General features: G+C 43.1%; 4 protein-coding genes across 7 annotated transcripts in view; 2 read left to right on the top strand and 2 right to left on the bottom strand.

Moving 5' to 3' along the window:
- The window catches only part of KLB (klotho beta), a 15,421-nt gene extending 2,623 nt beyond the window's left edge, over positions 1–12,798 (top strand). The window contains 4 exon segments of the mRNA XM_061993740.1: positions 5,764–6,271; positions 8,138–8,406; positions 9,665–10,808; positions 12,437–12,798. Of these exon segments, the coding sequence (XP_061849724.1) occupies positions 5,764–6,271; positions 8,138–8,406; positions 9,665–10,808; positions 12,437–12,798 (2,283 nt within the window).
- A 9,845-nt stretch (positions 12,799–22,643) lies between these two features.
- On the bottom strand, positions 22,644–27,176 carry RPL9 (ribosomal protein L9). Its single transcript, XM_010197086.2, has 7 exons — positions 27,130–27,176; positions 26,931–27,046; positions 25,983–26,078; positions 25,531–25,663; positions 24,028–24,108; positions 23,501–23,616; positions 22,644–22,762 (listed from the first exon to the last, which is right to left on the bottom strand). The coding sequence occupies exons 1-6, from the start codon at positions 27,173–27,175 to the stop codon at positions 23,510–23,512; spliced, it is 579 nt and encodes a 192-aa protein (XP_010195388.1). The 5' UTR covers position 27,176; the 3' UTR covers positions 22,644–22,762; positions 23,501–23,509.
- A 577-nt stretch (positions 27,177–27,753) lies between these two features.
- On the top strand, positions 27,754–37,508 carry LIAS (lipoic acid synthetase). Of its 4 annotated transcripts, none has more exons than XM_061992801.1 (11): positions 27,759–27,937; positions 28,591–28,763; positions 29,435–29,528; positions 30,233–30,313; positions 30,539–30,695; positions 31,529–31,586; positions 32,631–32,759; positions 33,539–33,684; positions 34,804–34,874; positions 35,580–35,691; positions 36,570–37,508. In XM_061992801.1, the coding sequence occupies exons 1-11, from the start codon at positions 27,857–27,859 to the stop codon at positions 36,620–36,622; spliced, it is 1,155 nt and encodes a 384-aa protein (XP_061848785.1). In that variant the 5' UTR covers positions 27,759–27,856; the 3' UTR covers positions 36,623–37,508. The 4 variants fall into 4 exon arrangements, with proteins under 4 accessions (XP_061848786.1, XP_061848785.1, XP_061848788.1 ...); XM_061992804.1 differs by lacking the exon at positions 27,759–27,937 and adding an exon at positions 28,016–28,070; XM_061992803.1 differs by lacking the exon at positions 27,759–27,937 and adding an exon at positions 28,023–28,037.
- Positions 37,509–41,554: 4,046 nt separating this feature from the next.
- On the bottom strand, positions 41,555–56,667 carry UGDH (UDP-glucose 6-dehydrogenase). Its single transcript, XM_061992615.1, has 12 exons — positions 56,489–56,667; positions 55,594–55,762; positions 53,138–53,239; positions 51,547–51,747; positions 51,263–51,460; positions 50,629–50,776; positions 49,415–49,509; positions 48,389–48,519; positions 46,878–47,011; positions 45,685–45,776; positions 45,488–45,598; positions 41,555–42,770 (listed from the first exon to the last, which is right to left on the bottom strand). Exons 2-12 carry the CDS (start codon positions 55,753–55,755, stop codon positions 42,660–42,662), a joined length of 1,485 nt encoding a protein of 494 aa, XP_061848599.1. The 5' UTR covers positions 55,756–55,762; positions 56,489–56,667; the 3' UTR covers positions 41,555–42,659.
- Between the last annotated feature and the right edge of the window lie 454 nt (positions 56,668–57,121).

Below are 57,121 nucleotides of genomic sequence, written 5' to 3'. Positions count from 1 at the left end.
ACAGAAGTTATTATTTTCGTGTCCTATCTTTCTTACAGACCCATGATCATGACCTAATCTATTAGCAACTCTCTTCTGTGACACTGTAAAAGTTCTGAAGAGTTTAGGTCTTCATAAAGACATTTGTAGTACGTGAGGAACTGTTTGATGTTTGGGGTTGGAGATGGAAAGGAAGCTCTTGAGAAGCTAGTCGACATGAGTTAATTTATATATATACACACATATATAATTTTTTTCTTTGTAAAATGTAATTAAAGCCAGTCATTCCACAGAAGTTAGAGGTAATATTATAATTTTCAATCCAACTAGCCAGATCATTCTGAGAGATTTCTGTGGGTATCTAAGTGTTCAATTTGTTTAGGATTGTTGACAATATTGTATTGATATAATGTATTGATGGATAACCACAATTCATGTGTTATGAAATGTTTCTCCTTTGAGAGGCAGAGAGTATTATAAGAATTTCTCTTTAAAGAGATTTCACATGGCCTCTTAGGACTGGTGAATTCCTTCAGGTAAATTTATTTCAGTACTGGCACATGCAAAACTGTTTCTCAGACATTATATTATGTCTGCCTTCTAATTTACCACAGCAAACCAAAAATGTCCTCCCAAAAATAAAAGGCGAACAAAATTGTCAGGTTTTGGCATTATGAGGCAAAGTCGTTGAAAAGATTTTCATTTATGTCAGTGGCTTTAGGAGGAGCCACATTCTTCTCCCTGTCAGAGCTTCATTTTTGGACAGGCTACTGAAGGACATTACCTGTCACTCCCTATACATTACCAGGTCCACACATGAAATAGGCTGAGCAGGAAAAACAGGTATGTACTCACCAAAAGAAACTAATTTGGGCACGGCTCTGTTACACAGCAAGTTGCTGAATAATCTTTCTCAAGCCTTTTTGTAGCACTTTTCAATAAACTAAATGAGGCTCTCTCAGGAATTCTACTTTTAGTTTCATTTACCAGTGCACTGTCATGGTTGCTGTGTTGTAGGAACTAATCACCTTTTATATAAAGGAGTGCTTTCATGTGATGTATCCATCATAAACTGAAGCTAAGTTTGATAATATCACAAAAACAATATAATAAACCAGAAACCTCTCCTCTTTTGGACTTTGGATTATCTTACTGCAAGAACAGTTGGAAAGTTGCTGGAGATTTTGGCGTCTCTAGAAGAGGGCTGAAGAAGTTTCTCATGATTTTAAATTATCAATTTTAGCTGAAAAAAGGAATTCAACATTCTAAGACCCAAATAATTGCCTGGTTTAAGGAAAGAGTCCATGCATTTTAGAACTTCTTAAAAAATTATCTTTTTCTGAGCATTAATTCAGGTAGGTAATTAGGTAGATAATGACTTTATTAAGTCTTTTTAATAAAAATAGGATTGATGCTTCTTCTTCAAGCCCCAGGGCCCTATAATGTTGGCCAACACAAGACATTGCAGAAGCTGTGTCACCTAGTACTTTTATTTTCCTTCTGTGCCTTACTTTCACAGGAATGGCCCAGATACATCTGCCTAAGAGACAGTCCTGCCTTTTGAATGGGTCTTGCTATTCAAGACCCATGAAGAGGGCCCAGTGAATGCAGAAGCTAAGGCTGCTAAGCAGAGTGCTTAGGAGATCTACGTGGGGAAGATAATCCACAGAAAAACTCATAATTTCAATTTAAAACCCATATTTGCATGTTACTATGTATACTATTCGTACACAGAGGATAATAATTGCTACTGACCATTTTAAAGCACCTGATACTACTTCCATGGAAATTAATAGGAAATTTTGAATTTGACACTTACACATTGATAAGGGCTCGCTTAGGTAAACATCTGGTTAATTGTATGATTGTTACCACTAAGAGAGCAGCATGTGGAAGATTTTTTGAACTGTAGTAGTCACCAGTGGTGATATAAAATCCAGCATTGATTTGCACTGGTTTGTGTATTTTCTTATTTTCAGGTTAGCTTTCTTACACTTGTTGGAAATCATCAGGAAAAACACAATCCAAATGCAAGACGATTAGCATCCAACAAATTTGATAGCAAAGCCTCACTCCTTCAAATGACCCTCTTAGAAATTTAGATCTAAAGAGTCCTTCTCTCTCCTTAAGGGTTGAGCTTCAGAGTCAATTTGCAAAATAAGGGCTTTAGCTCTGCTGACTACATGGCATCTTTACCACATACCAAAAAGGGCTTGAACTGAAAGATACTCTCTGAATAAGCCACACGCACTTGACCTTCTTCTAAAGTAATGTTTAACACCATCATCAGAAGACTCGGTATTCTAGTTCTTCATGGTTTAAAAACCAAACAATTAAAAACAGAGATAGAATATTTTTATTCATATTTGTAAAATTCTCCTTTTTCTGAATATTCTTGCTCTCCAGCACACTAAAATAGTTCCAGATACCCTTGACATTGTTTTGTGGGTTCATTGCTGTGATATTCAAGTGAAACAGCTTAACTTTAACAAATCTCAAGAATCTGAAAGCATTGGTAGTAAACCTTTTGTGTACATACGTGATAAATTACAGGATCAGAGTTTGAAGGATTATGAGAATATTTAAAGAAGAGAGGAGGACAATAATGTTGTCTTGATTTTATTAAATTGACTCATCTAGCATTTTTACAGGGTTAATATTGACTTAGGAGTCTCTGTGAGTTTCAAGTCTATGAAATAATTTCTATATTAATACCAAGAAAATATGCTGAAATTAACGTGGCATAGGTATCTAGAATAAATACACAATATTGATCCTGCTTTCACTATGTATTTAGCCTTGACATTTGTCCTTGATCTACAAAGGAAAGTGAAAGATTAGGGATTAAACTCTAACTGAAAAAAACGATTAGTCAAAATTTACTCAAAATAGCCAAACTGATGTACGATACAGCTTTTAAATTGATGACTGCTTCATGTGTGGTCATATGTAACAAACTATACTAATCAGTTGGTTCCATCCACAATAATTGGTACTTAGGGAACACCTTCCTTATGAGACTGTTAAGATGCTTTACAGATAGTTAACAACTCAAATCAGAATTTTATAGGCAAGCAAATGCTACAGTCTCTATCAGCTCTGTAAAACTCTCACTATAGACAAGTGACTTTTTCAGGTTAATCCTGTGAAACACCAGTGATACTTACAAATTTGTGTGTGGTAACCTCATCTTTAACATATTAAATGTACTTATCTGTACTTGAGTTCTACTTCCTTGAATTATACCAGTGGCTGTATTCGCTACTGCAGACAATATTTTTAATAGTAACTTTACTTTCTTCTCACCGACCTCTTAAAGGTGCATACGAATGCAATGAGTTACGCCTGATTGTCTTACATGTTAATATTTCATTCTAATTAGTTGAGGTTTGGGCAAAGTTGTCTTTCTCCACTTCACCTAGATTTGGGTGATTAATAAGATTTACCTGGTGCTGTTGTCATGCTGCTTGGTACTGTGCAAAATACAGCTGACTTCAGCAGGGTTTTTCTTGTGGAGCTAACACAGGCATATAGCTTTTATTAAACAGTACTGTTAGGAGCCAGGGAAGGAGGGAAAAAAAATACTAACCAGGTGAGAAATCACTAAAGGCAGAGAACAAAGCAAAAGTGGGCTCAGCACTCATTCCAGGCTAGACCTTCAGGAAAGGAGAGTGAGCTCAAGTGAGGGAATGGCACCGGCCACCAACATTTTTCAATGAGACTGGTACAAAATCCATTTTCAAATATTTTAACTGCATCTTGCAGTTTGCTTCATGGATGTAATTTCACTGTCTTCCCTTTTCAGCTACAGAACCTGCATTTCAAAGGTTAATGTTACTTTATCAGTATTTTCAAAGACAGACCTTGAGCAAATGTTACGAACACGACCTTAGAAACCATAAACAACTGCTACACGTTTCACAAACTGTAATGCTTTGGTATTCCCTAGCCTAACCAAACATCTACCTCACATCAGGTCTCTTGGTTTGTTTTTTTTTTACCTGTCAAGGCTGAGTGTTTCTAGATAAATTAACTGAAATTGTTGTCAAAGGTAAGCGCTGCTGTTTGGCTTAGTAGTGATGTCAGTCTAACTCAGCACTCTTATGGGTTTCACAACACTTCTCAGGGTTTCTTTCTGGGTGCAAACAGTTATTTTCTTTCCAGCTTAAGAGTATAGAGCCACATGTCAAGAGTAATGTAAACATTGGGTTACTTGACAGCTCCTCAGCTGGGAGAGGTCAGCTCCTCTTCCCTGAGTCAGATCATCTGCCGTGATTCCCACTGTGAGGAAGAATCACCCTTCCCTGATGCCTTAGCTCTCCCCTTTCCCAGTGGTTCCTCCACCTTCCACGTGCACCTTTTTTTTTCTTCCTGTTAATTTTGGCTGCTGTATTCTCTTGCTTAATTAATGAAAAACGTGTAATTTGAAGGTAAGTGTGGTGTGTGACAATGTTAAGCTTTCTAAAACACTGTGACAATCAGGAAAATGGAATTAAGATGTGATACAAGGTCTCCTTTCATTGTCATTAACATAAATAGCAAAACTTCCGTCTGTCGATATTTGGCCAGTTATGAGCACTAAAACATGCCATACCCAAGAGATCTTATGAGATACCGCTGCCAAATTTCTGTTTAAAACCAAAGTGCTGTTGCTGTCTAAAATGAATAAGCTTCATTCTCTGCTTTTGCATCTACTATCAGAAAAAAATATTATTATAGCAGCTTCAAAGAAAAAATGAACGAAATCCCAGATAAAAATTCTCAGAACTGTAAAACTTTACATTTGAGTTCAAACTTCGAAGCTGGGTCCTTTCTCCAAGTTTTTTACATTTAGAGACTGTGCAAATATAAAAAAATGAACCCTTACTCATATGATTAGGCCAAAATAAAATAGATAGAAGTGTATCCCAAGAAGAGGGATGGGGTGGATGTAGTTTGATCAGAGTAAATCCAAGTAACCCCCTTAGGACAGAGCAATTAATAGCATGGAACCTCACTGACGAAGGAAACATCATTTGAGATGCATCATTTATGGAACAATTATAAAGGTGATTTAAAATTTGAATCATGTCAGCAATCACTGCTTGACAATGAAAGACCTAGATCAGATCTGACTAGATCACAGAGCTCAAATCGCACCATTAATAGTTGTTTAGCCTCCAAGTGTCCATGCAACAGCTATTCACATCGCTGCTGGGACCTCTCTTGAAATTTAGACCTATGTTTAAAGGCAAAAAGCCCTAATGCGTCACAGGAACAGCATATGTGAGATACTGACCATTACTGTCATCTTGAGGTACCTTACAGTTTAACAGGAATTGCCTGTTACAGCTGTGCCAGGTAATTCAGATGCCTTAACTGTTTGCTAATATTCCCATAGAATCACAGAATGGTAGAGGTTGGAAGGGACCTTTAGAGATCATCTAGTCCAGCCCCCCTGCAGAAGCAGGGTCACCTAGATCAGGTCCCATAGGAACATGTCCAGGTGGGTCTTGAAGACCTCCAAGGAAGGAGACTCCACAACCCCTCTGGGCAGCCTGTGCCAGGGCTCCCTCACCCTCACAGTGAAATAGTTTTTTCTTATGTTTACGTGGAACTTTCTGTGTTCCAGCTTCATCCCATTACCCCTTATCCTGTTGCAAGCTACTATAGAGAAAAGGGATGTCCCAACCTCCTGACATTCACCCTGTAGTAAGTCAGATGTCGCTACCTGCCTGTCTAGCTGATAACACACACAGAGATTCATTTGAGAGTTACAGTTTAATGCTATTTTCCTCTCATCAGGCTCATGCAAAAGTTTGGCATAACTACAAAACCCACTTTGAACCGTATCAGAAGGGGATGATATCCATTGTTTTGGGATCCCACTGGATAGAACCCAACAAATCACAAGATGCTTTGGACATTTCTAAATGCCAGCAGTCTATGGAGAGAGTACTTGGGTGGTTTGCTAAACCCATCCACGGGGACGGCGACTACCCCGAAGAACTAAGAAATGAATCCTCATTTTTGCCACGTTTTACTGAGGATGAGAAAAACTACATAAAGGGAACGGCTGACTTCTTTGCATTGTCCTTTGGTCCAGATAACTTCAAACCTCCAAACACTCTACCAAAAATGGGACAAAATTTGTCACTCAATTTGAGGGAAGTACTGAACTGGATTAAACTGGAATACAACAGTCCTCGGATCTTGATCGCAGAGAATGGCTGGTTCACTGACAGCCATGTGAAAACAGATGACACCACGGCCATCTACATGATGAAAAATTTCATTAATAAGGTTTTGCAAGGTTTGTACACAAGTTCATTGTTGTATTTTCAGAGAGGTCTTTAAGATAATTTGATATTTAGCTCTGTATTTATTTGTTTTTAGAAAGAGATAATGGCAACTAAGTTAATTATTTATTCTGTGTGAGTTCAAGTCACAGATCAGGATCTACTGGTACTAGCTGTTGTACAGAGAAAAAAAACCTATAGGCACTGTCCCATGAAGCTAAAGTCCAATATCCGCATTTGATTTTAAAACTATTAAGTGCAAAACTGAGTCAGAAATGAGTTAAATCCATTGGATATCCCTTTTCATCACTGGCAGCCCAACTATAGAATTTTTACTTGTAAGGCTCTTCTGGCCTATCTCTTTATCCTGTACATTGTTCTTCACCTCTGCATTTTGTAGTTGATATTTTCAGACATTTTTGTACTCTCTCCCATGGTTTCCCTAATACTTACAAGATGCTTTTCTTGAAAACATGTGCCATTGTATTGCTTCATTACATTGCAACATCTCCTTACCAGTATTCTGGCCTTGTATATCAGCTTCTTATATACTTACACTGCAGGCCCTTGGGTTTTCTCATTTCTTCATCCAGCAGCTTGTAAAACATCATGCTGGACTATGATAGTACTCATTAATACCTTGTTACTCTGCTGCATGAATGCAAGTACTGTGCAAAACTGCCTCCTGCTGCAGTTGCAGCATGGTATGACCAAGGCAAAAAACTACTATGGAAATACAAAACTACACCAAGTGAAATGTCCTGAGAAAATAAGGCACAGCAATACTGGCTGAGAATGGAGCTTTAAATCAGGATACTTAATCTTTATTCCTTGTCCTCAGTGGACTATAGGTAAAATATGACTATTTGTCCATCTGGGTCAAAATCCCCCAGCAACCCCACTTGGTCACTGCTTTGCCCTTGATATTCCAGGCCTTGTAAGATTAACATGAGGAGTTACCCTGTGTTATTTCCTAGCTTAAAGTTGGCGACAGGCAGCTAACGTGACTGACCATGGAGTTTGGACTTTTTTCTTCCAAGCTGATAGCTGGCACACGGTGTAAGTCGGTAACAAACATTGTTAGCTGTTGTCCAGTGAGAAGCTGCTTTGGACCTTTGTTCTGCTTTGTTCTTTGGTTGGAGCTTTGTTCTGCTGCCCTTCCTGGTGAATTAGATTCCACATCTGAGAACACAGTCATTTTGTCGTCCTTCTTATATACGTAAAAGATTATATGTATACTCCTTTGAAAGGTGGAAGGGCATTAAGATCGCCTGAAGAAATATGTATGTGTTCTGAAATGTGCTGCATCTCTTCTGTGAATCAACCAAGCACTTCAGTCTCTTGGTCGGTTGACCCAGATTCTTCTAAAGTCATTACATATCCTCTACAGACACATTTAACTTATCAGTTTAGAAGATGAATAGACATTCCTAAATGTTAGAGCTTGCAGAGATCTTGCACATAAAAGTGGAAAATTTTATCCTCACAGGCAAACACAAAGTCACAAACTATATCAGCTGTTGCACCCTTAAATTTCTAGTCACATTTCTCTATTTTTATTGGTATATAATACTGGTAAATCATAAAATGCAGATGAAAATCTGGATGTGGCATAACATGTTATGTGTGCTCAGAAATAAAGCATCCTACACCAATTTAATTTCTTCAGGAACTAGTGATGTACATATTTTCTTAATGAGTAAAGACTAAGATTTATAATGTTTATCATCGTTTTGCAATGAATTACAATGGGTCAAGAACCCTGTGGGTACTGAGAAAACCCTCAGGATTCTCAAAGCAAACAGAGCTTTCTCATGAATATCCTGTATATGTGTTAGAGTCCTAAATACGACTCATGGCTGTTACTTTCTCTGACACAGCTATTAAACACGACAACACAGATGTGTTTGGTTACACAGCCTGGTCGCTCCTTGATGGCTTTGAATGGCAACATGCTTACAACATCAGACGTGGATTATTTTACGTAGATTTCAAAAGTGAAAAGAAGGAAAGGATTGCCAAGTCATCTGCACTTCATTATAAACAAATCATACAAGAAAATGGCTTCTTCCCAAGGGAGTCTACCCCAAGCTTGCAAGCTCAGTTCTCCTGTGACTTCTCCTGGGGTATCACCGAGTCTGTTCTCAAGGTAAGAGTAAAATATTGGGAAGACTGCTGGAGGCAGGGCAATCAACACCTTTACCTGTGAATAAGTGACAGTGTACAGCACCTTGTGTTCAGGAATCCCAATGCACGCTGCAAACAGAAGCGCAGCCTAGCCATACTTCTGTAGGCTCAGTTTTACATACTTTATAGGTTTTCAGGTGAGGTAGTCACAGAGTGCTGGGTGGCCCTCCCTCCCCTTCCTTCTGTTTGCATCTCCACCTGGCAGATCAGATCAGTAAATTTCTGACCAAGAAACTGACCACAAACTATTGCTCCTGGGTTATTTTTCAACCAGAAGAGTTTGTAGTGTGGTCGGAGGGATGCCTACAACAGTGCAAGAGAGAGAGTGGCACAGGGCAAGGACAGGTGGTTACACTGGTGGCAACAGGGTTACCAGCAGGCTTGAGGTCTCATCTAAAACTACTGAATGAGGCAGAAACAGAGAAAACTTACAAAAGTGATTAACAAGCCATTCTTTGAAAAGACATACCACAGATGAAGATAACCAACATCAGCACATACAGCTTTTACTATCTGAGCTAATATTTGAAAACAGATCAAACTACCTGTTTCACAAACCAGTGAATATTTTAAACTTCCCTATATTGCATTCCAAATCTTATAAGAACTATGTTTAAAAATTGGAACAGAAAAACAAAGATCATGTGCTACACAGAACCTTGTTAAGTGGCAGGAGATGGTAAAGACTAAATAACTATAACTAAATTCCAGAAGCTCTTTGTGTCAGGTATTTGCATAGGCAGCACTACCAGCAAGACCAGGGAACACTGTGCCACAGTTTCACAAGGTTGATCTTGGCAGCAGTGCCAAGATAATTGGTGCCTGTCTCTACCTTCTGGTGCTTGCTGTTACCACCCCATTCTCCTGCCAGCTGCCGGAGAGTTGCTGTTTGCATGACCACAGGGTGAACTTGACCAGAGTGACGCATCTGTGTGAAAACATGCCTTGTAGGCTGGTGGCAGGGCAACTGCCAGTGTGTGGCTAAACAGAGAGTGGAATTTTAATGTTTGCTGTAGATGAAGGACTGGAATGGGTAAGACGACCACTAGCACAGAAAAAGTGCATAGAGGTGAGTCAGTTATCCTCTTCTCCCTGAAGCATCTAAGTGAGACCTGATATCCAGTGCTAATCCTACAGCCAAACACAGGCAGAAAAGCAGCCTATGACCAAACATTCCTTTAATGAAACCCCGTTGTAACATCTTGTTTTGATTTTCACAGGCAGAATCCACGGCTTCCTCACCGCAGTTCTGCGATCCCAGCCTCTACCTCTGGAATGTCACGGGAGATGGGCTCCTGCACAAAGTTAACGGGGTGAAGCTAAAAACCCGACCAGCACAGTGCACGGATTTTGTCAGTATTAAAAAGCAACTTGACCTCCTGGAAAAAATGAAAGTCACTCATTACAGATTTGCACTTAACTGGTCACTAATTTTACCCAATGGTGATTTGTCAGTGGTCAACAGGCAGGTTCTCAGGTATTACAGATGCGTGATTAGCGAAGTACTGAAACTCAATGTTCAATCCATGGTCACCTTGTATTACCCAACGCACGCCTACCTGGGCCTGCCGGCTCCCCTGCTGCGGGCAGGAGGATGGCTCAACCAGGCCACTGCCTATGCTTTTCGAGATTACGCAGCTTTATGTTTTCGGGAACTTGGGGATTTGGTTAAACTTTGGATTACAATAAACGAGCCCAACCGACTAAGCGATGTCTACAATAGGAGCAGCAACGAGACGTATCAGGCAGCACACAATTTACTAATAGCACATGCCATGGCCTGGAGAATATACGATGAGCAGTACCGGTCCTTTCAGTATGGCAAAGTGTCCCTGTCCCTGCACTCAGACTGGGCTGAGCCTGCCAACCCCTACTTTGAATCGCATTCAAAAGCTGCCAGCAGGTTTCTTCAGTTTGAAATAGGCTGGTTTGCCGATCCCATATTTAAGACTGGGGACTATCCAGCCACTATGAGGGAATATATCAACTTTAAAAACAGAAAAGGCCTCTCATACTCCTTGTTGCCATCTTTCACAAGCGAGGAAAAGCAGCTCATCAAAGGTGCAGCTGACTTTTATGCGCTGAATCATTTCACCACCAGATTTGTTGTTCACGAAACTCAGAATGGGAGCCAGTATGAATTTGACCGTGACATTCAATTTCTGCAGGACATCACCTGCCTGAGCTCCCCTTCTCGTTTGGCAGTGGTGCCTTGGGGAGTGCGCAAAGTTCTCAGGTGGATTAAAGAAACCTATGGTGACATTGACATTTACATCACAGCAAACGGAATAGATGACCAGTCCCTAGACAATGATGAACTTCGAAATTATTACTTGGGAAAATATGTACAAGAGGTTTTAAAAGGTGAGTATAGGATGGAGTTGAGTTCCCCAGAGCCATTCCTGTAGCATGGATCCAGGCATTCCTAAAGCAAGACTTGCCCCAGAGAGAGCAAGCAGCTCTGGTTGAGATGCAGGACTGGCCATCAGCATTCAGTCCCCTGAGGTGTCTGATCCTGCAGTTTGTGGCAGTTACAACACAGAGCAAGGAAACGCACTTTAGACCACTAACTACCAAAAGACAACTCTAATTTCAATTCTCCAAAGAAAGGTTTGCTGAACTAGAGTCACTGGGTAGGAAAGCACAAGCAAGTTCAAGGAGACCTGGGGGGAAACACTGAAGAAATATAGCAGGTCACCAGATTTTTAAGGAGCTGCTGTTGAAGGAGAGACAAACTCTTGTTCTACTATTTACTTTCTCCTAGACACCTGCGGAAATCTAGTTTCACTTTAGAGAAAAATTATTCACCATTAGGGAGGTGGAGGACACCCTAAAAAATGTTTAAGGTAATGATCTTCAGCAGTACCTTATTGTATAAGAAATGCTGCAGGGACTTCACCCTTCTCATACCTCTTCCCCCAACCAAACATTAAAAGGCAAGCAAGGAGCCAGAGGATGTCAGAAAGGCCTTGGTAGCCGAACCATATAGCCAACGTGAGGTGTATAATGCATCCCTGCACTCGCTATTCCCTGATGTTGAGCACTACAGAATTCCCTGATAGCGACATGAGGTGTCTTAAAAGCTCCTCTCCTCTGAGGCACGTAACCACAAACATAGTCTATTTGTCCCAGTTTCTCCTCTCTAGGAGCTCATGATGTGAAAAGGCCTTATCCATGGCTAAGCATGGCTTCAGATTGCTTTTAGACATCAACAGGACAGACAGCATTCCCCCTCCAGTGCTTAGCTATTTCTCAAATACTGTAGGACTACCTAGCATTCACTGATTTATTTTCCATGCTAATTTCACACTGCAAACAAACGGTAAGTTATTAAAGGAAAAGGCTGCTCAAAGGGCATTTCACCATAATTTTCCCATTTTAATGACACTTCATAATACTCATAAAAAGATACTCCCAATTTACAATGTTCTCCCTTAAACTGGGTCACATCCCTGACTATGTGCTCTGCTTACACATGAATTGGGGAGTTGTTCACTCACCAAGGACTGCTATTTTTGATTTCACTGCAGCAGTTTCAGCAACACCTGGGTGCAGCACTACCACTGAGTCATGTGTGCTGTGAGGCTGAGCAGCTGGGTTTGGAGAAGGGCAGGAATTTTTGGAAAGCTCCTCTCACGGCAGAGATGAGCAGCCGCTCCCCTTGAACCATGGCAGCTGGGTTCAGTGAAAAGCAGCATCTGGGTTTTTCCAGAAAAGCCAGCTCCCAGCTCTACACCTTGTTCAAACCCAGCTTTCACAGAGCAGGTCTAGAAAATTCTCCAGTTCTAAAATGTTTTTTTAAAAACAATGATGCATTTCAGTAGTATTTAGTGTCTGAGTATTATTAGAAGCAGTACGTGTAAGTAAATATTTTATAACACAATTACACTTTTTGAATTGATAGATTAACCATTTGAAATCTGAACTCACTACCAGAAAGTTTGCAGGTCATACAAAGTTTAATTAAGGTTTTGGTTTATTTCCCTTCACAGCATACTACATTGATAAAGTCAAGATTAAAGGCTACTATGCATTTAAGCTGATCGAAGAAAAATCCAAGCCCAGATTTGGATTCTTCACTTCGGATTCAAAAGGAAAGCCTTCAATACAATTCTACAATAACCTGATAAGCAACAACGGCTTTCCTGCTGACTATTCAGTCTGCAATGCCTCCAGCCATGAAAAGCAATGTAGCTTCTGCTTGTTTATTTCTCAGAAGAAGCCATTAATATTCTTTGCCTGCTGCCTCTTCTCTACCCTCGTCTTGCTTTTGACCATTATTGTTTTTCACAAAAGAAAAAGAAGAAAACGCTTTAAGGCAAAAAGCGTCCAATGCATCTGTGTTTCATTTTGAGAAGGGGAACAAGCCCACTTTCAATGAGATCCACCCCTTCTGCAGAGGACAATGCAGGTCAGAAAACTGTAGAAAAGCACTACGCGAGTCACTCCAGCCACACGCATCAGGTGTTTTGATCAACAGCGGAGAGCCATTGTATGCACAGGAAGAAGAGCTACCACGACACCTCCTCCTGTTGAAATTACTTTTATCCATCTCCTGTATGCAGAAGTAAAATTCATCTATTAAATAATTAAAAGAAAAAAAAAGCAGAACACGTTAAGACTCTCCTATGCCTTGGATTAACCTTTCCAACAGTTTGACTTGAAAAGAGATACTAAACTGTGAGAACTGATACGCACTTTTCTATGAATCTCTGGACCAAAGCTTTTTGTGATGTATATTCAGGTTATGAATGTTGTTGAGCATGAAACCATTGTTGTCAGGGTTTACAAATAAAAGTGTTATTAACACAAACATTCAAGTAAGTACAACACCAAGAATGAAACATGCTGGGTCAGCTTCTGAAGATACGTCTGAAAGAACAAATTCAAGTTAGCTCTGTCATCGACCCACATACCTGTATCTCTTACATCTTGGGTGAAGTAGAGATCAGATGTTAACATTTTAAGCAAATGTAACTGGACCGACAGAAGACAAGTCAAGATAATATATAGTCACTCTTTTTCCATCTACAAAGCAGAGAAGACATAAAAATTTTTACTAACGCAGAACATCAAAACAAATAATAACTATTAACCCATTCAAGAAAGTGATGGATATAATCCACTAAAATGCACTTTTTCATAGATATAAACATATGTTATCATCTTAGCTCTGGTCAAGTTGCCAGTGCAAGCCACAGGTGGGATAAAACCATGAGAAACATTCATTGCTATTGCTGCATCAAATTAAAACTATCAACACAGGGAAAATCCTCTTGAAGGATCACTGAACCTGCTTTCTCATTTAACCTTCCCAAGGATCAAACCCACATGTTTCCCCTGGTCTGGTTTTGCTCATATCGAAATGAGCCCAACAGGTTTTTCCTGTGAGCTTGCATTGTCACCTAAAATTCACTTTTGCCAGCCCTTTCAGTCCTGGCATCAAGTACCAACACACCTCTGGAGAGGTGTAGTCCAGAAAGGGAATAAGGGGCAAAAAGAGACATCAGTTAAATTCCTACCACTTTTCTCCCCTTTACAACCTTCATTTCCAGCAGCTAGTATCATTTTCAAGACGTAATGAAACCCTCAATTTGTTCTCACTAGAAGCTAGTTGCCTCAGGTTTAAGGTCCCCAAAACAGATAGGCACACTTTATCTGTACCCCAGGCACCTCTGAAGAGATGAGGCACAGAAAATGATAATGTCTTATATTTACAAATATTTAAATGGTAGATGGGCATGAGGCAGAGCAGAGGCTGGGGCATCACTTTTTTCTGTTGTATCCAGTGAGAGGACAAAGGGTAATGGGAAGAAGCTGGAACACAAAAAGTTCCATTTAAACATCAGGAAAAACTATTTTAGTGTGAGGGTGAGGGAGCCCTGGCACAGGCTGCCCAGGGAGGGTGTGGAGTCTCCTTCTCTGGAAGTTTTCAAAACGCACCAGGACATGTTCCTATGTGACCTGATCTAGGTGGACCTGCTTTGGCGGCGGGGTTAGATGAGATGATCTAAAAAGGCCCCTTCCAATCCCTCCATTCTATCATTCAAACAATAATGTAAATAATAAATTATTCTGGCCACTTAGCAACTATGTGGAAGTATTACTTTGAGGCTCTGCACAATTGACTGAACCCCAAGCTCTCAATACATGACCCAATTCAGTTCTTAAATGCATGAAACTGTGTCTCTATTTCAAGTATATTAACCAGCATCATTGAATGGTTTGGGCTGGAAAGGACCTTAAAGACCAGGTAATTCCAATCCCCCTGCTATGGGCATCGACACCTTCCAGTAGACCAGGTTGCTCCAGGCCCCATCCAATCTGGCCTTGAACACTTCAGGGACAGGGCATCCACAGCCCTGAGACACTGTTCCAGTATCTCAGCACCCTCACAGTGAAGAACATCTTCCTAATATCTCATCTAAACCTGCCCTACTTCAGTTAAGAAATCCCAGATGGTTCATTAATTCAAAAGACAAGTACTAGTAAAATGATGGGGGCCTCTGGGCTGCACAATGCTCTGCCAGCATGGGTGTTAGAGGTGCAGGTATCCTCCAACACTGCTGAGCCAAGCAGGGAGGCAAAAGACCAAGCCAGATGGTTGAGGAGCCAGAGATGAACCTCCCCGGCCAAGGAAGCAGGAACTGGACCCAAAAGCCCTGAGGGTGGTCAGAAGAACTCTGTGGGTTGCGATAAGGACAACTTAACAGAACATCAGAAAGAGTGGACAGTCACAAGGACGGCTAAAGGACACATTAAAACGAGCAATGCCCGGTGTAACTGCTCACCGCTCGCACCCTGCCGCGCAGCCCGACGGCTGAGCCGCAGCTCCCGCCCTGACCGGGCCCCACCGCGGCCCTGCCGCTGCCCTCAGAGCCTGAGCGAGAGGTCACGTGGGATGGCATTGGCCGGCCACGTCCCCTGGCGGCGGCTGGGAGAGTTAACCTTATGCCGGCCAAACCCAGGACATCATTCACCCCTTATTCTATTCCATGTACGTCATGCCCAGATAACGCACATTTTTAAACGTTTTCATGGCATTGATACAGATATTATTCCCTTAGTCCATGGGCTGTTAATTTAGCCCATGACTTCAGGGCTCCATCTCTCATAGCAGTCTTCCAGGCTCCTGCTCAGATTGTATCAACTCGCTGCTTCAGCTTCTCTGGTCTCAGCTCAGGGTGCACGTTCTTGTATGAGATCACCTCTTCCTGAAGAGCATGCTCAAGGCAGGAGGTTATTCATTAACTAATACCATTTAGTTTAGTGGCTAGTCTTCACCCAAAATCAAATCCCCCTGGGGTGCGCATCAAAATTCCCCATCCTTCCGCATCACCCACCAAGTATATCCAAGTCCTTGGGCAAAAACGATCCCCTGGATGGGATTGCCTTTGCTGGAGGCGGGATTGACCCAAACTGTCTTTCCTAACAGATTTTTCATAAGCACTGCAGGGACTTGATCCCTTCTTCAGTGTGTAGGAGTTCTGATTCAGCAGGGCCGGCTCTATTGACAGATCCCCTTGTATTGGCTATCCAAGTGGCCTTTGCTAGGTGTGCGTCCTAATGTTTGAAGGTCCTACCTCCCATCACTCTCAAAGTGGTCTTTAATAGTCCATTGTATCATTCAATTTTCCCAGAGGCTGGTGCATGATAGGGGATGATAGACCCACTTGATGCCATGCTCTTTGACTCAGGTATCTATAAGGTTGTTTTTGAAGTGCATTGTCTGCCTCAGTTCTTTCTGGGGTGCCGTGTTGTCACAGGACTTGCTTTTCAAGGCCCAGAATTGTGTTCCGGGAGGTGGCATGAGGCACAGGATATGTTTCCAACCATCCTTTGGTTGGCTCCACCATGGTGAGGACGTACTGCTTGTCTTCACAAGTCAGTGGCAGTATAGTGTAATCAATCTGCCAGGCTTCTCCATATTTATACTTGAGCCGTTGCCCTTAATACCACAGAGATTTCAACCATTTGGCCTGTTTGATAGCAGCACATATCTCACATTCATGAATGACCTGTACCACAGCATCCAAGGTCAAGTCCACCCCTTGATCTCAAGCCCATCTATAGGTGGCATCTCTTCCTTGGTGTCCTGAGGCATCATGAGCTACACTGAGCTACAAACAATTCACCTTTATGCTGCCAGTCTAAATCCACCTCAGCCACCTCAATTTTGGTGGCTCGGTCCACCTCCTGCTTGTGCTGATGTTCTTCATTTGCCCAGTTCTTGGGTATGTGGGCATCCACGTGTCACACTTTCACAACCAGTTTCTCCAGAGGGGCAGCAATGTCTTGCCACAATGAAGCAGCCCAAATGGGTTTGCCCCAACATTGCCAGTTATTCTGTTTCCATTGTTGTAGCCACCCCCACAAAGCATTTGCTACCATCCATGAGTCAGTATAGAGGTATAGTATTGGCCATTTTTCTTGGTCAGCGATGTCTAAAGCCAGCTGGATGGCTTTCACCTCTGCAAACTGACTTGATTCACCTTCTCCTTCTGCAGTTTCAGCAACTTGTCGTAGGGGACTCCACACAGCCGCTTTCCACCTTTGATGTTTTCCCACAATATGGCAGGACCCATCGGTGAACAAAGCACATTGCTTGTCATTTTCTGACAGCTTATTGTACAGCGGGGCCTCTTCAGCGTGTGTCACTTTTTCAGGCACTATTCCAAAGTGTTTGCCCTCTGGTCAGATGGTGATCACTTCCAGGATGTCTGGGCAACTGGGGTTTCCTATATGAGTTCGTTGTGTGATCACGACACCCCCCTTTCTCCACATGGCATCAGTTGCATGATGTGTGGAGGAGACCCTCCCTTTGAACATCCAGCCAAGCACTGGCAGTCAGGGTGCTAAGAGGAGTTGTACTTCTGTCCTGATCACCTCTGGGGCAGCTCGGACTCCTTCATATGCTGCCAATATCTCCTTCTCAGTCGGAGTGTATAGGGCCTCAGATCCTTTATAGCCCCAACTCCAGAACCCAAGGGGTCGGCCTTGAGTCTCACCAGGTCCTTTTTGCCAGAGACTCCAGGTAGGGCCATTCTCTCCTGCTGCAGTGTAAAGCACATCTTTCACATTTGGTCCTGTTTGAACTGGTCCAAAGGCTACTGCCTGAGTAATTTCTTGTTTTATCTGCTGAAAGCCTTGGTACTGTTTAAGTCCCAATTTAAAGTAATTTTTCTTCCAGGTGACTTGATAGAGAGGATTTCCAATCGCACTGTAGTTCAGAATATGCATCCTCCAAAAACTCACAGTGCCTAAGAAAGCCTGAGTTTCTTCCTTCCTGGTTGGTGGAGACATTGCAGTAATCTTGCTGACAATATCCATTGGGATATGCCGATGACCATCTTCCTATTTTATTCCTAAGAATTGGATCTCCTGTGCAGGCCCTTTGACTTTGCTTCATTTTATGGCTCAGCTGGCATTCAAGAGGATTTTAATTATTTTCTTTCTGTTTTCAAAAACTTCTTTTGCTGAATTGCCCCACACAATAATGTCATCAATGTATTGTAGGTGCTCAGGGCCTCACCCTTTTCCAGTGTAGCCTGGATCAGTCCATGGCAAATGGTAGGGCTGTGCTTCCACCCCTGGGGCAATCAATTCCAAGTGTACTGAAGGCCTTTCCAGGTGAAGGCAAACTGGGGCCTGCACTCAGCTGCCAATGGAATTGCATTAGCAATGTTGATGGTAGCGTACCATCTGGGTGCCTTGGATTCCAGTTCATAGTGGAGTTCCAGCATGTCTGACACAGCAGCACTCAGCAGCAGCGTGACTTCATTTAGGCCACAATAGTCTACTGTCAATCTCCACTCTCCAGTAGACTTTCATACCGGCCATATGGAGCTGTTAAAGGGTGACCAAATCCTGCTGATCACCCCTTGGTGTGATCAGTTTGTAGATTGGAATCAGTGAGTCACAGTTAGTTTGATATTACTGCTGGTGCACTGTTGTGGTTGTGACTGGCACTTGTTGGTCTTCAACTCTCAGCAACCCCACAGCAGCAGGGTCCTCTGAGAGGCCAGACAGGCTGGACAGCTGCTCAGTTTCTTCTGTCTCCAAGGCAGCCACACTAAAAGCCCACCAATACCCTTTTGGGTCCTTGAAATACCCTCTCTTCAGATAATCTATTCCCAAGATGCATGGAGCTTCTGGGCCTGTCACAATGGGGTGCTTTTGCCATCTATTTCCCATCAGACTCACTTCTGCTTCCACTGTGGTGAGCTGTTGGGATCCTCCTGTCACTCCAGAAATAGAAATTTGTTCATCTCCTCTATAACTTGATGGGAAAAAAGTGTATTGGGCTCCAGTACCCACAAGAGCCTTGTACTCTGTGGATCTGATGTGCTAGGCCATTGGATCCACATAGACCAATAGATCCTATTGTCCCTGTTGTCCCCCTGGCTGGAGGCAGGGCCCCGCTAATATTGACTGTTATGTGTATCACACACGTTCTGTGGGAAGGAACTAGAGGTCCCTTTGAGAGGATCAGAAGCAAGATTAAGCACTACATCTCTGGGGAGCAGCTCACTGGAAACTGGGGCAGCATTTTTCCTTGAGGAGTCCCTTTCTGGTTTTGCTTGTAGTTTCGAGACTCTTGTCTCTAGGGCCACGGTAGGTTTTCCATCCCATCTCCTCATGTCCTCTCCCTTACTTCATATATAAAACCACAGGTTGCCCTGTTGTGTGTACCCTCTATATCTCCTCTCTTGATCACATGACAGCTTGTTCCTAATAGCGGAGACGTGGGCCCGTACAGGTGGAGAGCAGGAGATATCTTTCCTAAATTGTTGGAACTCAGAGGATAGTTTCTCCACAGCAGAGACACAGGATCATAAAGAAGAAGGAGGACTTCCTTTGTACTGCTGGAGTTGGCTGACCACTTCATCTGCCATTTTCCCCTCACCTCTTTTCATGACATGACAGCCAACGAGTTGGCACACAATGGTGGTGTGCTCCAGAGGAACTTCCGCCACATGAGGGGTGTGCACTGGACCTTGTCTGGGTCAATGGATAACTGCACATTGTCCAGATCATGATAAATGACTTCTAGGACAGCCAGTTCCCTCGGGTACTGGACACCTTTCTCCATGGTAGCCCACTTGCCTGGGTGACATGTAATGTCTTCCTTGAATGGATACCTTTCCTTTACACCTGAGAGAAGTCACCTCCAAAGACTGTGTACTTGTGTCCTTTTTCCAGTTGCTTTGTCAATCCCTTCTTCCCTAGACAGGAAGCTCAGTTGTTTGGCTTCCCTGCCCTCCAGTTCCAGGCTACTGGCCCCATTATCCCAGCATCGGAGCGGTCAGGTGACAATGTGCTCCCCCTGGTGATGGCTGAAGTCCTTTCACATGTCTCACAACTCGCTCAGGGACAGTGAATGGGTGGTAATTGTCTCCTTCATAATTTCCGCCTCTTCCTCCTCCTCTTCTTGTGATGGTCCTGCTTCGATTTCCTTCTCCTCCCCCTTTGTAATTGGAGTTTCTTCCCTTTCTAAGTGAGTTCACTTTCGTATCCAACATTTCCTCTTCTCTACAGGGGCAACTGATACTGGCAAAGGTTGTTTTCCTGATTTGGCTGCAGTGCCTGCCACCAGGGTTTGAGTAGCCATGCTGCCTGTTGCTGAGTAGCCATGGTGCATGTCATTGGGGCTGAGTTAGCTGCAGTGCCTGTCAGCCTATTCTTCTCCTCTTCCCCTGGAGGGTGGGTGCTGTCTAATGTTGAGCAGCATTTGATAGATACTAGCCAGGGCCCAGCACAGTGCAGTTAGTTGTGCCTCTCTGGAATAGCCATAGCATTTTCTTTTCAAGTACTCTATCACTCTATCAGGGTCATGTAGCTGTTCCAGGGTGAAGTTCCAGACCACTGGAGATGAGAAGTTCTCTAGATACCTGCCCATATTTTCCCACATTCCATTCCACCCATTACTATCCAGCCCTGGGGCAGATCTTTGGGTGAGAGTTTTAACAAATTTTACAGCCTTAAGCAAGATATGAAGCACAGTCAGGAAACCTAATAGTAAAAGCAGGATAACTGGCATGTCCCAAGAACACCCAAATTTCTCAAATGTTCTTTTAGTTAGCCAGACGGAGAAAGAGGAAGTAAAAGGGTGGGGGGAAAAGTATCCCTCACGGTCTTCTCCATAGGTTGGGTCAGATTACTAATGAATCCTGAAAGGAAAAGCCCAACATATGGGAGTGACCACAACACTGTTTACAAATACCAGCTAAACCCCATAACCAATGATATTTCACAGGCTGAAAGAACCCAGTGGAACAAAATCATTACCATTAAAAAAAAAATACAGAGAAGGAGAAGCAGCAGCAGAAAGGAAAGGAAGCAGAAGATAAAGGAAAGGAAAAAGAAGAAAAAGATGAGGAAGAAGATGAAGGAGAGAGAAGGTGATTCAGAGATAGATTAGGTTATGGAAGCTTATTGAAACTTACAATATTAGTTAGAAAATCGCACATATAGTTTTATGAAATTGCTAGCTTTCTAACAGAGGTATTAGAACACAGCTATTTCTTGTAACACAACTATTGCTTTGCACTGATATTTTCAAGGCTGGTGTTTTCCTAAACAAAGTTACTATGGCTTAGCGCTGATAACCACCAGGCTGATTTTGTCCTTTAGTTGCAAACAGAGCTACTATCTAGAGATGATACAGCAGGTGCTTAGGATGACAAAGCTATTGCTTAGGATGACAGATCATTAGGTCAGTCCTACAGTTTGGACATTGCTTAACACTAATAACTACAAGGCCAGCTTAGCCCTAAACGGAATTACTGAGGATGACAGAGCTTTTACCTAGGATAACAAACCATTAGGTCGTTTCGTCCTGTTCTGTGGTTTGGACAAACATCAAAGACCCAGAGGTGTAAAGATACATCACAAGGAAAGTTCGAATCTTAATCCAACAGTGATCCTTAATGACCACTGAAGGAAGTGAGAGGACACCAAAAGAAGTATGATGGAGGCATAACTTGGATGGACTATGGGCAGGCCCTTTCCTAGAAATGTGATGAATATTCATGTTTGCTGTAAATATAAACTGAAAATCCAAAGGCTGAGGTGGGCACATTTGGTGGAGAAATCCCCTGTGTTCCCCAATGCTGCAATAAAGAGCACCTGCTTAATAGTCACATTGGCTATTGAGTCCTGATCGGCTCCTTCACAGCATCAAATGAGTAGATGGAGATCAGAAAAAAAAAAAAATGGAAAAGGAAACAGGAAGCCAAGGTACTGATGTGATGTAAACTCTGGGAAAAATGTATGCAAAAAAAGACATTTTGGAAGATGAAGAACAAGGAAAAGGTGAAGAAGAAAAGGGAAAAGAAAGATGACTGAGAAGAACTGGAAGGAGGGAATTAAAAAGAAATTAAAGGAAAAATAAATAGCAAGGAGGAGAAAAAAGATGACAAAGGAAAATGAAGAAAATGATGAAAAAGAACGTCTTTTCTGAGGTTCTTTGGCATGAATAGGTGCCCTCCTCCACACTAAGGCTTAACTGCTTGTTGCCAAGAATGTTTATACACTACCCCAGTGCTTTCTGTCCATCTTCTCTCAAAACTGAATCTAACAAGTGACATTGTGGATTTCAGTGCAGCACAGAAACAGCGCAACATCGCAGAGTTGTTGCTGCATGGCAAGATTAGCTATTCGGAACAGCTGTATCCCCAGAGGACACAAATCGCTGCTGGTGAAACTCACAAGCAGCTCTGCATGAGCTCTGACCTCAGCTCCTTAACTAAGCATTATTGCTAAAGCACTGCTTGTCAGACTACCTCTCCCTCTGTAGTTTAAATGGTCTTAACAAATCTGGTTTCACTGATTCCAGTTTTGGTTTCCATCTCCTTCCTGCCACAAGTTTGACCTCTCCTGTAGAAATTGTACATGGAAATCACATTTTGCAGCTTAAGGTTCTGAAACAAGGCAAAAGAACACTTGTAGTCTCCTTTTGCAACAATGCTTTTGCCATTTCTTAATGCTACTATTTAAACTATGTGCTGGGGCTACAGTCCACTGGCATGAGGCTTCCAAACCACCAAGCTTAATTCAGCCTGAACGTTCTCAGAGACTGGCAGAGCAGTGTATACACAGCACTAACATTATCTTGCATGACAAGCTGCTTCTCCAAAAGCCAAAGGTCTTGAGGTTCACAAAATCAGCATTTAGGTCTTTAAAAAACAAACAAAGAGCTCAAGATATGAAATATATTTTATTTTGTTAAACCTCTCATGATGTTTTTGTATCAGACTCTTGAAGCTGGTACTTGCTGATACAGTGTCTCACTGTTGTTTGTTTCAGGACCCAGACAACTGTAAATAAAGAGGCAGAGTTTTTAGAAAGCCTTTAGCACTGCAGATGTGAAATTTAGTTTATAGACACACGATAAGCTAATTTGTCAGACAGATTTAATACAACACAGATGTTAACAGCTCAAAGAATTTGTAACTTTATTCAGAGACTACTTAAAGATGCCTTCAAAGATATGATCGTAACTGCTTAACAAGCAGGGAACAAGTTGTTCCGTCTCTCAAAGAACTCAACATAGCACTGAAAATCACTTTTTCAGTAGCTCACAAGTGCCTGGTACCTGGCTGGTGACAAAAATATACATACATGATGTTAGCTGCCTCTGCTAAAGTGACTTGTTTCCAAGGAGATGCACACCAACTGCACAGATGACCTTTATATGCAAATTATGCACTGAGCATCTTAGTGAAATCAGTGTCCAACTAGGAAGAATATCTGTCTAACAAAGCCTCCTCTGCAGGCAGCTGCCAAGCAGCCTGTCCTGCCAGCTCAGCTGCTTTCAGCTCCAGACACCACTGCAACCAGCATTCACCTATGGGAAACAGCACTTTGGAGCTTAGCACTTCTCCATCCAGTACTATACACCAAACAGACGAGAAATAGAAAGATGCTCTCAAGAGCTTCCAAAAGTTTTACTATGTCTTTTAAAAGCACACCCATGTCCCAGCCTTGTTAAGTCCACAGATGAAGCAGCCATCTCTCCATGGAAGATGTACCACCTGTGTTAAGATGATACCAACCTAGTAGTTTCATTCATCTGCCTGCTGTACTGTTCCTTTCTCAGAGACGTAGATACCGTCCAAGAATTTCCTGATATCCTTGTTCTTGACCGTTGTGGCTTGCTGGATCAAGGCAGCTACAGCAGACAGAGCAAGACCATTAGCACAAAGCAGAAAGTCCAAGCCAACTCACAGCCTTGGCTTTACTCTCCAGTGTTTTAACCAACAAATGAAACATTCACCCAAAGAAGGGAATTACCAACTTAAACTCCTGTCACTTCTAACGAAAACAGAATGCATTTCACTAAGCCTGTCTCAGCAGCTTGGGGCACTGACAGTTTATGACTGCACACTCATGTAACTGAAAAGCTGAGAAGTTTGATGCCAAAAAGGCCATTACTACTGATTAAAAAAAAAAGTTTGCATTGACTTGTAACAATCTCCTTACATACAGGAAAAGCATAAGAAACTACAAAAAAGACAAGTTTGCTAAGCTGACATCTTCAGTTAAAAGTGACTGTATCATCCTATTTTCCCCTTTCACAAACCTGAGTTGGAGACCAATTCAATGTCATTCCCTTCAAGGATCAGCTCATCTTTCTGGGCTTGAGATACTGCACAGGACACACCTACAGAAAGGAAAACACACCATCCACATTGTTGAAGGTGTTAAATGTGCTAAAGAAACAATATTAATGCCCTGTCCCACCTTATAGATCTAGAAAGTATTCCAGGCAGTAATTAGCTTCTACGACTGATTAAAAAAAAAAGTCCCCCAAATCCCTTCCAAGACTGCCTCCCCTCATAGTTTCACCACTCAAGATGAGTGCAAGTCATACTCTGGATGGAAAGTAACCAAGTGATACCCTTACTTCAACATTATTCCATCCCTGTGTCTGCCTGCAGCACTGGGCACAAGCCGGCATGGCTGTCAGCTCGGTACTGTCACTTCCACTCTCCTGCCTTCAGCAAGACAAAACTGGAGCCAACCCAACCAAAGGTCATTAAAAACCATTTCCTACCTCCTGATATGTGCAGCATCCCAATTATACTAGCAACACTGTGACTGCTCACAAGGAGTAAGTACTAGGACAGTCCAGGGTCTCACAGGAAGCTTCCATTTGCAAGAACACCACAAGGAGCGCTAAAGTTTGTCTGTCTGGTCAATAAACGTTGGCTTTTAAGCCAGGACTTCACTAGCTTTGAATTAAATGCTGACTTACAAAAGAATCTCATCAAATAATCAAACCCACACTCAGCATCCCACTGTAAATCCAAGTCAAAGTTGCTGTTAGTAACTGCATTCCATCTACTAGCAGTGTTAGACAAGCTCAATGCTTTCATCTGAAGCCACCCCAAAACACCATCAGTCACACTCAATATCCTTATCCATACCTTCATCACAAGTAGAATTATCATAAAAATGGATATGTCCTCTCTAAAGCTTTAAGGTAACTTCCCTAGGTTTTATCTCCTCCTTTAGGGAGTTTAAGAAGCTCCAGCAGATGCCTATGCTGCTAGGCATCCTACTAACACACCAAGTACACAAGACAAAAAACCCAACAGGTAAGATGCTAATTTTGAAGTTTATCATCTGTGCTCCCAGACAATAGGGAAATTCAAAATACAAGAACATTTCAAAGACCAAAAGTGTGACCTAGTGCAAAACCAGTTGATGGACAGTGTTTAGAACAGAAACACAAATCTAATGTGAAGCCCCTGCAGCTTATCAGCTAGGAACACTGTCAAGATCTCACAACGACAATCAACACTGGGCTTTTTGTAACCTATATCACAACAACTAGCTCTAAATTACTTATTAACTATTAGGTAATTCTCATTATTAAAAAAAAAAATTACAAAAGCATTATTTTTGTAATACTACATCTAAACAGTGGCAAAGACGCAGTAAGATGACACAAATTCAGACAGGCAAATATCTCTTCACCAATCATTCACCATTTCCTGGGTTACCAGTGGCAGTACCCAAACAGAACAGTTGAGAAAGTCCAGCTAGACACTGCCAAGTGTCTGCCTGCACCTGCGCTCACCTGGCCTCATCCGCACCCGGCGGATGTACTTCTCTCCCAGGAAGTTCCGGATTTCCACAAGAGAGCCATTATCCTGGATAACGACGTTGATGGGGAAGTGAGCGTACACCGACCTCATCTTGTAACGGAACCCCTACGGTCAAGGACATGGTCAGATACTAAAAGCAGAACCCACCCAAAAGGTGAAACAGATACCTAAAGCTTACTGGAGGCATCTAAACCCCAAATATATTGAAAACAGCTTCTTAACAAAGGGCAAGCCACTGAGCCCGAGAGACAAGGAGTTTACTGGTCATGATCTCTACCACCTGCAGAATTTGACAGTGTATGTAAGAGAAAAATGAGAAAAAGTTGCATCTTAGCTGCTCAATAAACCTCTCACTTAAGCAAAAGGCTGTCTATTGTCAGTTACAAAAATGACCCGAGCTCTCCCATTTCAAAACAAAACTCACCAGTGTAACACCCTTTATCATGTTCTGTACATGGCTGCAAATTGTACGAACTGTTGCCAGCTCCTTTCTGTTACCCCACCACTTGTCAACACGGAGCTGGGGTAAAGAAAACAATAGAATTAACAAAGCTTTTAGCTACACTTCAAAACCAGAAATGAAACATTGTTGTGACAGACTGAGAAGTTCAGGTAAGCCACTTATAAACCATCCTAAAGAAAGCATAAGGTTACTGTACTTCTTTGTAAGACCATCAAAGGCCCACCTAGCTCAAACTTTCCTTAACCCTAACCTTCAGACACACAGGAAAGACTTCTTTCCTTTTACCTCATTACTAACAAATCTTCTAAGAAGCTTAGACAGATATTCTGGTATCTTAAGCCAAAAGATGTTTCATCAAATGCTAGACACTGAGCAGGTTGTTCCAGAGTCAACTTTTGAATGAAACGCTTGGGGGGCCGATCCAGTGTTTTACAGAACTACTAGATGCTTGTGAAAAAGTAGCTGAAATTAGCCACTCTTCCCTCTTCTTTGTGGTTTTTAAGACCACACCAAAAAAATACACATTTACTTAGGAAACATCTGCTCTCCTGATGTAACTTACCAATCCTGGAATTTAAGGAGATGTAGTTTTCTCTAGCTAAAACAAGACAGTTTTTAAAATACACCAATCCCCTTCCCAGTAACTATACGCCTAACTACAAAAGAAAATCAGTCACACAATTCACTACAACATATGACAGAACTTCATGAATTGCACAGTTCTTGAGTAGCTCCCAAGGTTCCACAAGACCAGCCTCTTCCCTAAAACACAGAAATAAGCTGAAACGCAAATAACTTGCCTGCAGCTTAAAAACTGGGTTCAATCTCCTATGTTATCACTAAGTTTTTAAGGTATCTGTGAAGCTATGTCCCTTCTCTGGGCAGCAAAACAACCTCAGCAGCACTCACCTTCTTATGTTTCTTTCCCAAGAGGGACAGCTCCACATTGATGTGGTTGAAATCCCTTCGCAAGGTTCCTCTAGGGCCCTTTACAATGACTGTCCGGCCCTTCAGTGAAACACTGACTGGAAATCAATGGCAGACAACACGTTAAGCAGCTGCAAGGTCAGCACCACCAAACATCTTTCAACGGCACATACACACGTACCTTGCTCGGGGATGTCAACGGTCTGATTGCTGAGAATGGTCTTCATCCTACAAAGAACAATCGGAAGATGCTGCAGCCTTTGCGGGCGAGGCCCTTTCTCTGTGTCCTCCCCGCGCACGTACCCAAGAACGCGAAATTATGGAGCGCCTGCCCGCAGCCCCCACCCCTTCTGTGACCTCCGAGCCGCCACTGCGCCGGGCCCCGTTCCCAACACCGACAAATCCCGCCCGGGCCCCGAAGGAGCGGTGAGAAGCGGCCGCCTCCGCGCTCAACCCCAACAGCGGGGTCCGGCCGAGGCCTGGAACCGCCGGGCTGAGGGCGCGCCATCCCGGGGGCTCCCGTGCCGTGGCGCCTGGGACAGGAGGCGGCGGCAGGACGCGGTGGGGCCCCGAGAGCCTGCCCACGCCCGGGCGGGGCGCGTAGGGTCCGTCCGCCGCCGATGGGCCCCGATACCGCCGATGATGGGCCTCGACACCGCCGCCGAGCGCAGCCTCACCTCGCAGCAGGCCGAGCGGAAAGAGGCAGCGCCTGACGTCATCACGTACTTGTAGCCGCTCCCAGCTCCCCTGGCGTCATCACGCCGAGGTAGACGTCCAAGAGGCAAGAGTAGCCGAGGCCCGAGGCGTGTGAGTCGCCCGCAGCAGGCAGGAGCGTCGGCCGAGCGCCGCGAGGCTCGATCGGGGCAGGCGGGCCGGCGCCCCGCTGCGGCTGCTGGGTGGGCGCCGCCATGTCGCTGCTGCCGCGGGGCCGCCGCTGCGGGGCCGCCGCCACGGCCGCCCACCGGCTGCTGCTGGGGCCGCCGCCACGGGTGAGTGCGCGCCGCGGCGGGGCCACGGACGGGCGGCTGCCGCGCGAACCGGCGGGGACGCTGCGGCCCGGCGGAAAGGGGACGTCGGGGCGGGCCCCCGGTGAGGGGACGGGGCGCGCCGTGGCGGCAGAAGGTGATGCCAGTAGCCGAGGTTTCTGGATGGCTGCAGGCAGCCCGGCGGGGTCGTGCGGCGTGACAGCGGCGGCAGAGCCGGTGGCGTGGGGCCGTGAGGCGGGCGGAGAGCAGCCACTGCCCACACACACACACACACAGAGACACGGACACAGCCCCAGAACCGCGCCGCGGATGCCACCCGCTTCTAACCCGCGCCTGAGAGCCCGACCTGCGCTAGCTTTCCCCCCAAATCACGTCCATCAGCCACTGTGCTTGTTCAGCACAGCAACGTCCCATTTTTCAGCCCGGAAATCGCAAGTTGACCCATAGAATGTCATTCGTACCCAGAAGTTGTATATAACTTAGTTTCATATTTAGAAGGAATCGTGCTTTATGTCGGTTTCACGTGACTTAGAAAACTCGAAGGCAATTGGGGAAACACTTACGCAAAGTGCACCTCAGCCACCAAAAGGACAAGTGGTTATTCAGTATATAATCCTTGTACATTCATAATTAAGTAGCATCGTTGCTCCTTTCAGGTGTCTGGGAGCCACGTGTGTAACCAGTACAGAACATCAGGTTCTTTGCCAGAGGAAAGAAAAGAGTTTCTGCAAAATGGCCCAGACTTGCAAGACTTTGTGTCCGGAGATCTGTCAGACAAGAGCACGTGGACCGAGTATAAAGGCAATTTAAAGCGTCAGAAAGGAGAAAGGTAACTGTGATTTTAATCAAGTGTAGTTGCTTCCTCACGCTGTCTTGCGTGTTTAGTATTAACTACAAAATGTACACAGTGTATTTTTGTTAAATTCTGGGGTACTGGCTTGCAAGTTCTGTAATCTTTCAAGAAAGAGCAAACCCATTGTGTGTAACAGAACATGAGGACAGGATGGTATTTTCTCCCTCGAGTGCCTGTGCCACAACCTGTATTGAATTCCAAACGGACATCAGTAGGTGAGTGTACCCAGCTTCGGTGCAGAGAAAATTATTGACAGCGTAAAACAAAAATGAAGACCAAGTGAATAAATGCCTAAAACCTCTATGTTTCCAGTTATACGTTTGATCAAACTTTGTGGTAGCTGTGTAACATTAACGGTTGCAGTCTCCAGTGTGGCACTATTAAATCCCACTGGTACCAGTTAACAATTTTAAACCTTCCGATGACAACAAACTCCTGCTCCTGAGTGTTGGAATGATGCTAAAGGTGGGAGAGAGGAGTCTGTTATGACCGTGGGTGATGTTAATTCGGGTTTCTGAGTTGTGTTGCTTTGCAAGGAACTTTTCCTAGCTGAGATCCATGACAAGTTAAAGTGGGTCTATGCAACTGATGGAAGCTTCCCATGCAAGCAGTGTTATTAACCTTTCTGTTTGCTTGATGTTACTCAGGCTGCGACTTCCTCCATGGCTGAAAACAAATATTCCCATGGGAAAGAACTACAATAAACTAAAGAATACCTTGAGAAGTTTAAATCTTCATACGGTAAATCCAGTACCTATGTAGCTTTCCTGTAGAAATGTGGCATAAAATTATTTATCTGTGGAGAACAGGTAGAAATCATGTCTGGCATGATCTTCAATGCTGACACCAAGGCCAGCACTGAATTTTGCCCATAAAAGGGGAAGACAAATCCAACCGAGTAGTTTTTCTTGCTGTGATCTTAAATAGCAGGGTTCACTCTTTACCTCAAAGAACTCTGAAGATGCTCTGCATTACTGTTTTTAATGAGAACACACACAACTGCAGAGTTATGGACGTGGTTTGCACGAAAAGAAATTCTAGAAAGATAACGTGTTTCATTAAGCATCCCTTCCAGATGGTAAAAGGGGGTGGGTATGCATGGAGAGCTTTGTTTCTGGGTTTGTTTTGCTTTCAGAGTAAGGTCATGCTTTGATGCATCATAGGCTTTGTGAATACTGTATCAGTTTTAAAATGTCAATGACAGCCTATGCTAATCAGTGAGGCAGTTACGTGGTGGTGGAGTTTTTGGAGTTGTGAAGGAAAGGAAAAGGATGTAATGGGAACAATTCTACAATTCTACTGACTTCTCACAGAACAATTGTAACTCCATTAATCTCTTCATTTATCACCCAAGGAATTGTGTTTGCAAGCTACTATTGAAGTGGATCAATAATATAATAATAACATGTACAAAAGGCAGGCACATTACTGTCTTTTACCTCCAGGTATGTGAAGAAGCACGTTGTCCCAACATTGGAGAGTGCTGGGGAGGTGGTGAATACGCCACAGCTACAGCTACTATTATGGTAAGCCATTCCCCTTTTCTGAAGTAACGTGTGAGCCATTTGTGGTGGTGTTGGGTCTCTGCTGTGGCGCGGGAGGTTTATTACAAGAAATTTTACTGAGTAAAGCACTGTCCTGGGCTTTTTGCTTAGTATCGGGATTTACCTGATCTGGCTTAGGCTAGGTCTTAGCTGAGCAATAGTGCACCATGGTACAGTGTAAAGGTAGGAATGCCTTTCTTATTTCAGCTGATGGGGGACACGTGCACTAGAGGTTGCAGATTTTGTTCAGTAAAGACGGCAAAAAATCCACCTCCCCTGGATCCTGAGGAGCCTTACAACACAGCACAGGCCATAGCCCAGTGGGGCCTGGATTATGTTGTTCTGACGTCTGTGGACAGAGACGGTTAGTATCCTGTCTCTCATCTCTTCCAGCCTGAGCTCTCAGTGGTGTTACGCAGGGCAAACATCCATAAATGCCATCACTTGGCACCTTTGTTGAGGAGTTACCATTTCAAAGGAGTCTGCAGTGCTCAAACTTGGCAAAGTTTCTACATATTCTTAGTATTTGTCTGTTTCTAGTAAAACAGAACAGAAGTTACACGGTTATTAAACATCAGGAATATGATGACACTCATATTTTGCAAAATGTGGACGTAGACCCTGTGTTCTGTTACTTCATTAGCAAGAAAAAGCCAACCCACAAACATTCATCTACAGCACCATTACAGAGCTTCCTTCCAAAAACTAAACATGAAATATATTCTACGTAATAAACCTGAAAGTTGCCTCTTTCTAAAGTCTAAGTAGGTCCTTTGTGCTGACACCGCAGAGGTGAGGAAAACCGTTGTAAAGAGTGTCCAGTCTGGTGGAAAGTCCAGTAGCTTCCAAGAAGTTTAATACAAAAAAACCCACAATACTAGATACATTTCAGTTTTTACACAGCTTTCTCAGACCAAAGCCATAGATAAAGCCATTCTGTGCTCTGCCAGTGAAGCTGGAGACAGGTGAACTTGGAGCAAACATTTGAAGTCTGCCCGAGATGATCAAGTTAAACTTTGTGCAGAATAATGCTGGGTGGAATCTATTGTAAACCTTTGGCATAAAGATAAGACTGGGGTTTGTCAGCTTCATTATTTTGTGTTAAAGTTTTATTCTAGAGGGATTTTTGTGTCTTTGCTGATCAGTAGATATATTTCTTAAACAGGACAGTTAACTGAATAATTGCAATGCTTCTAGATATGCCTGATGGTGGAGCAGAGCACTTTGCAAAGACAGTCTCTCATCTGAAAGAAAGGTACATCATTAATGGATTACTATCATTATTAAAACTTTAGAATGTGGTACCGTGTATGGGTCAAAACTACCCTTAGCTGGATTATTCCAGGGGCCATGCAAATACAAAAGTCTGCCTTTAGCCTATCTGTGTCCCCCCCTTTTTTCCCTCCGTTTTTCATGTTTTGCATATGATGCCTCAAAATACTGTGAATTTGGATGCATCTCCAGGTTAGCCCAGGCTTATTTAAAGCTAAGCACTGGATTATGCCCTTGAACAGGCAGCTGGTTTACCAGAAAGTGAGTACATACTTTTGAGGTGCACTCATTCTCCAGGCTTGGGACTCAGACACAGTGGATTTAGTAAGTGTTGTCACATGACAGAAGAAGTTGGGTTTCTGTTTCAGCAGTGACCAGATTGCTTTGTGTTTTCTGACACTGGCTGTTTCTGAGTCTATGATTGTCCCTTCTTGCCTGCCCCAGCTGTGCCACCTCCTCTCTGCATCAGTGCCCTGCATGCCATTTGACAGCATACTTGTCTGCCTGCAGATTTCATTTGTGTAGCCTCATTTGAGTCTTTATTTGGTGTATCTTGGGACTTGAAAGGTCCCTGCAATTTTTCCCACCTGCCTTTCTGAGCCGAAATGTGGCCTCTGGACACCACGATCAGATTCCAGGGCAATAATGCAGAGTCATCTTATCCCAGTGGTCAGGATTGTAGCTCCTCTTAGTGCTGTTAAACTCACTTAAGTGAACACATTTGTATAAAGGGTGAATGCGGTTGTTCAGGAGACTGTTGGAATCCCTTTCATGTTTATTATTTGGCATTAATTTTTTGGCATTCATTGTTTGAGCTCACATCAGTGAAATGCGGAATTCCACGCGTGATGTTTTGTTTGAACTGTAATGCAAGCGTTTGCAGAAGCCAGTTGGGTTGGAATGCTATCCTGAATTAACTTCACTTGGTTTATCAGAGTGGCTACTTACCTGTGTAGTTACATGGGGGTTTTTTAGTGAGTGACACACGTGCCATCGATGCATTCATTTGTCAGCCTCTCGTTTTCAGGAACCCAAAGATCCTGGTGGAGTGCCTGACTCCGGACTTCCGCGGGGACCTCAGGGCTGTGGAGAAGGTGGCCCTGTCGGGGCTGGATGTCTACGCCCACAACGTGGAGACGGTGCCGGAACTGCAGAGGTGAGCGATGCCGGCACGGATGCTTGCGACGGGGAGCAGAACCGACAAAGGGGCTTCTGAAAGGCCTTTGTGTGAAGGGCCGTACTGGGAAGCGCGTTCCGGCCGTGCCGAGGCCCGGCGGGATGGGGCCCTGAGGCGCGGGCTGACATGGCCGCCGCCGCCCCCGCTCCCAGCCTGCCCCGCGCCGCCGCCGCCTCGCCCTGCCCGCCGGCAGGGGGCGCCCGCGCCGCGGCCCCGGGGCGGCCCTCGGGCGGTGCCGCCCCCGCTCCGGCCTCAGCGGGGCCTCGGCCTCGGCCCGCCCCCGCTCCGGCCTCGGCCTCAGCCGGGCCCCGCCCCGCCCCGCCCCCGCTCCGGCCTCAGCCCGCCCCGGCCCGACCCGCACCTGCTCCGGCCTCAGCCGGGCCCCGCCCCGGCCCGACCCGCACCTGCTCCGGCCTCAGCCGGGCCCCGCCCCGCCCCCAGTCCGGCCTCAGCCCGCCCCGGCCCCGCCGCCTCACCCACACACTCGCCGAGGGGTTGCGCTTGGGCCGGGGCCACGGAGGGCAAGAGACCGCATCCTGCCGGGAAGCCCGGCTTTGGTACTCAAACTGGGGTGCGTCCCATCGCATGTGGTGCGTGGGGGGTGGGGTGTATTCAGCTGATGTCAAACTAGGCAGGTAAAAGCTCTTTAAGTTGCCGTTTTCACTCTGGAATCTAGCAGAACACACCTTTTGCGGCACCTCTAACTTCTGTGCACCCTCTCATGCGTTTATTTCCCCTGGTGCTGAAAACCTGAAAAGGAAGGTCCGTGATCCGCGAGCCAACTTTGAGCAATCCATATGTGTGCTGAAGCATGCTAAAGCTGTCCAGCCCGGCCTCATTTCTAAAACCTCCCTTATGCTGGGGTTAGGAGAGACCGATGAACAAGTATACTCCACAATGAAATGTAAGTTCATCTTGAAATACATGCCAGAATTCATAGGTATTCATTTTATTGTGTTGGAAAAATGTTGTAAGCTTATTTGCTTCTACAAGCAAAACAGTTTGCTGATGCAGGAAATGTTGCCTAAGCTTCATGGGGAAAATAGTTTGGTTAAAAAAGATTGAATTTCTGAAATATTTTACCTGCATATAGCTTTCAGATTTTCCCGTTGTTCCTGCCTCGCGTTTCCTAGCCAGAAGAGTGTGGAATTTTAGGTTTGGTGATACTTGTTTTCAGGCTACCGTTATGGATGTATTCAGAGACAAATTCACCCACCACATTGATTCAGTTACTCTAATTTTGTTCTCCTTCTGTGGTCTGGGTACAATTTAAAGAACATGTAAATGTGCCAATATTGAACCAGTTTCTTTACGGAACTATATCAATATAGACAGAGATTCTGGACTAACAGTGAGCATAATGCTACAGTCAAAATACTATCTTCTTATTTGATAAGGGGTAACCAGCCCAAGTAGCCAAAAATATATGCATATGTTCCTGCAAAATGATTCCTCAGCCATCCCTCTGTTCAGCATACCCTGCTAGCCACAGTGAGCAGAATTGTTCAGGTGAGCAGACTGGGAGGTATCTGGATTTCACCCTGCAAGTAGACGACCTGAATGCATTTGCTGTGTTGATTCTAGTATAGACTCAAATGTTAGCAGAGTTTATGAGATTCTGCAGGCATCAAAACATACATCCTAAGTGTGTCACACAGGCAAATGATGTTGGCAATTTCCACCCATTTATGGCTCTTTAGAACTGTCCACACTTTTTCAGCATGCAGTCTCTTGAACCAGTGGAGAAGCAGTAAGACAAGAGCGTGTCATTGCTGCAATGTGACACGTGAGTGCAGTCAGGGCAGCACAGTGGCATTCTCTCTGCTAGAAACGAGATATCCCAGGTGTTGCAGCAGCATGCAGCACAGAGTGAGGCCACAAGCTGCCTTTGCTGGAGAGCAGCAGGTAGCCCTGTGGAGTGCTGCTCAGTGCCCCTTGCTCAGGCTCAGGCGGAAGGTTCTTTCTCATTGCTGACAGTCCCTTGGGCTCCTTCTGCCACTGACGGGGCGTTTCGTGTTTACAGTGTTGCGAGAAGCAGATGTGGATTGTTTGACTCTAGGACAGTACATGCAACCAACCAAACGTCACCTAAAGGTAAAAATGCCTTTAATTTACAAGCAGTGTTACGGTCTGTATCTGGTATAGTCAAGTTTCCTCCTTCTACTTGGAGGTTTGGTATACATGTCCTTATCTTAATTGCAGAGGTTGGGGAAAATTTCCTTCCTTGTTTAACCTGATCTTTATCTGTTATGGACTCTTCCCTAAAAATTACTTCAGTCAACTACTGGAAAAGTCTCTGCCTCAAATATAATGGCTCAAGCCAGCTCCCCTTCACCCTCCCTCTCATAGGCTCTCCCTTAGTGGTGTCACTCTGTCTGGGGAAGTTACCATTTTCTCCTTCTGGAATCTGCTCAGAGCTCCTGTTGCTGTTTTGTTACTGTGTTTCGCTGAAGTAACTATTAGTCAAGAGATTTGTAGGGCTATCATTTGGGGTTTTTTTACTAACTTGGACAAAAAAAGGGTTTGCTCAAAAGAACCATTCCACAACAGAGGAAAGTAAATAATAAAGCAACAAGAAGAAAATAAATCGTAAACTTTTCAGCTAAATATGAAAAGCAAAAAAAAAATGCAGTCTTTTGGTAGAAAGCGGAGAGAAAATTCAGTTTGTGACTCAACTGCTGAAAGTTTAGGAGTGTAAAATTTTAACCTTTTGATAGAACTGTGTTTCACTACCTATATGCTAGCTATAGCCATTTCCTTTGAGTTAATACCTCATCACAATGAATTCTTTTCACTCAGGTTGAGGAGTACATCACTCCTGAAAAATTTAAGTACTGGGAAAAAGTAGGAAATGACCTGGGATTCCATTACACTGCTAGCGGGCCCCTGGTGCGCTCCTCCTATAAAGCAGGTACGGTACTGAAAAGCATTGGCTTCTAGTATGTTAACATGTTATTATCAAAAGATAAAGCATCGAAGTAAGGGGGAACAAAGCTCACCTTAGCTCAGGCACACCCCAGATAGTCGTCTTTTTTTTTTTAAAGATGTGCTACTGAAGCTAGTTGCTAACCCGAGTTTGCACTGCGCTTAATGCATGAGGCAGGATAAAGGGCAGCCCGTTTGCAAGTTTTCCTTTAAGTTTGCCTCTTGCATGCTTCAGGGTTTAATGGGGCCCTTGTTTGGGAAGTAATTTTGTTGCTTGAGGCAGAATTTATTTACCATGCCCTGTAAGTAATTAGACATGCTTATGGCAGTGCTTTTTCTGACAAAGCACCGGGTATTAAGTAGCAGCTGACATTAATGGAACTGTTGGTGTAGATCCGACATCCTGCTTTTTCCTAAGGAGAGAACAGAGAGGCTTCATCTAGGCACCTTGCCTCTCAAACTGTTTCAATGCCAGCTCAAACGAGATTTACAGCAGGTCTCACTTGCTGTTGCTAGCACTGTATGAAATAGGAATTAATTTTTAATTAAATTAATTCACCTTTGCCTGTTGGCACAAAAAAAGCACAAAGCACAGAGAAGCAGAGCTATTTCATAAACCTGGGCATGAGGAAATGGGGGTTGGAGGGGTTGTTTGTTGGGTTAGGGGTTGGGTTTTTGGTTTTTTACCTCCTTGCTGTATGTCGTGACAGTGCTGTCAAATAGAATTGAATTACTGTAAAATACTGGTCAAAACAATTGTATTGCTGAATGTAATAGTCACATTAAGTAAGAACATGTATTGTTTTGCTTTATTTTATTGAAATACCCGTCAATTATTTTGGTGCTTTTTTGCCTTTTATTTAGGTGAATTCTTCTTGAAGAACTTAGTAGAAAAAAGAAAGACAAAAGCCATCTGAAAAAGAGATCAAACCTATTTAAAGCAGCCAGTTTTAAGGATCCTTTTTTTCAGCACGTAATTATACTCAGTTCCAGAACTGCAGAAGGCCAGATGGTGGAAGTATGAGTAAACTTACTATCTTTCCAGAACACTTTTCTCTCACCACAACCCTTCACATTATTTTACCTCATTCCTTCTGGCAAGACTACCACTACATAGTACTTCTAGTTTGGCAAGAACTCAGAAGATAGAACTGATTTTGAAGGAGTTATGGAATTGAGATGGAAGAAATATAAGCTGGAGGTGGGGAAATCAGATTTCAGTAAAGAGGTTTGATAGTACAATCAGTATTGGTGCAGTTACTGCCTGTAAAGAGGCTAACAGTAATTTGAAAAGCGCTGCTAGTTTGGTGGATCTCACCATGACGTAACATGAGCTCACAGGGGCTCTCGGAACTAGAGGAGTTCTGAAGAGAGACTGTGGTAGTGAGGAACGACCAGACTGGGGCTCTGCTGAACCACACCAGAGAAGGTGTGGGTAATACTCCTTCAGGAGATGTTCTGTCTCTTAAGAAAAGGAGCTGTACCATTCAGATAGCTAATACTTCTCAGGTGCTCGTGTGCCTCAGCGTGAGCCTTGGTACACACAAGGCCTCTGGTTGAAGAAGTGGCATGACCATTAACCTTGTGTGGGTACCCTGTCACTTAAACCATATAGAAATCAGAGTAGCTGTAATTGCACAAACAGGGCCACCCTCCATTCGAGTGTAGGACTGGGACAACCCCTGTCCCTCCCTGAGCCTCGCGGGTACTGTTTGGCATTGGGTACATGGAACTGTCATGCTTCTGGCCTGTGCTTCTACTCCACAGGTACTGTCTTACCATTAAAGCAGGTGAAAACCTAAAGCGTGTTGTGGTTGTGTTTGATGGGCCTGGTTACCTGACCCCCCACTCCTGGGACCAGGTCTGTCTGTTAAACCTGACTGCAGAGAAGTGACCTGCATCAGGGATGGAGTGTGAAATCCATTACATATCCTCAAGCAGAGATAAAAACACGGCTTACAGTATGACAGCAGCTCTGAACTCTCCTTTTGGCAGTCATGAAAATCCAAAATGCATCCGTCTCTCCCTAAAAATTCTCAGTTGCCTGCTGTGGACAGCAGGTACCACTGAAGCCAGTTCAAAAATAGCATCCCCACGAAACAATTTGGGAAACATGCCAGGACATTGTGTTCTGATCCCAGCCTGTCACCTTGCAGGTAATGCTGGGGCTGGCTAGAGTGCTTTTTTAAATTGCTGTAATGTAAATGAAGGAGACTGGACCCTCTTCCCAGCCCCACTCAGCAAGATCTTAGAAGGAAGACAGCTAATTGGCAAGTTAGTGTATAGGAGAAACTTTAACATTGTCATGAACAACCAAGATCAGATTGTAGCACTGAGGCTAGTGATGCCCAATTGATGCCACAAAATGAAGTATGAACAACAGCAATGTTAAAACATTATGAAGACAAATAGCATTAAACTAGAAGGAATGTACTAATTAAACAGTGTAATGGAAATGTAAATTGAGGGGAGAGAAACCTGAGTCACCAGGAACAGAGCAAGAGAAGTCTGAACAGCTGTACTTTGTAAAGGCAAAGGCAATGCTGCTTTTTAAAAATAAAGTATTAATACATGTTTAAGTTAAAAAATCTCCAAAGTCTGACCACTAATCTTGGAAAGACCAGGCATGGCTCAAGCAAAAATGCCCTGCTTCAGCTGAAGTACACTGGAACACCAGAGTAGTGGAAGGTTGTCAACTCTGGTAAAGGAAATTCTATCCTCCCTCCAGGGCAGCAGGCAGGGAGGGCTCCATTAGCTCCAGAGTAGTCACACGTTTACAGCTGCCAGCCTTTATTAGAGATCCTGCTATCCATGATGGTTTTAACTTGCCTGCAGAGCAGATTTAACAGCAAATTGCTGTAGCCTTGGCCAAGTTACTGCTCTTTCAGCATATCAACAGCAGAAATACTGAAAAAGGGAATTCTGAGCCATACAGCTATTACCAAACTGGAACAAGAGGATATTGCACAGTAATCATCCATGATTTTCTTATAGTGGGAAAAATAAGGCTTCTGGAAGCCCAGTTCAATGTTATTTCATGTTAGAATTACCTTCTGCATTGCTGCTGGCTGCTTGGGAAGGTGTCATGCTTTTACACAACTGCCTGCCAGCTGGTACCCCATTTCAGAAGGGCACGTTTTGCTGAGGTTTCTAGGGAAAGCAGTAACATTTTGACCTGATAGATTAGCAGGGGATTCTGCTTGTTAGAGGGTGGGAGGACAAGCCCTAAAGCTCTTTTCCTAGTTAAGAAATCCTGCTTTTACAGCCATCTTCCTTCCCTATTGCCCATTCCTTTTTTCCATAACTATACCTTAGAGCACCAAACTCACAGAGCTGGTTATAAATTCAGCACAGGTTCCCTGACCAATCTCAGTTTTGTTTCTGATGAAATTTCACATGTAGTGACATTTTCTTTTTGCATGTCAATCACTTCATTCTGTCAGTTTGTTTCACAAAGCAGCCATAAAGTAGTTTAAGAAACATTAATCTTCCAAGCAATCGGGTAAACAAACTGAGTTTGGGGAACTTTAAAAACACAGACACTTTAAAAGAATGAGTAGTCTTCTTTAGCATCATTACATCATTCTACTACACTGTGTGAAGCATAATTAAATGTTACAGCTGACTAGAGAACTGCTGCACCTGCCAGTGACTTCAAGTCTTTAGGTTAAATCAGCAAAGGCAGAGTGTTTAAGGAATTGTTTTAATTTTTTTCCCTACTTAATCAATAATTAATGTTTGTGTATCCATTTAAGAAGATGTCAAATATTTATGCTTCTTTACTACAAGACGTGGCAACTTACTGCAGCTGTTCATCTTGCAACTGAAACGCTCATCTTGGAAGAGAATAAGTAAACAATGAAAAGTGACTTGGGCATTCCTAAATCAGTCAGATAACCCATTATGCTTTCCTGCATTACTTTAAAATCCATTTTAAACTTCAGCTGTTCAGCAAGATACCAGCATTTCTATAAATTCTAGGTAACAGAAGAACCTCAAATTGCTGGCCAGTACAAAATTTCACCACTAACTGCTCCCATACTAACTAGTCCTGGTCAAAAATATCTTTGTTCTACTGACTTGGATTATTCTGGGCTATTGCATGTCTGAAGCCAGACCTGTTTTAGCTGCAGAAAGGGTTGAACTGTTACACAGAAGAGAAACAGGACATCATGTCTAGCATTCACAGTTGTTCTACACACATCTTGGGTAAGAATTCATGCAGCCCCTATGACACTATTCACAGGTTTGTATTAAACCTGGATTTGCTTCACCTGTTGTATGTGTTTTTGCACTGAAAAGCAGCGTTACTGTGGAATTGCATTTTATTAATAACACCATAAAAGAGAATTTCAGACCATGGGAGTGTTATTACTCATTCCACAGTTCTCAGCAAGATTTACATGCTGTAAGATCCCATGGACAGAGACTTGAGAGCATTAAACCCCACTTCTTACATGCACTGCTCAAGCCTTCAAAGCAGGAGTGCAAGTCATCTCCAATTCCTATTTCCCTGGCAACTGTAGTCTTAAGATGATGGCTTATAATTCAGTGCTGCAAAAGCTTCCAAACTCTTCTGGCCCACAATGAGGTTCTCTTGCATATATGCAAGTGAGATACTGCAGCATCCTGAGGCATGCTTCATCAGCTGTTTAGACTGGATGCATCTCACAATCTCAGTGTCCCACTAAGAGAATGCAGCCACCAAGAAGTTATCCAAGAAAGGCTAAGTCTCTAAGAAAGCAAGAGTAGGAGCACCTAGCTCCTCCATTTCCTTGGGAAGGCATGTGAAAAGCCACTGGAAGCCTCAGGAACACTGACCAGCCTTATGCATTGCTAACAAGAGCAATGCCTCCAACAGCTCACACAAGATTTATTAGTTCATCCATTTACTTCAAACAGATTCAGACGGGTCCCACACAGAGGCACTACCTTTACACCTGTCTGTAAGTTTCCAAAAAGCACACCCATTTTCTGAAGCCTCTACTCACCCTCCCTGTTAAGATGAGCCCTGAGGCAGTGCAGCGCTACCCTGAATGCAGTTCAGGCTAAGATCCTTCAAGCACAATTTGTCAGTATCCTCTTCTCAGTCCTCAAGGAGAAGTGACCACCCAGGTGCTGTGGAGGCAGAGGTATTTAAGAAGGTGCCTACTTGCAAAGACAGGGTGATCTACCAGTTGATTACATTGCTTACACATAGCACTACTGGATCCCTGGGTCAGCCCTGCTCTGTGAGTGTTGTACAAAACCAGTGCTAGTGAACTGGGACAAGGAGATGACAAGATGGAAGATGACAGGTTGAGTTTAAGCCCTCGTAATTCCCACTCCCTTTAAATAGCTTTAGATGCATTCTTCACAGAGGAGTCTTATGATAGGAGGAAAACCTTAAGGCCTATTTACCCAAAATGCTGAGTGATCACTGTATAACAAGTGTCTGTGTGGAAGCCAGTAACGTGCAGAATCTGAAAGCATCTGGCTCAAGGATACAGCTATTTCAGTCAGATAACAGCGTCTTGTATCATCTACCCCAATTGTTACATGAGTTCCTTAAATCTTCAAATATGCATCCTAAAGCTTAAACTAGATCTCAAGTTTCTTGATGATGAGTGCTATTCACCCACAGACAACACCAGTCTTACATTCTCTTTAACTATTGATACAGCACACTGGAAGGCACATCTGTTGAATAAATGCAGATAGTAGTATATGACTAGTTACAGGGTAATTCTCAAACATCCCAACACTACTATTATTCAGTTAACACATTTATGCCTTCTGGTATGAAACCTATTCATGGTCATCCTTCTCTATCCTCCCCTCCATTTCACAACGCCATGCAACAAGCCAAACACAAACTCTGTCATCAAGGATTTTAATAGCACTGGTCAATTGAGAATAATAAAAACAAGTAGAAATTGAGTAATAGTAAAGGCAAAAATATCAAGACAACATAGGAAGTATTCATTCCTGCTAATTAAATGAGGTAGCAAGACAACTAACTTATGGGGCCGAATTTTTATTTACTACTTTAACAGCAGAGAATAATTTTTGCAGATTCATTAAGAAAGCTGCTTTCAGATGAAATATGTAAGCAGAAAGGAAGGAAAAAGATAACCATCAGGTAGCTCTGAAGCCAATATTTGTTCTTGACTTAGACTGACACCAGATGAAAGTAATTCTGCTTAAATTCCACGTTCAAACTAGCAGAATGTGCCTCTGCTGAACATAGGTTCTATTGCTGTAACTTGCCCCAGGAATCTGATCAGATCAAGTAATTTATGTGGCTGCACATGGAATGTAGACAAGACAATCAGAAGTGCAGACTTGCCAGTGGATCAGTTCATAGCTGGGAGTCCACTGTTAATTACATGATAGGTGCTTGCACAACTCTCTGGCCTCCCAACAGACACTGTTCAGACTGCATCAGTGCCAATGGATCCCAGTCAAGGTCAGCTCCATTTTAGGGCTCAACCCAAATCCTACCAAATTCACTTATAAATCTTTTAGTTCAGTGCCAGTTGGAGCAAACATTTAAATGGGCAAAGAATTACTCCAAAACAAAATGTAAAATTGGCAAGACTTAAGTTCCTGATCACTGTCCATAACTGGACTGAAGTAAAAAGATATTCTATTTCTTTTGCTTTCACACAACACTTGAAACACAAAGTGAAGTTTAGGAACACTTCTGGAAGCAGAAATCTGCAGTTTGAAGGTAACTTTTCCACTTAAAAGATGATTCATTATTAAAAACAGGTCTGTACCGTCTTCAGTAACCCCAAAAAATTGCTATAAAAATAGAGATTTGAAAATAGTCTGAATTCACATGTACCAGTTACCATTTCTAGTGTAAAATTGGTTTAGTTTATGAAAAATATCATTCCTTAAAAAACAGCATAGGCTTACAGTTGTTATCACTAAGAAGGTCCACAGAATTCCTTCAGTACATATTAACTGTTATACTCTAGGCTTTTTGACAGGTGGATCCTGCAGGCTGAACTTAGGAATTTCACATGAAGAAGCAAAAGGAATTCTTTTGGCTGACACCTTCTTCCCAATTGTTTCAATCTGAAAGAGAAAAGAGATTTCACAAGTGAGCGTGGCACCATCATGTCAGCCTATGAGAAACCTACAAACTCCACCCTGGACCACGACTGTATTTCCCAAATATTAGAATTATACAGGCCACAAAGCACAGTGTGCTAAGGGACAGCTTCTGGAACTGGGATAACAGAGAGGTTTTCTTTAAAGATAACCTTTCACAGATGCCTGCTTTGCCTATTGAAAGCTGTATATTGCTAGTTTGATCATTCACGTGCCAGAGCTTCCTTAAGATAAGTACACACACCCGAAAATGTTTCTGGGTATTCTTAAAATGGGAGTTCAGCCTCCTTTGTCTAAGAATGAAGACCCAGTAAATTAGGATAGAAGCAGCATCTTCCCCTCCTTAATGCAGTGGGCTGGTTTTGAAACAACACAACTCTGAAAGGCTAAAGGAAGCTATGTAAGAGAAAGCATACAATAAAGCCAACACGGACATAAGCCAGGTAGTGCAAAACTCAAGAGCAAGACAGGTTCCCCTAACTTCTAGGTCAAACTTACTGTAAAATCAGTAAGGACAGAGCTTTACAGGATGAAACATCAACTAGCAAAACATTTCAGACACCCAGTAAATATAGCAAGCTGTAGCTTTCCTCTTGAATAAGGAGCAGAGGTCAGATGCAAAGGACCAAACAACAGAATACTTCAACTACTCTAAATTTAAAAGAAAACAGATTAATATACTCTAGACAGAGTTGTCTATTCAAACAACTCTGTAAAGAGTAATGTGAGCCCTGTGTACTGTATTTGCCCATAACAGCTTCAACTGACTAGTGAAATCAATTCATACAAGCCTGTCACAAACAGTGTTAATGACTGTGTGTGGTTTAAGCAGGGAAAAAAAAAAAAAGATACCAGGAAAGAAAGCCCACAGCCTCACCACAGTCCTCAGGAGTACACATAAAGAAACAACTGAAACATGTATCTGACCTGGATGGTAGACTTTGTCACAATTGTGGCTGGCTGAGATGCTTCTATCAGATTATTCAAGGATTTGGTGATATTGGTATTAGTCAAATTCTATCCATGCTAGAAGTGCTTCAAGCTCTTCAATCAAGGCTTAAGTCTTTCACCACTTGAGACTTCAGCTGAGGTTTTTTTTAAAATCAGAAATTACTTCATCTAGAATTAGAGCTTCACATTTATATTTTCTGAATTAAGCTTCCACTGTTGAAACAGGTTAGAAGTGAAATGGTGTATTTAAAGTTCCAACTAGAATTCCAAGAAAAATAAACCAGCAAGTTTCACAGATTTGTATTGTATATAATGGAATTTGTGTTGGCATCAAGCTGTCCATGGCTTTTAACCAGGGCAGCTAAAAACACCAGGGATCTAAAGAAAGATACATTTTGGGGTTGTCTGTATAAGACAAAAATCCTTTTAATTATTCTATACAGAGAATACAAGTAAATTGTTGAATGCCTTTATACTGATATTCTAGATGAACAATCTGGAAAATAAATGACAAATTGTGTGCTGGATCCAAAACTTCTCTCAATAGTCTGTCAAGTGGAGGATCCCTGCCTGACATGTTTGTCACCTGCATTACACTGGGCTTCAAGGCTCATACCTTAGGTAAACCTGCTTATACTTTTTGTGAAGGGCAAAAAGAGTGTTTACAGCTTCCATTTACTTCTGAAGGAAGCATGCATGTTTTACTATCATCATAGAATCACAGAATGAATCCTAGAATCATTTCAGCTGGAAGAGACTTTTGAGTTAGAGTCCAGACTTGGTCTTAGCCCTATCAACCACTAGACCATTTCCCCAAGTGCAACATCTAACTGAACCTTTAAAGATCATCTAGTCCAACCCTGGCTAAAGCAGGACCACCTAGATCAGTCACACAGCAACACATCCAGGCGAGTTTTGAAAATCTACAGAGAAGGAGACACCACACCCTCCCTGGGCAGCCTGTGCCAGGGCTCCCTCACCCTCACAGGGAAGAGGTTTTTCCTTAAACTTAAGTGGAACTTTGTGTCCCAGCTTTTGTCCACTCTAATCCTATCACTGGATGCTACAGAAATGTCCCATCCTCTTGACATATATCTTTCAAATCCTGTTATTGTCCACCATAAATGCTGCTTTTTTTGGTTTAATGGTGTTAAAGTAAGTTTCCAGGTAGGGGCTTTAGCACAGGTTGTAACATTTACCAGATGCAACAGCTCAGCCCTTCTACTGGGTAGCAGCAGCGCAAACTGCAGGACTTGAGGAGGTCATGACGGGGCTCATTTTGGAGCCCAGTGTCCTACTGATTACTTAGAATGAATTTAGGAAGGAGATTTTGTGGGTTTTTAAACCTGGTAACTGCATGATTTCTCCAGTCCAGAGAAGGTCAGAACAGCATTCAGACATTAGGTTTATGGTTGGACTTGATCTTACAGGTCTTTACAACCAAAATGATTCTGTAATTCTCAAGGCATGCTTATTCTGCTGAAAGCTGATGGCACAGTCTGGTGTAGCTCAGATTTTAACAGAGCATCAGTCTATGAAAACACTAAGGTCATGGAGGAAGACAGCACTAGTGAAGAGACTTAAGTACAAATAGGTTTAGGTTTAAGTGCTCACCTGGAGAGATTTTTTTTTTCCCTCTTGCTACTTAAGTCATTGCAGAGGGAGAGAGAGCAAGAGGGAAGAAAGTAGAAGGAAAGAAATCTAAGAAGTGTCATCACTCATCTGATTACCTGGAAGCCAATGACTTGTAGCTCATTGTGAAGATCATCTAGAACTCTCCTACCATCAAAGATAAATGCAGGCTTCAGCATTTTCTTATGAATACGTTCATAATCCAACTCCTGTAAAGTACAATTAAAGCAGACAGAATATGTAACACGACACTCCTTCTGGTTTTTCTTTAGTTTAAATTGAAGATAGCATTTACCTTAAACATGTCCCATTCAGTGCAGATTACAAGGGCATGAGCTCCATCACAGGCTTCATAGGGATCTGTACTAATGGTGACCAACCGAGACACTGTAACAAAAGGAAAACAAAGTTTTATTCTGCACACATCTAAAACATCAGTCTGGTGCACTCCTAGGAAATGAGTTTCTGTCCTTGCCCTACACAAACTAGGAGTTGGAAGCCACTCATCTAGAGATATTTTCTATAATGACATCTGTCACTTTGTTTTCACCTACTTAAATGAAAGCAGCTTGTATCTGGCACCTGAATAGTCAAGGCACTTCAGTGTTTGAAGTTAAGCATTCAAATTTGACTTCAACAGCCAAGAGCACCTCTAGAATTAGAAGGTACTATGGAGTATTAAAATGCCAGCTCTCAAAGGACACTGCCTGTACTACAGCAGCACATCACAGTTCCTATTTAACTGTTCACACCAGAGAAGATATACATGGCTCACTAGGGGCCTGCCTCCACCCTTCCACTGCCTCAGTAACTGCCTGGCAGCAACTCCCCATCCTCCTCCAATCCAAGGGGATGGCAAAATAACGTACACCAAATTTTCCTCCATTCTCTTCATCTCTAGAAGCCCGATCTATCTTTCTTCCTGCATCTAACCATCATCTCCATTCACCCCCTCCCCAATAAGAAAACAGAGCTCCTCCTGCTTCTCCCTGAGAAATTTCTAATCATAGCTAATTACTTGAAAGTTGTCTTGAAATTAAGGAAACAAATGAATTTGGAAGAGATATGGGTGAAGGGAGGAGGCTCTACAATGAATTCCAGAATTATTTACTTCTACTTTAAATACACAAGCAACAACTAAGGCAAGACAAGATTTGAGACCTAAAGGAGTTGACAGAAGACCACTAGTGTCTCCTACTTCTGGGCATTTTTCTCTTTTAATCATGCAGAAAAAAAATTCTTTGCCTGTATTTAAACGTTTATCAAAAATACAGATTTAGAACTTATCTAGAAAAGCTATGGGGAAAAGGAGGAGAGTTCCAGTAATCCTCAGAGCTATGACAGTCTTCTAGTAAGTGTAAACAACAGCATATCATTGCCATGGAGAAAGTGTGAAAGTAAATTTACATTAGTAAAACAGACCTTGAGTATTTTGAGAATAGGGTGAGGAGGGAAGGGAGGAACTCAGTGTTACTTGAGCATTCTTACCTTGGTTATCTTCTGAGACACCTGGATGTGAGAGATCCAAGATGATTTGTTCCTTAGGTACTTTAGGATCATAGATATGGAGCTTTGCTCCTTCATCCATTAAATATTTGCTAATATAGATACTGGATGACTCTCTAAGGAAGTGAATCAATCAGTTAAAACATGCCACTTGGTTCTTTGAGTAAATTAAAGTCTTGAAGTGTCACAATATGCAGTGCCAGAGCTTTTAGAACAGTTTTACATTAAATATCTTAGTGATAAGCCATGCCAGCAGCAAACTTCAATTCTCAAGAGACAGGAAGGAGAATAACATGAAAAAACAAGTTAACATCTCTTGCTGAATCATGCAAGAGATACTAAGCCCCAGGACTCTTATTGGCCAGAATTAACAAAGCATCAAGTTTACAGCTCTCCAGCTGTGAGAAATGATATCAAGTTTGAGCTTTACACATGTCCTGGTTCCAGCCAATATGAGTTAATTTTCTTACTAGTAGCTGGTATATAGCTGTGTTTTGGATTTATGCTGAAAATCCTGTTGATAACATGGGTATTTTTTCGTTACTGCTGAGTAATACTTGCATAGCATCAAAGCCTTTTCTACTTTTTACTCTGCCCTGCCAACAAGTGGCCTAGGGGTATACAAGAAGCTAGGAAAGAGTATGGCCAGGACAGCTAACCTGAATAACCACAGGGCTATTCCAAGGAAGATTGTGCCCAGCATAAAAACTGGGGGGAGTTGGCAGGGAGGGGTTGATCACTGCTCAGGCATCTGTCAGTAGGTGGCAAGTAATTGCATGGGGCATCTCTTGGTTTGACTTCCCTCACCCTTGGGTTTTATTTATCTGTTATATTTATTTTCATCATTAATATTATTGTTGTTATTAATAAAATGAAACAAAACAGAATCTGTTCTTATCTCAACCCATGAGTTCCACTTTTTCCTCATTCTCCTCCCCCTCCCACACTACAGGGGATGGTGAGCAAGTGGCTGTGTGGTGCTTAGTTGCTGGCTGGGGTTAAACTACAATACCAGGAAAACAGAATTTGGGAAACCTTTGGGAAACAAAGCTGAAACTTCGTGTAGCAATTTAGAACCAGTTGTAAATATGTTTGTAGTCTTTTCTGTGGAGAATGGAGCAGCTCTACAGGGACCTTCCTGATCTAGGTTGCCCTGCTTCTGCAGGGAGGTTGGACTAGATGATCTCTAAAGGTCCCTTCCAACTCCTACCATTCTGTGACTCTGTCAAAAATCTATCTTTGCTTATGGAAACTAATAGAGATTAGACTTATTTGCTCTACAACATATCTGAGTAATTCAGAAACTAGAATTCAAGAATCAGTAGTCCCACTCATTTAAGAAAGACTAATCCTTGTTACAAACCAATTCAATCATAAGAGGTTAAGGGGCCCCTATTCAGATCTATTTTTAATAATCCAACTCAAGTGGGGGGGTTTAGGTATGTAGCTGATGGCAAGTGTAGAGCATCCCCATTAGTGAACTGAAATCTTACCTTGTATCCCCAGTATCCTTTTTGAACGCAAACCCTAGAATAGCAATCTTCTTATCAGTGACAGTGTTGAACAAGCTGTCAATAATGCGGGAAGCAAATCTTCTTCTCTGATAATCATTCATGTCTATTACCTGAAATTATATAATCACAATGGTACAGAAGGGAACCATGTTAAACCACAAACAAATTCTATTAACAATCAAGCCAAGCTATCCACACAGAGGTTTAATACAGGCTTAAAAGAGTAAGTCAAGTATTTAAACTCCATATCACAAGTAATCCCAAGAGAAATTTAGTTACTTTATCAAACAAATTCTATTTTAATCAGTGACTGTAGATGCATATACACACATCCTATCACACATTATCTAGTCCAAAGGCTAGGATTTTTTCACATTGCTTTCCATGTTTCTGCCCAGAATACAGTAAGCTGGAGATATTTTTTTAAAAGCAATCTCAGTGTCATAAAACTCAACACCACATGGACACCCCATTGCCAGACCTCCAGTTCTCCTTATATGCCAGGTGTAGGAACTGAGAATGTTTTTAGCCTTTTTAATCCACACTAACAGATTCCAATACATATAGCTAGTATGGCTAAACCAGATTACGTGCCTCACTTTTGCTATTATAGGAAGGTGGGTTCACTCACTCCTATTGCTCCTCCAGCCAGCCTCATACTTTGATCTCCAGCCTTTAACACATAGAGGGCACTGGATCACTAGTAGAATAGGAAAGGGAGGTTCCCCCACCTAGTCAATGTTGAACACAGACTGGAAAGAACTACACCTTCCTCAGTTTTGAGGCTTTCAATCCAAACCAAGAACTAACAGCAGCAGCCTATGAAATGTAAGGTATAACTATACAGCAGAAGGATATATTGCGAACCAGATTTGAGGAAAAGATATAGAAGCAGAGAGATTTATACAGCTGAAACTTATGTGGACAATGCTCAAAAGCTCAATGCCTAAAAGCTGAATGCTGAAGAATGCCACCTCTTAAAAAAAATGAGTCAAGAACATGTACCTGTTGCCAGTAGCGGGCTACTTCAGGTAAGTTCAGTGCCTCACAGAGGTACACTAAATTCAGGACATCCTTCTGAAAACAGCTGCCTCCAAACCCTGAAACAGAAAATGGTAATTTTACAGGTGACTAAGGCTCTACTCTAACCCAAACTTTGCCAAAAACTACTTGATTCCAATCACTGACATAGTCAGCATTATAATTTTTGCTGGTACTTCACTGCTAGCAAATGAAAACCTTAAGAACCTCTCAAAATCCAACTCCTGGACCTACTTATTCTGTCAGCTACAGAAGCCTAAAAATCTGCTTCAGGTCCCACTGAAGTCAATGGAAATTTTAACCCAGTCTCAGAGAAACATATGATAAGACAACCCCTTTTTTATTATTATTGCAAGTGGGTGGACAAACTCCCACCTGGAGATTTAAGCTAATATTTCTCACAACAAATATGTAAGATTAGGTTCTTTCTTCTCCACCTCCAAATGGAGATCTAATCATTGACAGGGACCAAAGATCACCACAGATGACTAAGGGAAAACTGAGCCGATTAATACAGGCATCCTTGACCCCTGGAACTTTGCTCAGAGTCCCAGAAGCAACACATTGCAGAGGGAAATAAGGCAACCTAGTAGGAATTTTGGGTATGGATTTGCTATAAACTATTCACTTCTACATATATTCTAGGAGACGTAGTATTTGATGTGGTTCTTTTAAAGTCACATTCTTTCTACCATGAAGACTGTAGCCATACAGCCAGCCTTTGGTTCTGTTCTATAAGTTCAAGAGTTTGTTTTATTGATCCACACTTTATCACATCTTTCTCTTTAGCAAACACCTGAATGAATCCTACAATTTAGAAGATGCCATTACACATTGTGACCTAGAGGTGTCCCCTTCCTCAGGCCACTGGCAGCAGCTCCCCAACAAAGTTGCAGCAGTTACAACTGGGAAGACATCTTGGAGAGCACTCTCAGTGATGCCTCAGAAAAAGAAAGTCACAGCCTGTCTTTCCAACACAACAGGCAGGACAAACCATGCCTTTTGAACTGCCACGTTTCAGACTGCCAGGGTCTAGAGCAGCCTCAGTCCTAGACATTTTACCAGTGAAACTAAATACAGGATTTTACAGTGTCAAAGCACTTTAAAACACTACTGGAGACCTATTGCATTATTAAAACAGCAACCCAGAATAAAAAAGGTGGGATTTTTTTGTTTACCAACACTGGCTTTGAGAAACTTATTTCCAATTCTTTGGTCTGTTCCAATAGCCCTTGCTACTTCTTCAACATCTGCTCCTGTAGCTTCACACAGAGCACTGATTGAGTTAATGCTGCTGATTCTTTGGGCAAGGAAAGCATTAGCTGCCTGTAAATAAAGCATAGTAAAGAGAACTTGATTTTTCCAGAAACCAAGATGTCCACAAACTGAAGGGAGTCGAAACTGGAAGGATTGCTTTAGTATCTATGCAACTCTGGTGACATACAAGACACCAACATAACCAGTTTGATACATAAATGCCAGGTAATGGGATTTAAGCAAAATAATGTAACATTTCACCTGCAGAGTTTGGCCCACTTTATGACTGTAACTGGTTTCTGCAGCAGTAGAGGTTTATAAGCTTAGTAACAAATTACACAGTAATCAAATGAGAAAAGGACTTCATGGAAAGTTGATACAATTTATTAGCTTAGCTGAGCTAACTGGAAAATACGAGTATTCTTTGACAAACATATTGGGTCCTCCCAGCCTCATCTGTCCTTCCTATCTGCATCACTCAGTCTGTGAACTTCTGTTTCTGAGCTGTGTCACACCCTTTGCTCACTGCAGACAAGAATGGTGAGTAACACTGACCAGTTTAGAAAGTTCTGATGACCAAGTATTGGTTGTGAGGATTTTTTCTTTGGGCACCCAGTGCTCATAAACAGCACAAAGAGCACGGACAGCTTTCTGTCCCTCTGGAGAATCATCTCCGCCGATAAGCACTCTGTCTGGGTTCTTCAGGTCCTTGATGGCTGTTCCTTCTGCAAGGAACTCTGGGTTAGAGAGCACCTACAGGCACAGAAATAAAAGAACGACAGATAAAAGCCAAAAGCAACAACCAGCCTTTAAATACATGACTCAAAGATTATGCTTACCTGCAAATCCAAGTTAGGCTTAGTATTGGCATCAAATATTCGCCGAATGCTCTCGGCAGCTCTCACTGGCACTGTGCTTTTCTCAGTCACAATTTTATAGCCATTGGAATTCTGTACAATTCGTCTCGCACAAGCTTCGATGTATTTCAGATCAGCTGCTCTGCCTTTTCCCATCCCATATGTCTTTGTTGGGGTGTTAACCTAGTTATGAGTACATAGAGGGGGAAGAAGTGTTACAGGTCTCAAGACAGGGGAGTCTTGACAAGGTAAAATTAAGAATTCTGTGAAGGACAAACATTTTCCTTCCCAGACTCCAGATTGCTTCTACTCCAGAATTATTCTCGTTACTGTATCAGATGAACAGCTATCAGTCTTCTCAATTACCCATTTTGTCTTCTAATGAAAGCTTACTGGCCTCTATTCAAATAGTATTTAAACAAGAGCAATTCATAGAAGCTTTGCAGGCTTTGATGAAACTTAGTCCTTATTCTGGAAACACCAGTAATTTCATCATGATTACAGCCAGCAACCTTTTGCTTCCTGTCCCACTTTAGGAGTGCAAAAATTCATACACAGCTTGCAACTAGTGAAGCAGTTACAGATTTCACTGCAAAGTGGGTTTAAAATAAGTGTAGAGCTGCTAAAAATTTCTACACTGAAGCTCACAGAAAAGGCAACATGAGGGAAAACACATCATTTAGACCAAGACAGAGAGTCCTTTTCATTACAAATTGGAAGAAGAAAAAAAAAAAAAAATCACAACAATGTGTAAAACACAACAGCATGTTTTATGCCAAGCACAGGTGGCAATATATGGCTGTATTAGTGGCAGTCATCCAGCCAAGTAGCATTCATTTTAGACCTAATGAATGGAGAAAAAGTCAGAAAAGGAGCTATGTACTGAAGTACCCTAACAAAGAGGAGCTCTCAAGAAAAGATAACTGGAGAAACAAAGAAAAACCCAACTGTGGCCTACCAAGATGAATAACAATCAGTTCTTTTGGATTCTGCATTAGGAACAACCTTCTAGACTACAAAAGGTTACACTGTTTATGGTTGACTGGATTCACATCTTAGTGGTATCAGGAACTTAGAAATAGTTGGTAAATAGTAAAGCCAGATCCTCTTCCTCTAGAAGTTTTTAAAAACTTCTAGAAATAAGTCATCTTTGTAACCCAATAACATACAATAATATGACTTTGCATCCCTAATAATTTTGATACAGTTCCTAGATAAAGTCTCATAGCTTTCAGTAGCTCACTGCAATGACAGATCTGCACTGTATCATGCTCCAAGACCCCACATATCTAAGCAAGCTAAATATCAACATTATCGTTTTGACTTAAAGCTGGTAGAATATTTGACTAGCAAACAGGCTCCAAGACACAGATAAAAATAAAATAAAAAGCTTACTTAACATTCTTCTCACAGTGCACAAAGACAAGAAAATCATGAGACAGTGACGTGACACTGCTAACTGTGTCTATGTGACAAAGCAAAGGCCTCTTCCTAACTTCAGTGCAACATAATAATTTGATAAGAAAAAAAAAAAAAAGACAAACACAAAACCACCTTCTCCCCCTAAACTTACAGAAATAAATACAAGATCAGCTTCTCTAATGGCATCATCAATACTGGTGGAAAAGAAGAGGTTTCTCCCTCGACAGGATTCTACCACTTCTTTTAACCCTGGCTGAAAGAAAAAAAAAAGCAGGAAAAAAAGTAGTTAAGGTTAATGCAGTTAGATAAATAGTAAACTGTATGTCCAAACAAACAGCTTATCATTTCAGATACAAAAAGATTTCCTTTTCCCTCCTCAGTGTGGCATGTTTTCAGTCTGACAGATATAAGGAAAGACATGAAGTCTTTCTCATTCAGAGCACCCAATGTGCTGTCTGGAAACTTTTAGCAACACTGAACTGTTAATAGCACAGCTAGATTTTAGGCTTCAGTTATCCCCATGTTCAACTCTACCTCCACGAGGAACAACTGAAGAAATAGCAGTAGGGCAATGTTATGTAGACTCAAAAAATAAAGTCTTACAGTATTCCCTAAGCTGCAAACAAAAGAGGTGGTCCCAACTCTCATTTTCCTTCAGCCACACATCCCATGATGTCCCCAACATTAGATCCAAAACTGATTCAGCACAAAAAAAAAAAACCCTTCAAAGAAGACTTTCACAGACTTAGCAAGTCCAGATCCAGGGAAAGAAAGGCAATGGAGATAACACAGGAGATAAAGACCACTCCTTTCAGTAACCTCCCCTCATCAGGCCAGATAACACTTATCATGGCTCCACACCTGCAGCACAGAACAATCACAGGCATGATTTGACAAGATTCTTTCCAGAGACACATACCATGCTGTGACACTTTCCCTTCCCTCACATCTCCATTCATAGGAGAGCAGCAGGAGCACTTGTAAGTGACCAATCCTCTGTATTAGAATGGTCTACAAAATTATTGAACTAAGATACAGCTACAGACCAAAGAAGCCTTTACTTTTGAAAAATTAAATCTTATACTGTAACCTGTCAATCAAATGTCCAGCTTGAGAGACACAGCATGAGATATTTAATTAAGTGCCAGAACGGCAAAGCTTCATTGGAGGGAGGGAAAAGACAATTAAATAGAAGCTTTCATGTGCAAGACATCTCTTCTGTCTCACTTCATACCAAATACCTACTTAAAAGGAAAACTGAAATCAGCACAGATAGAACAACATGCGTTAGGACCCATTAGACTTTCCAGTTATGGTCTTACTGGGATGTAAACAGAAGGGCAGCCCAGTAGCCAACTTTTGACACTGGAAAGAAAAAACCCAAAACAAAAAAATAAAAAAACCTCACTGTGAAATGACTCTGTTTTACAACTGTCTGAAATCATTCTTGGCAGGTTTTGTACATTCTTTGTAAGCAAAGGACACCATTCCAGGAAACAGATGTTGTGAGTTTGGGGTTTGTTTCTTTAAAAAAAAAAAAAAAGGAGAGTCCAACATGCCAAGGGCAGCCCTGCTTTAACTCATTCCAACTGTTTATAGGAAACAAACTACCTGCTTTCATGATCTTTATTCATGTCTCACCTGCTAACCTGAGCATTATGCATCTTTGAATATGTACAACAAAGGAGGTCTATTTATCTTCCTTCAGAGAGCCATAGTATGAGTTTGGTTTTAAGGCAGAAAAAAAAAAAAAAGGAAAGCCTTTGTGTTACAACAGACAGGATTCAGAAGCCTTCTTCTAGCAAAACACAAACTGTCACTACCAGCTAACATGCTGTCTTTGAGAGGTGCCCAAAGAGAAATTTTCACCCTCATTAAGAGAATGCAAACCTATAAAAACTGCATCTTACAAAAAAATGAGGGAGAGGAAGAAACATATTCTTTAAAGGTGAAAAAGACTGAAAACCCAACAAGTGCTAAGAGAAGCAAAATAGAAAAATGCTTTATACATTTTCAAGTCAAAGTCATTCTGTAATGAAGGAGTGACAGTGTAATACATTTAAAAATCATTTTTATCTTGCCTAATCTTTCCATGACAAATTGGAGGTTTACAGTAGAAATGAGTCAGGAACATGACTGCTCTCATCTTACATGATGGCTAAGATGAGCAGCATCCTTGGATTTTGGCTGTATTCAGAATAGGAATAAAGCTTACCACTTAGTATTTCACATTCATATCATGCTATAACACAGCAGACAGTATGTATAACTGAGGAAGAGTACTACATCATGATGAATTTGAGTCCCAAAAGAAAGTCAGCATCATTTAGCACAATTCACTACATACACAACAGTTACATTTTTCATTACTAGGCCTTTGACATACAATCCTTAAATTCCTGCCTGCACTGCATAGATTAAGCTATTTCAGAAATCTGGTTTAATGAGCAACAGTGACAAGCAGCTGTTCCAGAATACTCTTTCTGAAGGACATCATTGTGCTACATTTATCAAGCTCCAGAGGGAGGCCCTGTGGAAATGCCATGTGATGGGAGTGTAGCAAATGCAACACTACCTGGAAGAAGAAAGAACAGTGAGACAGTTTACCTCGTAGATTGGGAGCGTATCCGAATTCCAGGCATTGATTCTGGACTCATTGACATCCACAACAGTAACTTTGATATTGGGACACATCTGAGCAATAACACTACAAGTTGGCCCACCAACATAACCAGCACCAATGCAGCAGATCTTCTTAATTTCAAACATTGTTGCTCTAGTGAGAGCAGAGGGAAAGAGGAGAATCGGGAGTTACAAATTATGATCCTGGCCAACAAGGAAGTAAAAGAGAATTAATGACTTGAGATTTTATGATGCTGCCACGGACAGAAACCTTTTCTTACAGCTGATCTCCTGAAAGAGTTGTAATAACCCTTTCCTGCCCTTCCCGGGCTCTGGAGCCTACCCTGCTTCAGGAGAGCCAGCACACACAGCCCGTTGAGGAAGTGCGTTCTGCGGTCTCCCTGAAGCCTGCCCGCCTAAATACCACCCCCTCAGGCCGAGGAGTTGCTGATGCCACGACAGCCCCAGGCATGAGCAGAGACCGCAGGCAGCGCACAGCGGGGAGGGACGCAGAGCCGCGTCAGGCCTCGCTCAGCCGCGACCCCCAGGCCGGGCCCGGCCCCCGCCCTGTCCCCAGAGACCCTCGGCCGGGGAGGCGCCGTCCGCGCGGAGGCCGCAGCTCCCGCCTCCTCCCCAGTGCAGCGAGTGAGTCGGGAGCCGATTGCCCTCCCCATCCGGAGGCTCAGGCAGGGCCGACCCCACAGGATTCATCCCCAGGGGCCCAGAGGAAAGGCCTCCGCCGGCCGCGGTGGAGAGGCTCCTTGGCCGCAGCCCAGCCCCACGGTCCCGGGGGAGAGGCCGCCATCGCCCCCGGGAGGCGCCAGGAACAGGCGGCAGGGAGCTCCGCGGCCAGCACCGAAGCTGCATCCCAGAGACTTACTGCGGGTGGGCGGGCGCGATCCTGCCCCAGTGCCGCGATGGAGCTGGAGGGCTAATGGGCAGGATGCTCGGCGATCTCAAGGCGACGCTCCGCTACAACGGGAGCAGCGGCTCCGGCGGCTATTTAAAGGGCCGCCGCGGGGCCGCCGCGGCTGTTCCATCCCGGGGCCGCCGAGGGAGGCCGGATCCGCCTTCTGCCTTCCCCCCGGGGGCGGGGGCCAGCGCTGAGCCCGCCCTGCCACCGCCCCGCCGCGTTGCCCTGCCGCGTTGCCCTGCCGGCGAATGGGCGTGGGACACCTCCGGCACTGCCGCCCGCCCCGCAGGCCAGGCCTCGCCGCCGGGCGGGCGGCTAAGGGGCCGCAGGGCCCCCGGGCCCGCCTGGGGTCTCTGCGGCCCGGCCTCGGGCCTGGGCCTGGGCCTGGGCAGGCGCCGCCGCCGCTGCCCCTCGGCGGCGGCTGCCCTCAGCGCGGGCGGGAGAGTGGGTGAGAGGATGCCCACGCGGGACCGTGCCCCGGACAGCCCCTTTCCTCCTGTGCTGCTGGGGACACCGCATTCCACTTACTTTGTTGTCATAGACTCATAGAGTCATTTCAGTTGGAAAAGACCTTTAAGATCATCGAGTCCAATCACTAAC

The sequence above is a fragment of the Colius striatus genome, chromosome 3, assembly GCF_028858725.1.
Source record: "Colius striatus isolate bColStr4 chromosome 3, bColStr4.1.hap1, whole genome shotgun sequence".
NCBI classification, from domain to species: domain Eukaryota; kingdom Metazoa; phylum Chordata; class Aves; order Coliiformes; family Coliidae; genus Colius; species Colius striatus.
Note: the sequence above shows the minus strand (reverse complement) of the source record. Positions and strands in the feature narration are given on the sequence as shown.

Coding starts and splice junctions, on each gene's coding strand:
- UGDH (XM_061992615.1), bottom strand. CDS start 55,755: ATGTTTGAAATTAAGAAGATCTGCTGCATTGGTGCTGGTTATGTTGGT. Junction 48,520..49,414: donor TAGCCCGCTACTGGCAACAG/GTACATGTTCTT, acceptor ATATAATTTCAG/GTAATAGACATGAATGATTA. Junction 45,599..45,684: donor CTGAATGGGACATGTTTAAG/GTAAATGCTATC, acceptor TGTACTTTACAG/GAGTTGGATTATGAACGTAT.
- LIAS (XM_061992801.1), top strand. CDS start 27,857: ATGTCGCTGCTGCCGCGGGGCCGCCGCTGCGGGGCCGCCGCCACGGCC. Junction 29,529..30,232: donor GAAGTTTAAATCTTCATACG/GTAAATCCAGTA, acceptor TTTTACCTCCAG/GTATGTGAAGAAGCACGTTG. Junction 30,696..31,528: donor GACGTCTGTGGACAGAGACG/GTTAGTATCCTG, acceptor CAATGCTTCTAG/ATATGCCTGATGGTGGAGCA.
- RPL9 (XM_010197086.2), bottom strand. CDS start 27,175: ATGAAGACCATTCTCAGCAATCAGACCGTTGACATCCCCGAGCAAG. Junction 26,079..26,930: donor TGGGAAAGAAACATAAGAAG/GTGAGTGCTGCT, acceptor TCTTTACCCCAG/CTCCGTGTTGACAAGTGGTG. Junction 24,109..25,530: donor CCGGGTGCGGATGAGGCCAG/GTGAGCGCAGGT, acceptor TCCTTTCTGTAG/GTGTGTCCTGTGCAGTATCT.